The 72,089-nt window shown below is 34.5% G+C and overlaps 1 protein-coding gene across 1 annotated transcript; it reads right to left on the bottom strand.

Moving 5' to 3' along the window:
- Positions 1–43,713: 43,713 nt before the first annotated feature.
- LOC149556394 (L-tryptophan--pyruvate aminotransferase 1-like) lies at positions 43,714–47,867 on the bottom strand. The gene is made up of 5 exons (XM_089830680.1): positions 46,644–47,867; positions 45,954–46,251; positions 45,559–45,845; positions 44,854–45,176; positions 43,714–44,071 (listed from the first exon to the last, which is right to left on the bottom strand). Exons 1-5 carry the CDS (start codon positions 47,090–47,092, stop codon positions 43,884–43,886), a joined length of 1,545 nt encoding a protein of 514 aa, XP_089686806.1. The 5' UTR covers positions 47,093–47,867; the 3' UTR covers positions 43,714–43,883.
- Between the last annotated feature and the right edge of the window lie 24,222 nt (positions 47,868–72,089).

The following is a 72,089-nucleotide window of genomic DNA, read 5'->3' as shown; positions in this document are numbered from 1 at the left end:
GAATGGACTTGCTAACAACTTTTTTTGATATGACAAGGATAAGACTCTTTCAGGTGCAATGGATTATGAGCAAGAAATTTCTCAAAGGACAAAGCAACTTTAAGAAAGACAAATAAGTGATCTCTTTAGTAGAAGGATTTGATAGTAATCATATAAAATGTGTATGTTTTACAAAAAATTTTCATAGGTCTTTCACACAAATAAGACAATTCAAACATAATCTTTATCCCTAAGGTCAAATTTTGGTTGCAATATGTTATTCAACAGCCCACAACTTGATGTCTCCTAATTTTGGTGCAATATGTCCCTCTAATCAAAGAGGTGAGTCAATACAAGAGTTGATTGACAAATGATACACATCAAAGAATCTTCAAGGCATGGCAAATAGAAGTCCCCATTTTGTGAGGACAACTCTTGGAGATGAAACCCAAGTAGCCTTATGCCTTTACCAAGGGAGCACAATGGTGAGTAATCTTGAGGGATGTTGTTTCCCTTGCACTCTGATTAACATACCAAGGATAAAATCATGATGACTAAAATGGGGTTGTAAATAGGTTTGTGGAGTTAGCCAAATAGTTGTTGCGCATTTGATCCACTTAAGGATTGATTACAAACATGCTAAAATCATGGAAAAGTTTTCCAACCTCGGGCTACCCCCAAAAACACACCACCTGAACTTGGGAGATAGAGTGAGAAATTTTACCTTTCCCCTCATTTATATAGTGGCCAAATTTTTATTAGTTTGAGCTTCTCACCAAAGGGGACACGCTTCCTAGAGGTGGATGAACTTGCTAGAAGCACTCCTAGGTTGTTGCAAATGATCTTGCTAACAACTTTCGGTACATGTGTCACATACTTTAAGGTCTTAATTTGCAAAAAATAGAAAAGGAAAAGATGTGCTAGAGGGCACAATCTCAAAACATGCAAGGTACTTGGTTCATTTCTATTTTGGATGCTTTAGTTTATTCTAACAACTAATTTTGAAAACAAACATGATTTTAACATACAAATGTTCATTTCCAACTTTACAACGATGGCCAACAAAGTAAATCTCATCATCAAAAGGAAATCATGCATAAAAGCTTTGAAAAGGAGGGAATAAGAACAAGTTTATCTTTAGAGCATTCAAGATTGGATGAATTCTTGTTAAACCCCAAAATTGAAGTGTTTTTGCATAATGTTTATTTGCACCTTAAATGAAATGTTCATCGCATTGGTTCAATTTTAACATTCAACATTCAAGATTTGATTGTGTAATTACCTAATCAAACATTCCAAAAAAAATATTTTAAGATCTAAACATACATTCCATCACGAAAAACTAATAATTGTTCTTTTTAAGCTTTTAAAAAGTGATTTTCTAGCAAGCATTTTAAGAAAACCTGCAAATATACACATTAGGATTTTGGAAAAAAGATCTCTACAATAGAAAACATTAAAAAATTAATGTTGGTTGGTCAAACTAGTGAACCACAGATTTTAAGTAGTGATCCCATAGTGCGAGAAAGTAGTTTAAAATTCGCAAGATCGTGGTACAAGAAACTTGTGAAAATGTAGGAAAAGCAAGCTGCGAGAAAAAAGGTCATAAAGCAGTACTATGATAGCATGATCCTGCAGGTTAAGGTGGTAGCATTCCCACTGATAGGTGTATTTTTAGGTTTGATGGAGGAAGAAAAAGGTAAGATTTATGGTTTAGTTAACTCGGTCAGTCATTCCCGTGGTTTTTTTACTACAATCTCACTGATAAAATCTTGTGTTCCTGCTGGAAGATGGTTTTTGCATGAATGCTAAGGGTGGTTTTGGTGCCACATGGTGGAGCAGTTTAGGAAAAATCATGATCCCACCCGCATGGGTTCGCACTTCTACCGATATAAAATCATGATTTTGTGGCTATGGGTTCGTGAACAAAAGATGTTTAAAGTGTGTTTGAGCTGGGATTTGGTTGTATGGCCAAGAACACACTTCCTGATTAGAGACTTTAATGCCTACTGTAGAACAAGAATTAGTATGCAAAGAACATTAACAAATAAAGTAAACATTCACAAACCAAAAACTAAATTCACATATATGCTTAGACAAAGAAAGCAAACAAGAAGTGCAAACCTCACAAGAGAAAACACTCCATGCTTTCTGGATTCTGTAGATGTGTCCTTTTGCTGTGGATGTATGCTCAAGATGCTCAAAATCTACTTCAATGGGGATGGGTAATGGCAAATTGGTAGCTTTGTGAGCTCTCAATTTGGCATTATAAGGGTAAGATTGATGGCTTTGGTTCTCAAAATAGCATGGTAACTTTAGCTCAAAGATTGTTGATGAAATGGCTTGGGATGGGATTCAATTTATAGGCTAAGGGGTAGAGGGATGGAGGGCTTAGATGCAAGGATGGATGAAGGCTTAAGGAGGGCTAGGATGCACTCAAAGGGGAGCACATGGATTGTGCTTGTTTAGCACCAATGGGAAGGTGACACTTGTCACAAGGAGGATGAGTGTGAGAGGGTAGGGTAAAGGGTTGGTTAAAGGCATGATGAGTGGGGTTGAGTATGTAAGAGGGATGTAAGAGGAATGAGTGTGGAAGAGGGAAGAGTGTGGAAGATGGGTGTGAGAGTCATGAGTGGGCTTGTAAGAGTCTTTTATGTTTTGTAAGAGCACTCATGACTTAGTGGTTGGGTTTTTTTGAGGGGAGACTTTGGTTTGGATTAGGAAAGTCTTAAACTTTTTTAAGGAATGTGACAACATTAGGGGGTGGATTAGGCTTGGGTTTAGGATTAGATTAGGGATGTTAGAGATGTGCAAGTGGATGGCATTAATGATGGTGGGTGAGTTAGTGGCTAAGCTTGGTTAGTATGGGTGGATGGGGTGGATTAGGCTAAATGGAGGATTAGAGATAGGTTAGGGGTTTTTGAATTTGAGGATTTCATTTATCAAATAGATTTATTTAATAAATGGGGATTTTTGGAATTAGATAGAAGAAAAGGATTTAATTGATAAATAATAGATTATTTGATTTATCAATTAGGACTATAGATGATTAATTAAATTAATCAACTAGGGATGGAAAAGGATTAATTAAATAAGAATTTAATTAATGATGCCTTTAGAGATGGCTAAATTAGATTACCAAAGCAGTGTAATCAAATTTAGGTGTCTACACCTACAAGAAATGTTAGAAAACCACATATTTACACAAACAAGAATAAAACATTAGGTTGGTCAGTTTAACAAAAAGAAGAAAAAGGCATAATTATAGTGACCTGAGTGCAAGCTCCCACAGAGCATGCCAAAATGTATCACCTACTTTAGTATGTGCAAATTGAATACTAAGACTCATAAAAGCATTCAAAATACAAAACAAGTTAACACTTATGATAGGACGAAGGCAAACATTATAAAGAGAAGCAAACCCAGAATGGTAAGCTCCTCAAAAGTTTTGCCTATGATAATGTCGATATGTCCTTGATGGATAGGGGATATGTGCTCATGATGTGCTCAAGCTTCAAGGGATGGGGTGTTTATCAAGCATGGGAGAGGATGGAGGATTCAACAAAAGAGGTGAAGGTGGATTTTGACATGGCAATGGTATAAAATGGTTATATTGTAGTGGTTAGTGGGGCATTATAAGTTTGTATGAAAGTTGATATATATTGTGAGAGAGAATGACTTTATTTATAGGCCAAGGGGTAGTGAGATGGAGGGTCGGGATGCAAGGATGGAAGAATGGCGAGGGAGGGCTAAGATGCTTTGGAAGGGGAGCACATGGATTGTTCTTCTTCAGGGCTCTAGCCTTGTCACAAGTGTCACAAGTTGATTGGGTGGTCAAAATGAAGGGTCAAGGGGAGTAATGAGGAAGGATGAGTGTGTAAGAGGGATGTAAGAGGCATTGATCGCATGTAAGAACCATTAATGCTCTTGGATAGGGATGGAAGAGGACAAGGGAGACTATTGACTTTGGCTTGGGTTAGCAAGTCTTAACCCTTACTTAAATTTGTGCACAAGTTTAGGAAGGGGATTAGGCTTAACTTAGGAAATGGGTTAGGGAGTAAGTGGCTTAGCTTTGATGGGATGGGTTAGTTAGGAGACTAAGTGAGGTTAGTATGGGTGGATGAGTTGGATTAGTGGTAAAGATAGGGTTTAGGGATGGTTTAAGGGTTAGGATGATTTATTTAATAAAGAGGGGGATGTAGGATTAAATTAAATAGATTTGACAGTTTATTTAATTTAATAGAGGAATAGGGTTTTAATTGATAAATTGATTTTGAGTTATCATTTAATTTTATCAATTGGACTATAGTTAATTAAATTAATTAATTAAGTAGGGGATGATGATTAATTAATTAAATAATAAATATTTAATTAGTAATGTCCTAGAAGATGACTAAATAAGATTACCTAATGGTGTAATTAGATTTAGGTGTCTACAATTATACTAAACTCTTTTATGGTTATTATTATAATTGCTTTGCTTATGCACATAAATATAATGAATGTAAAAAATATAGATATAATAATAAAAATAGAATGTATGAAACTATTAACCATGCAACTAATAAACCATTGGGAGAAACAAATTTCATAAGAGATGGAGTTATGTGTTATAAGTGCAACAATTTTGGGCATATTGCTAGAGATTACAAGCTATAGACTAATAAATTTTGAATTAGATATGGAAATAGAGTTATAACATGTCAAATTTGCAACAATTTGGAACGTACAACAATATTTTATAGAATGAACAACATGAGAACACCTAACATGAGATCACAAAATATGAAAACTAGAAGAAATACGAACAACAATGTAAGAAGGAATGAGAATGTGAAGCGAAAGCAAGTTGAAAGTATTATAAAATATTTGTTACAAAATGAACACATATAAGCACCAAGCTAGGGGTATAATTTAGACAAAAGACACATTAGAGAAAAAGATGAAATCAGTAATTATAGCTGAAATACCTTTATAACCTGAGAAATCATCTTTTTGAAGGAAATAAAGGATAATGCACTTGATAATTCATGAGACCTTGAATGGAAACTTAATAGTTTACGCACTTAAGGGAAACATGGGAATTTTGTTAGGAAGATACAACTAAGAGCACATAAGAAAATATGATTTTATGAGACCACAAAAAAGAATTCTAGCGTACTAGACAGAGTATCAACTTTTTGAGCTATACGTACTTGAACAATTAATACTGATGCAAATTTTGGTAGATTTAAGGGTTGATATCAATTATTTTGGACACCATTTTATCGATTGAGGATTGCAAGGAGTTAGAAAGAAGAGTTAAAGGTGATTTGGAGAATTTTAGTAGCTATTTGATCAAATTTCCATCAAAGCCCTTAATTTGAGATTTTAAAGGTATTTTTTAATTCCAATGTCAATTTATGAGGTGAGTTTAAAAACAAACATTATGGAAATGGATCCTTCATGAAATTTTGGAGAAGCCTAGCCATACATTTAAGATAATTTCCTCTGTGGATTCTCCTACTTTGCACTATGTCAAATGGTATCAAAGGGCCGAATGTGAGGCAGTTTACACATGGATCTTGGGTAAATTTTGAGAAGGGCTAGTAGCTAAGGCTTGGGAAACAAGGAAATTTCTTGGTGGGTTTGCGAGCACAAGTTTAGATCTTCCTTGGAGGTTTCTACCAAAGTGTGGATCTAGATTAGCTAGAGCTTGGGATTAGATCTTGAGGGATCTTGTAGAATTTTTATTATAATTGCTATTGTATTTGGTCGAAACCCAAAAGGCCTTATAGTCGGGCACATTGCATGTAAACAGTTATTTTATGAATCAAGTATTATGAATTGGTATCAGATCTTGCATTGTTGTATGGTTTCTATTGTGTGGCTATTTTTTGGGTGTTGGGACATCTCCTTTTGGGATTCTCATACCTTCCACTATGTCAACAGTGGACTACTTTATTACTATATTGGGAGTCAATTAGAAATTTTAGTAGTGGTGAAAATAACTTGATGTATTGTTATTGTTAATTTTTGTCTTGAATTACCCACACTCAATCATTTGAAAGGTTTGCTACATTATTTATAGTATTGCATAAGAATCACATTATACATGTATAGAGAAAATATATCTTTGCATTATTTCCTCATGCATTCTACCATTAATTTTCTTGTAGACTTTAACTAATTAGTCATGTGGCTCATCACAAGGTTCATAGTCAACTTTTATTATCACTTTCCAAATTTAAGTTTTTGATATGTATTCTATAAAAATATATATATACTTCCCACTAATAAATAATTAAACTTTCATTGCACTAATTAGCATTGCACCTATGAAGTAGTTGGAAAAAAATCTAAAATCTGAAATAAAAAATATCGATTCCACTAAATTTGCAAAAACAAAAAATAATACCTTCAGAAGCTATTAATAAACAAAATATATATATAGTTACTCATGATTACTTTGAATCTACAGAAACAAAATATAAGTACCTCACATGTCTCTAGAGATGACTTGTGAAGAAGTTAGTCTTATTTGTAAAGGGGAAATGGTTCATCAAACTATAGTGCAAGCTATGGAGATTGTTTGTTTTGATCATAAGAGGTATCTGAAGAAATGCTAAAAAATAAATATTTTTGATGGAATACACAAGAAAAAAGCATCGGTACCTACATGATGCAATGATATATAGAGTCAGAGGAGATTAAATTTGGTACAATATTTCACTTGAAAAATCACACTTGCTCTAAGAGAACAAAAAAGAGGTAAGTCCGCATTCAGCCAAGAAGAGAGTTTTGGTTTCTATTATGGCATGAATTTCACAAGGTTTTGGAACTAATATAAATGCATGTGTGTATGAGATAGGTGGATAATAATTGACAATCTTGAATTCATAAGTATAGATGAAAATATCTTCAGGTAGCAAGACCCTATTGAACTGGATCAAAGAGGCCTTGTTTAAGAATCCATTGATGAACCATTGGACATGGTTAGTTCTGCAACTAGTCCTTGGGGCTAAAGGCATCCACATACATGAATATAATGAGAAATTGTTAATATCAACAAATAGGAGCTCTGGAAATAGACATGGACACAATAGAGGCAACAACATTAAGGTCTTGTTGTGAACATGACATCTCAATTTTCCTTTTGACATAAAAAAGGTGTGGTTCAACAGTTGCATCTGATGTTAGAATGACCATTGCAGACATATATGAAAAAATTAAAACTGCAATTGAACCCATTAAAATGAAAATTAAAGGCAACAAAAAAGCTCGTCAAAACTAAAAGCTTTTGCTATCAAGGATGCTCCATCAAAGTTGGTGGGAAATGGTATAAAAAGGGCTTGAGAAAAGACATAGATGGAAAATAGTTCTACCCAAAATGTAAGGTGACTTTGGATGAGTACAATTATAGCTATATACTTCAAGTAAAATTGCAAGACCATACTAATGTAATATGGGTTGTAGCATTTGACAAAGGAACAACACAACTTATTGGCATATCTACAAAAGAATTATGCTCTACACATGATGTTGAAGACATACAGAAGAACACATAAGCAATCATACAAGATGTAATTAATAAGGACTATGAACTCACCTTAGTTTGTAAAAAAGAGGTATACAATCGTATAGATCATGTCAAAGCAATCATCACTAAAGCTAAACTAGTAGCCTTCCTCATGGACAGTAACAATCTTCTTAGTGTGAGCAAGGAAGTCCAAAAAGAAGAAATTGGTTAAATGGCGCTCGAGAAAAAATAAAGAATTATCTGAACAGATTGATGGGTAGATAGCTAATGTACAAAAAATAGATGTTTTTTCTGTGGATGTAATTTCACTCATGATTCCCTTAGAAGGATCTTATATTGCTCATGTTTTGAAAGGAGTCAAAAAAGGAAATTCACAAAACTAAAAACTTTGAGAGAAAGATATCTTATGTAATTCAATAATGATTCCCTTGGATTGAACTTATTTTTCTCATTTTTTGAAAGAAACAAATGGTGACTCATAATACTAAAAAAAATTGTAAGAATGATTGTACTTATAATTGTCAATAGAAACATAAAAATGTGGTGCTTGAAATAGTTGGTTCAATGAATAATGACATTTATTGATGGAGAAAAAATGTACCTAAGTGTTGGAAATGAAGAGAGTAACTGAGAGAGGAGGGGTGAATCAATTACCACAAAAACAATTCCTTGTCCTTAGATGTTAAATCAAACTTTTCACTGATAATGAAATACTTTATTTGGCTCTTAAAACTAAGTTCTTGTTGTAACTTGGTTAACAAAGTAATCTTATTAATATTAATCTATTTTAACCTTTAGTAACTTAGTTGTAGAAACATAAAACATAAAGAAAATAACATGAACATAGATGACACCAAGATTTAATGTGAAAACCCAATTTGGAAAAACCACCATGCAACTAGTTACAATATTTTCACTCTTTTGAAGTGAGTCCTATTAGTCCAGCCAACCCTATTAAAGGTTATAATACAGATTGTTAAGTATGACCTTGTTAGAGGATTTAGATCACCTTGTTAGGAGTGACCTGGTTAGAGGTCTTTAAACACTTCAATCTTGAAATGTCACCTTGCTAGAGGATTTACAATCAGATTGTTAAGTCAACTCTATTAGGAGATTTCTTTACTACTACAATGATTAGAAGGTAATAGTATTTTGACCTGATTAATGAAGCAACTTCTTTTGTAGATTGAGATCTCTATTTTGGCTTGACCTATGGATCCTATTGTTTAGTGTGGAGCCTGATCAATCCCTAAGTGGGAGATTGTTAGATTGTGGTGACTGATCAGGGAAGTATTGTGCATACTCCATAATTCCTCACCGGGGTTTGGGTTTTGTGGGCTATAGCCCCCAATACAACTGGGGTCTTTAGGCCTCAGCTGTCTAGGGTTCGGGGATGGAGCCCTCAAAAAAAAAATTGGGCCCTTTTTTATTGGGATTTTTAGCCAACATGTAATTATTAATTATAACCCTAAAGCGATAAAAATACTTGTATAAAAGAGCTTAGGGTTAGAGATTATTTTATAGTGGTGATGCAAAAATTAGTTCTTGTAGTGTTATTGAGTTGTAAGGGATTGCAGATTGTAATCATGTTGTAATCATTGGATTGTAATAATATTGGACTTGTTTGGTGTACGTAGCCCAAGGATTGGGTGAACCACATTAAATCTTGGTGTCTTGTGTTCTTTTCTATATGATCTATTATTTTTTGATATTGGTTATATTTTCATGTAATTGTTATTTTTGTCTATGGATTAATCTTAACAAGTAGTACAGAGCCTAGTTGTTTTTCAGTTATCCTCTGCAGGAAAGTCTCACGGTTGAGTGGGAGTCTCATGGTTGAGTGGGAGTGAAGGTAGAAAAGGGTAAGTTGAGGGTTGATAGGTTTAATGGGAAGAACTTTCATTTATGGAAGATGCAAATGGAAGACTATCTTTATTAGAAGGATTTATAGAAGTTGTTGGAAGGCAAAACCAAGAATTAGTGATCTATGTCAAATGATGACTGGGATATTTTGGATAGAGAGGCACTTAGAAGTATTTGATTATGCCTTGCACCATTAGTGGAATTTAATATTACAAAAGTGAAGACAACAAAAGAGTTGATGCAAACCCTAGTGAAATTGTATGAAAAGCCCTCTGCTTCAAACAAGGTATTTTTCATGAAGCATTTATTTAATATGAAAATGGTAGAAGGTGAATCTGTTGCAGATCATTTAAATGAGTTTAATACTATTACTAGTCAATTATCTTCTATGGGTATCAATTTTGATGAAGAAATTAGGGCTCTCTTGATTTTTTATTTTTTGTCTAGAAGCTAGAATGGCTTGGTAATGGCTATGAGTAATTTTGTTCCTAGATCTAGTAACCTTAGATATGATGATGTGATCAGTGTTATTTTGAGGAAACTCATAGGAAAACCTCAAGTGGATCTACATCAAGAAGTGCTTCAAATGCACAAAGTCAAGGCAAAACAAATGAGAGAGGAAGTAATTCTGTAAATCATGGAAAATCAAGAGAAAAGTTAAAGGGGAGGAGGTCTCAATCGAGAGGACCAAACAACTACTAGTACTATGGGAAACCAGGGCATAAAAAGAAAGATTGTTGGACTTGAAAGAAAAATGAAGGAGATAAACCAGATGGAGACAAGGAGGCAAATGTGGTAACAAATCCAAAGAGGATGCTTTGCTTCTATCTTTAGAAAGTGTTGATGATTCATGGGTTTTAGATTCTGGTGCTTCATTTCATGCTACACCTCATAGAGGTTATTTCATTGATTATGTCCAAGGGTATTTTGGACTTGTTTATTTGGGGGATAATGAACCCTATAAAATTGTTAGAAAGGGAAAAGTTAAGATTAATTTGTAGAATGGGAATCATTGGCTACTACATGAGGTAAGACATGTTCCAAGGCTGAGTAGGAATTTAATTTCAGCAAGGCAACTCGGTGATGAGAGTTGTGTAGTTACTTTTAATGATAAAAATTGGAAGGTTTCAAAAGGTTCCCTTGTAGTAGCAAAAGGTGTGAAAGTAGGCACCTTATATCTTTGTATAGGTCATATTGTTCTTTCTACTTTAATTGTTTTAGAGAAAAATGAATGTTCAGGAATAGTTGTTGTAGTTAAGCAGGGAGAACAAATAGCTATTGTAAATTGTGATACAACACTATGGCACAACAGACTTGGGTATATGAGTGAGAAAGGTATGAAAGTACTTCATTTAAAGAAATTTTTAAAATGTCTGAAATGTGGTAATATGGATTTATGTGAAAGTTGTGTGTATGGAAAATAAAAGAGAGTGAGTTTAGTGAAGACTGGAAAGGAAAACAAAAAGGGGAAATTAGAGCTTGTGCATACTAATGTACTGGGACTGGCTCAAGTATCTTCCCTTGGAGGCTATCATTATTATGTTACATTTATTGATGATGCAACTAGAAAGGTATAGATTTATTTCCTTAAACAAAAATCTAATGTATTTCAAACTTTTAAGAAATGGAAATGCTTGGTTGAAAATGAGACTGGTAAGCAATTAAAATGTCTCATATTTGATAATGGTGGTTAGTATTGTAGTCATGAATTTGAATATTATTACTCCACTAATGGTATTTGTAAACAAAAAACTGTTCCAAGGACTCCATGGAAAAATGGAGTGGTTGAACGCATGAACAGGACTATAATGGAACATGCAAAGAGCATGAGGTTGCATGTTGGGTTGCCCTTACACGTGGGTGGAGGCTATCAATATTGATGTATATTTGATTAATAGAGGTCCCTCTACTCCTTTGGGTTGTGGTATTTTAGAGGAAGAATGGACTAGTAACAAGGTGAGTTATTATTTTCTCTCAAAACCTTCAGTTGTGAAGCATTTACTCATATAGATTCTAAAAATAGAACCAAGATGGAAGCTAAGTCAAAGAAATGTGTATTTTTTGGATATGGCATTAATGAATTTAGTTATAGGCTTTGGGATTTTGAAAATCATAAAACTGTAAGAAGAAGGGATGTCATATTCAATGAGAAAGTGTTGTATAAAGATCCATTGTAACAACATGAGAAGAAAGAAGATGATTATGTAGTGTTGGATGATACTCCAAAAGATGATGTTCCAACTATTCCTCATGATGTGCAACAACCACAAAAACAAATACCACACACACCAGTGAATGTTAGACGGTCAACAAGGCAAATTAGACCTCCAGAAAGATTTTCTCCCTCTTTGTATTCTATTTTACTTACTGATGCTGGTGAACATGAATGTTATGATGAAGCTATGTAGGTGGATAATAAGATTCAGTGGGAGTCTAAAATGAATACCGAAATCGACTCTTTGCTGGAGAATAAGACATACCTACAAGTAAAAGAGTTTTATAGAATAAGTGGGTTTACAGGTTAAAAGAAGAGAATGGAGGTAAGAAAAGATTTAAAGCCAAGTTAGTTGTAAAAGGATTTTCACAGAAAAAGGGCATTGATTTTGATGAGATATTTTCTCTTGTTGTTAAGATGACTTCTATCTGTTCTGTTTTAAGTATTGTGGCTACTGAAGATTTGCATTTAGAGCATCTTGATGTTAAAATAGTCTTCCTTCATGGTGATTTGGATGAGGAGATATATATGCCTTAGCCATAGGGATTTGAGGTCAAAGGTAAGGAGAACTTAGTGTGCAAATTGAAGAAAATTTTATATGGCTTGAAGCGAGCACCTCGAAAATAGTATCTAAAATTTGACAGTTTTATGCATAAGCATGGATACAATAGGTGCCATTTAGATCATTGTGCTTATTTTAAGAGATTGGATGGTGATAGCTACATTATTTTATGTTTATATGTTGATGATATACTTGTAGCTGAGTCTAACATGGATCATATTAAGGGGCTGAAATGCTAGTTAGCACATGCATTTTCTATGAAGGATTTGGGGGCAGCAAAACAAATCCTTGGTATGAAGATTTACAAAGATAGGAAGAATAGAAAATTGATGCTATCTCGGGCTGATTATGTTGAGAAGGTGTTGCAATGTTTCTTTATGGAGAATGCTAAAGTTGTCAACACACCTTTACCTGGTCATTTGAAGTTGACTAAGGAGATGTGTCCCAAGACACAAGAAGAGGAGGATAAGATGTCCAAGGTAGCCTATGTCTCAGTTGTAGGAAGCTTGATGTATGCTATGGTATGTACTAGGCTAGATAATGTACATTTAGTGGGAGTCATTAGCAGTTATATGAGTCATCCAAGAATTGAGCATTGGAATGCAGTCAAATGGATTCTCAGATATTTGAGAGGAACATCCAATAAGTGTTTATTCTTTGGAGGCTCTACTTCTGATTTACAGGGCTATGTTAACTCAGATTTGGTAGGGGATATTGATACCAGGCAGAGTACTACAGGTTATGTCTTTACTATTGGTTGGGTAACCGTGAGATGAGTTTCTAGGTTATAGAAGGTTAATGCTTTATCCACTACAGAGGCAATGTATGTTGTTGCTACAAAGGCAATTACAGAGATTATATGGTTTTAGTTCTTCTTGGAAGAATTGGGACACCCTCAGAAGGATAATTATTTGTTTATAGATAGTCAGAGTGTCATTCATCATGCAAAGAATTTAGCTCTGCATTTATAGACAAAACACATACAATTGTAGTACCATTTCATTTAGTCAGTTTTGGATGATGGATAGTTAAAGCTAGACAAGATATATATAGATGGAAATCTAATAGATATGTTTACAAAGGTAGTAACAAGGAAGAAAATGAACTCCTCTTTAGCTTTAGTTGGTCTTCTAGAGTGAACATGAATAAAAGAATAGAAAAGTCCATAGTGGTTTGGTCCAGTGAGAGCCTCATGGAGTAGTGGCATAGCTACAAGATCAGTCTCCAAGTGGGAGATTGTTGTTTAGTGTGGAGCCTAATCAGTCCCCAAGTGGGAAATTGTTAGATTGTGGTGACTGATCAGGGAAGTGCTGCACATACTCCATAATTCCTCACTAAGGTTCAAGGTCAGGCTAGGCCCTGAGTAGGGGTTTGGGGGTGGCAACCCCCAATATAGCCAGGGCCATTAGGCCGTGGTTGTCCAAGGGTTCGGAGGAAGAGCCCCCAAATTTTTTTTGGGTCCTATTTTATCAAGATTTTGGGCCGATACATAATTATTAATTATAACCCTAAAGTAGTAAAAATACATGTATAAAAGGGCTTAGGATTAGGGATTATTTTATAGTGGTGATGCAAAAATTGGTTTTTTCACTAGTATTGAGCTATAAGGGATTATAGATTGTAATCAAGTTTTAATCACTGGATCATAATAATATCGGACTTACGATTTGGTGGGCATAGCCCGAGGATTATGTGAACTGCATTAAATCTTGGTGTCTTGAGTTCTTTTCTATGTGATCTATTATTTTCTGATATTGGTTATATTTGCATGTAATTTTTATTTATGTCCATGGTTTAATCCTAATAGATCCTTATTGATCAGAATATTCTTTGTTGCTTATTTTCCACACTTGTTTGCTATGCATTTTCCTTTGATCAAAAATCTATCTTATTCCACATCATTTAAACTCTCCTCACTTCTTGACCTTTCTTATATATCATAAGCTTTGTCAAGTCATCTTGAATACCTTTTCAAATAACCATTAAACAACCAACTAGTCGGCCTCAATTAGTTAATTAATTGACAAGTGTAATCTGCTGACACTTGGTCAATACTAGAATTAATCACTTGGTTAAAATTTTGATTCCTTTGATTCCCGACCACTCAGTTAATAATGGAAGTTCTTGGTTAATACTAAAAGTCCTTCATTTCTTGACTACTTGGTTAATACGAATACCTTTCATTTCCTGACAACTCTGTTAATATGGACATTGTTGGAAATAATTCTTCAAATTGTATGTTGTCATTAATGTTACACAAATATCAACATACAATGATAAAAGTATGAGAAATTTGATAATATCCTTTGTTTGATTTTGATTCTCATCCATACCAAATCCCTCTGTGATTTTGCCTAGATTTGTCTTAGCAGCTTCCAAATGAATTCTCTCTCTTACATTTGTCATCACTTTGTTGTGTACTTTTGTCATTATTCTCCCTCTTTGTTGTAAATTCCATCATTTTTATCCTTTCCTTCTTGAGATATTAAAACTCTCCCTCTTTGACCTCAAATGCCAAAGGATACATACTTTGAAGTTACTATATACCTTTTGTACTAATTCATATGCAATGCATTATGCATTTCACCCTTGAAGTGTGACAATTTGCATCACCTTGATAGATCTTCAATGAAACTTGGTTGATGCATCACTATCTTGTGCTTTAGTGAGCATCGAATAGGGAAATAATCCCTAGTTTACCTCTTAGATACATAAATGCATCCTTAGGTAATGCCTTGGTAAATATGTCTTTTATCTGCTCCTTGGTGTTCACATATTTCAATCTCACCTCTTTGTCTTGAACCAATTCCCTTAGGTAATGATACTTGATTGTAATGTGTTTTGTCTTTGTGTGCATCATAGGTTTTTTTGGATATATTGATTGCACTTGTGTTATCACAATAGATAACCATTGGTTCCTTTATTTTCTCCTTCATTCCTAACAATAAATTCTTGATCCATATTATGTTAGAAGAATTAACTGCTCCAACAACATACTTTGCCTCTGTTGTTGATTGAGAAATACAATTTTGGTTGTTGTTTGTCCAAGATACTAATCTCTTTCCAAGAAAGAATGCTCCTCCACTTGTGTTATTTCTATCATCAATGCTTATTTCCCAATATGCATCAGTAAATATTCTTAACTCAAGGTTTCCTCCTTTCTTATACCATAAACCATATTCTTTAGCCACTTTTACTTACCTCAAAATCCTTTTTACCTGCATCATATGATTTTCTTTAGGACTTTCAAAAAACCTTGCAACCATGTTGACTGTCAATGAAACATTAGGTCTAGTGTGTACTACATACAAAATTTTCCCTATCATTGATTTGTAGGTAGTGTTATTTACCTCCTTTGAATCAGCATTGATTGAAATGTTATGTCCAATAGACATAGGTGTTCCTATTGGTTTGGAATCTTCCATTCCAAATGCTTGCAATGTTTTCTTGATGTATGTTGACTGAGTGATGTATATGCCATCCTCCATTTGATGAACTTGTAGAGCAACAAAGAATTTTATCTCTCCAAACATAGACATTTCAAGTTCTTTCCTCATTTCTTCAGCAAATGATTTGCATAACATCTCATGTCCTCCAAATATGATATCATCCACAAATATTTTTGTTATCAATATCTTGTCCTGAGGTCCTTCCTTTATATACATATCACTATTATCATTTTTCTTTTCAAAACTAATTCTTACTTGATATCCATGTAGCCTTTCGTACCATGCTCTAGGAGCTTGCTTCAGTCTATAAAGACCATTGTGTAGTTTAATTTGCATACCATGTCTCTTTTGTTTGAATCAATGAAACCTTCAAGTTGTTCAATGTAGACTTCTTCTTCTAGGATTCCATTTAAGAAGGTTGATTTTACATCCATCTGATATACTTTGAATCCTTTATGTATAGCATATCCTAGTAGTATTTTGACTCTTTCAAGTCTTGCAACATGGGAAAATGTTTCTCCATAGTCAATACCTTCTTCTTGTGCATAGCCTTTACACACTAGCCTTGCCTTGTTCCTTATTAATTCTCCTTTATCATTTAACTTTTTTTTGAATATCCATTTTGTACCAATCACATTCTTATCCTTAGGTCTAGGTACAAGAGACTAGGTATTATTCTTTTCTATTTTCTCAATTTTTTCATTCATTGCCTCTATCGAATTGTCATTTTCTAAAGAATCTTTTACAGATCTAGGTTCAGATTCACTAAGAAATCATGTACCTTTTAATTTGTTCCTTGTCAATATGTCATCTATCTCTCCTCCAATTATTTTTTCAAGTGCATGATATCTTCTGACATATTTTTCAAGTTTAGGCTCTCTTCTTATTGATTTTGTACTAGGTTCACTTGGTTCTCCATGCTTGTGATCTTATTACTTTTTCTTGGGTTCCTCTAGCTATGACTTGGGTTCCTTTATATGTGACTTGTATTTCTTTGGCTCAATTGGCTATAACTCAGGTTGCACTAGATGAACTGACTACAACTTTGGTTATATTGTCTATGACTTGGGTTGCACTATCTCTGACTTGGCTTCAACTATTTGTGAGTTGGGTAAAGTCTCAAGTTCCTCCTTATAGTAGAAAAAATTTAGGTAGTCTTCAAGCTCCTTGTTTCTTTGTTCTTTACTTCTTTCTGCAAACTTGTCAATCTTCACATGTCCACTTTCTATAACTTTGTGAGTAGAAAGATTCAAACATTTGTATGGCTTACTTTTATTAGAGTGGCCTTGGAATATACCTTCATCACTTTTTGCATCAAGTTTTCCTTTCCTTATATCTGTCAAGATATAGCATTTTCTTCCAAATTCTTTGAGATAACAAACATTAGACTTATACCCATACCATAATTCATAAAGTGTTTTGTCTATACCTTTCTTCAGTTGAAATCAATTTAGTGTATGAACTATTGTGCTAATTGCTTCACTCCAGTATTTTGGTTCAACATTTTTTCACAATCATTAATGTTCTTCCATAATCCATGATGGATCTATTCCTTCTTTCTGATGTACCATTTTTCTCTGGTGTTCTAGGTGTTGATACATGTCTTTTGATTCCTTTTTCATTGTAGAATTCATTTGAGATGAATTCAGCTCCTCTATCTAATCTCAGGCATTTCAGATTATTTCTTGTTTCCTTCTCAACTCTAGCCAAGTACCATTTGAACTTTTGAAAAGCATCAGATTTATCTTTTAAGAACATTACAGTCATCATCCTAGAATAGTCATCAATAAATAGAATAAAGTATATGTCTCCACAGTAACTTTCTATACCTATTGGTCCACAAAGATCTGTATGAACTAGTTATAAAACTTCTTTAGAATTGAAAGTCTTACTTTTGAAACTTAGTTTACTCATCTTTCCAAATTGACATTGTTTACACATGGCCATCTCAGGTTTCTTCAGATTTGATATGCCTCGCACTCTTTTTTTTTTCTTATGGTAACTAGGTTATCAAAGTTAACATGACACCCTTTTGTGTCATAGCCAACTTTCCTCTATTTGTGTCAATAAACATGTATTTTCAATGAGATCTAGGTAAAACAAGCTACCTTTTGTTTGATTTCTAGTCCCAACTAACTTTCCTTTGCAATCCAATAGTTTAGCTTTTCCATTCATGAATTCTACCTTATATCCTATATTATTGAGTTGCACCACACTAAGTAGATTCTGTCTTAGTCCTTCAACCCAGTAGGCATTGTCACATTTGATTCCTTTAGTTAATGTTATAAATCTGTTTCCTTTTACATAACATGGTTCAGTATTTACAAACCTAACACTTCCACCATCATAGTATTCTAAATGTTAAAACTTAAACTTGTTTCCAATCATGTGATGAGAACAACCACTATCTATGATCCATGTGTCATTTTTGCTAACATGAGAAATAAGTGTCATCTTTTCATTTTCCTCATTATCATATTCATCCTTAACAACAATATAGACTACTTCTTCATTATCATCACTATTAAAATCTTTAGCAATGTAACAATATTTCTTACCTTTGTCTTTGTAGTCCTTGTAGTTCTTGAAGTCTTTCTTTCTTTTGAACCTATTATTTCTTCTCTCATCTTTATCTTCTTTGTTTCGTCATCTTGTACAAATATGACCAACCTCTTCACACGAGAAACAAATCAATGGAACTTTGCCTTTAAATATGCATTTGCCTTTTGGTAATCTTTTTGCAAGTAGGAATTCAAGATCATCATCAGTAACATCTTCTTCTTCACTATCAACCTATTTGCCTTTTGAGTTTCCTCTTTTTCTACCAAGAGTTAGTTTGGCTTTGACTGCAGATTCAAAGTTGCTAGGATTAGGAGCGTAGTTATCAAAGTTGTCCAACTCAAAAGCAATCAATTTTCCCACAAGTGCATCCAAGGCTATTTCATTTTTTGGATTGCAATTCATCTCAAACTCTAATTGCATAAATAGGAAGAAGAGTTCTTAATACCTTTCTGACCACTATTTCATCAGTTATTTTTCCTCCTACAACTATGATTGCACTTACGCTTTATTTGATTCTTTCACTGTATTTGACAATGTTTTCACCTTCTTTCATTTTCATTTGATCAAACTTGCCTCTTAAACTTTTTGCCTTGGCTCTTTGTACATTTTTATAACCTTCATAGGCTTTTTGCAATTTTTCCCACATTTCAAACGATGTTGGACAATCTTTAACTTTATCAAATTTAGAATAATTGAGAGAGGAAACTATATCAATCATCATTATATTGTGATATTTTGCTTCTTTCATCTATTCCACAATCATAGGTTTAGGTGGTGGCACATATCTATTTTCCAAGTAGAACAAACCAATATCTCCAATTCTTGATAGGTGTAACTTCATCAATTCATGTCATGCTGAAAAGTTTTCTCTGTTAAGCTTGGAGATTTCCTTTCTACATGACATCTTGATCTTTAACTTAGGTCTTTGAAACCTTTCTTGCAAGCACCAAATGCTTTGATACCAATTTTTTGAAATGAGGAGAGTAACTGAGAAGGGAGGGGAGAATCAGTTACCACAAAAACAATTCCTTGTCCCTAGATGTCAAATCAAACTTTTCACTAATAATGAAATACTTTATCCAATTTAGTTAAAACTAAGTTATTGTTGTAACTCGGTTAACAAAGCAGGCTTATGAATATTAATTTATTTTAACCTTTAGCAACTTAGTTGTAGAAACATAAAGCATAAAGCAAATAACATGAACACGGATGACACCAAGATTTAACATGGAAACCCAATTTGAAAAAACCACCATGCAACTAGTTACAATATTTTTCACTCTTTTGAAGTGAGCCCTATTAGCATCCAACCCTATTAAAGGTTATAATACATATTGTTAAGTATGACCTTGCTAAAGGCTTTAGATCACCTAGTTAGGAGTGGCTTGGTTAGAGGTCTTTAAATACTTCAATCTTGAAATGTCGCCTGGCTAGAGGATTTACAATTTGACCATTAAGTAAACTTTGTTAGCAAATTTCTTGACTGCTACAATGATTAGAAGGTAATAGTAGTTTGACCTGATTAATGAAGCAACTTCTTTTGCAAATTTAGATCTTTGTTTTGGCTTGACCTCTGTATCCTTATTGATCAAAATATTCTTTGTTTCTTATTTTTACACTTGCCTGCTCTGTCTTTTCCTTCAATCAAAAATCCATCTTATTCCACATCATTCACACTCTCCTCACTTCTTGACCTTTCTCATAAGCTTTGTCAAGTCGGCTTGAATGCCTTTTCAAATAACCATTAAGCAACAAACTAGTCGGTCTCAATTAGTTAATTAAATGACAAATGTAATCTACTAACACTCAGTCAATACTGGGATTAATCACTTAGTTAATACTATGATTCCTTTGATGCCTAACCACTCGGTTGATACTGGAAGTGCTTGGTTAAACTAAAAGTCCTTCATTGCTTGACTACCCATTTAATACTGAATAACATTCATTACCTGACTACTTGGTTAATATTGACATTTGTGTAACATCAATGATGACATACAATTTGAAGAATTATTTCCAACACTAACAAGCAAGAATAGCACAACATTTAGAAGATTGCATGGACAAGTAAAGATTGCTAACAAAAAAACACAAATATATTAAGTCCATAGAATGTGTTCTCGTCATTTGAGGTGTTTCTAAAATAATGTCTACTTCACTAAATATTTGTGCCCCAAAAAATTTACAACATACTCATCTAATACAATACTGTAAGATAAAGAAAAATATTTTTGAGATTTTGATATAACATGTGATGAAAAAGAAATAAAAATTTAAAAAACCTAGGAAACATTATAACATGTAGGAAAAGAAAATGAATAATTAAAAATGGGTTATATTAGGCCTCTCTTGCTCTAACTAAAAGTAGAGAAGTGTCGTATTATTTGTTTAGTAATTGTTTATCAATAATTTGACATAATACGATAGTGATAGATAGAACATATTATTTTTGAGAGTTTAATGTAATATATATGAAAGAGAATTAGATCAAACTAAAATTATACTATATAGAGAAAAAAAATGAATGATATTAGTCCTCGCTTTTTTACTCTTCCACTAACTAAAAATAGAGAAGTATTGTGTTCTATGTTTAGAAAAAACTTATGAAAAATTTGACATGAAATACCTTCAAGACAAATGACAATAGTGAACTGTAACAATGAGGATAGAGAGATTGACCTTTAACATGTTGAAAGTAGGAAAGAAAAAAATGGAAAAGATGTTGAGAATACTATGTCCGACATAGAGGCAAAATACTTGAACAATAACGGTTAAAAAATGCAGATAGACAATGACAACATGAATACAAGCAACAATATTATGCAAGTCATGGAAGTTCCCATAAGTAAAAATAAACTGAGAACACAATAATGCTTGTGTCCAAGGCAGACTTCATAACAACATTAAGAAGATTATGAAGGAGAATAGACACATTAGAAGAATTACAAGTATGCACCATTTGCAAAGTTACCTAAGCATGCTTCTAAAAATGTCAAAACACAATCCCATTTGCAAAAGATGTTTCAACAAAAAGTGATACATCAATTCTCGTCATCAAACAACATGGATATAGGATAACAACCTATAACTTACTAAAGAGACTAACCTATATAGAATAAATGTTCATTACAAGAATGAACCCAATAATACAAGTAACTCACACTTACGGAGGGCAGCATAAATAAAGTCGTCACACAATAAGCTTTGCACAAGATATACAAAACATTTCAAATGTACTCCTAAGAAGGATAAAAGAAGTCATGTTAGGGACACACTACAATATACAATCATGAATGATCCAATATATTACAATGATGTTAGCATAGATGTTGACTATTTGGCACATATTCCTGAAATATACACAAACATAACAAGCATGATTACTAAAGTGGAAATAGAGGAAGAAATCAACATACCCCATAATGAGAATGGTATTGATAAAGATGATAATGAGAATATTATAAATTTTACAACTTCTTTTATATCTAAATTGCCAAAAAAATTCATGTGAGGCAGAGATAATCAAGAGGACATTGCAACTTGAGGATGATAATGAGAATATTATAAATTTTACAACTTCTTTTATATCTAAATTGCCAAAAAAATTCATGTGAGGCAGAGATAATCAAGAGGACATTGCAACTTGAGGATGACACCGAGAATACCATTGATTGGCCTAGGATAGATTCCTCTCCAATCAATGAATACAATATTGAAGGCTTGTTGGACATGAAATTTCCTACACTTTTCTTGAATGGAATTGTAGAACATAGTAAACCAAGGCTTAGAGAAGTACAAATGCACAAGTTTGCATTACACTTGATGAGGTTCTATGAATAGAGGTTTGGAATGCATCCTCGGTTCAGATATTTTATCTACAACCTTATGTTGTGGCATCAAACCCAAAATCTAGCAATCATATTTATTTGAAGAAATATGGAAGAAAATACACCAACCACCATTGAAAATATACGAGCACACTTAAAGAATGTCCCAAACTTGCAGATTGTAGAAGAATTGATGCACTTTAGATCGTCAGTAAGAGGGACATGACCATATTAGGATATGCATCGACTGGAATTTAAAATATATAATAAACTAGCTAGGATCACCCACACTATTCTTCACCTTAAGTGTGGCAAACACAAAGTGGCTAGATCTACATAAATTGTTGAAAAAAGGTTTACCTACTAAAATGCAATCAAGCAAACAAAGATTAGAAAACATAATCAACAACTCCCATACTACAACATTATACTTGCATCAAGGATTCACAATCTATCATGATGAAGTGATTGTAAAACTCCTTGGAGAAAAAGGCTATTGGTATAGCTACAAGTGGTAGCATAGGGGCATCGCACATGTACACAGGTTTATTTGGCTCCCAAATGCACCAGAGGTGGAAAAACTAGATTAGAAAAATGAGAAAGAGCTTGAAAGTGCAACGAGTTTTTTTTTACATGTATATCACTGCTTGGAATCCTTCCAAATCAGCAAATGAAAATAATACAATGTTCAGAGCTCCACAAGATGATACATGCTTGCCTGAAACTGATAAGATATTTTCAGTTGAACTTGCTAGAGACTATGAAGAGTTAGTTAATTGTGTCAAGAAGTACACAAAATGTAAAGAAGGTACATACTTGAGGAAGAAGGGGAACAAAGTTGAGTGTTGATACAAAGATTCATGGAAAGAAAAACAGTTCTCTACTTTGTCACGTGATAACAATAGGCAAAAAAAATATGAACCTGCAAGAAATGATGACAGGTTAAAGACACACAATCAATAAATGTTGTCACTATTGAGGGCCAATATATATTTCTAGCCTGTCATCTTGAGGGACCATGTGTGTGCTCAAATACATAGCCAAGTACACTTGAAAATATGAGAGAACATCTAAGACCTGCACCAACATGTTAGCACAAATAACTGCAATGCAATAGGCAGACAACCTGACTCACACAACATACCACAAATTCATGACAAAGATTGTGGTAGAGCATGATATAGGGGTACAAGAAACATGTCACATGTTGCAAAAGTTTCTCCTCATTGTTTGTGGCCTTCCTTTCACATCTTTAAATGTTGGAAGGAAAGTATTGCACCAAATAATGGTGACAACAACAAAAAATCATGTCTTGCTTAGCTACTTACACACTACATGAAATGACGTCTAGAGCTCAAGGTAATTACATTGATTGAATCTACAAGGTCTTTCTCTTATTTTATAAATCAAAAAAGTTGAAAATGGAAAGATAGAAAGGAAAAGGCTATAGTCAATGTTTATCCACAATTACATACCATTCCAGATGAAGACACTAAGTACCATGAATTATTTTGTTGGAGTGAGTTGCTCTCGTACAAACACTTTCATGATATAGAAAGTGATATAGGACTTGTCAAGGATAGGATAATTGCAAACTGGAAATAAAATGAATGCAGCCAAATATAGTGTATGACACATAAACTGCATCACCTATAAGGAAAGCACATCAAAAGAAGACATAGAAGAAGAAGAAGAAAGTGACGACAACACAAATATAAAGGACATAGAGGAGATTGATGAATGGGATCTATTTTCACAGATGGGACCCTCGAGAAATATCAACCTAGATGAACTTGACATGCTTGGCAAGCATGAGTTTGATGCCAGCCATAAATGGCAATGGAGAAATGTACCCTAACACATGCAGGAAAGTGCAACGCAGTTCATGTGTGCAAGTAAAACAAGTTGTCATGATGAGACAATGGTGTCAAACAATGACATTTCAAAATATGCATTGTTAGCATAGCAGGAGGCCACACTCGTAATAATCACAAACCATAGTGGAAGTCCCTTAGTCAGCCCACTATACATGATCATTCAAGGAACACTTGGGACAAGAAAATCCTACTTGATAATGTGCATGAGAAATGCACTCAACAACAAACCACTACAACAAGGTAGCTAACTCCTAACACTAGCACCAATAGGAATCACTGCGTTCAATATACATGCAATGACCATACATTCAAAGCTTAGAATTTCTATTAAAGAAATGTTGCCACTATAGGGACATGCATTGGCAACATTCCAAGAGGAAATGAGGGACATCAAATACATTCTTATTGATGAGATGAGTTTCATAGTGCCAAAACTATTACTAAAAATTGACAATAGGTTATGCCAAGCATTTCTGCATTGTCACAATCTAAGCTTCAGTGGTGTTTCCCTAATTTTGGTAGGTGATCTTGCACAGCTACCACCTATAATGGATAGGCCTATTTATACATCACAATCACATGCGAGGATCCTATGGGAATAATTTGTAACATTGTCACCTTGGAAACAATTTTTAGACAGCAAGGTGAAAGCACATCACAACCACAATTTTGACAAGTATTACAAAACATAAGAATTGCAAACCCATGACAAGAAGATCGAAAGTTGCTTATGACTTATACAAACATGTTACATCAAGATAAATGGAAGAATTTGATACCTCAATGCACCTATTTGCTACCAATGATCTGGTCAGGCTACACAATAGAAAATCATTAAAAATATTAAATTGACATGTTGCGATAAGTAGAGCAACAAACATACATTACACGATGGACAATGTAGGGGTGATGAACAACTAAAAATGGAGGTATTACTTTGCAAAGGGCACTGTGTCATGTTAATTATGAACATATGGATACAAACAGGTCTTGTAAATTGAGCGCTTAGTGAAGTAACCAACATAATTTGTAGCCCTAGAATCAACCCCCAAACCTTCTTATGTGTGTTCTGACGAGAATTGAAAATTATTGTGATTTTTTGTGGAACTAGCGTAGCCCCAAGGTTGTTCCAATACCTCTAATATCATTGGGCAATTGAAGGAAAATACTGCTCACAATGGCATGGGCCATAACCATACACAAATCTTAGGGACTTACACTATAACAAGCAATAATTGACATTAGAAAAGCAAAGAGACAAGGCCTAATGTTCACAGCAATGTCCAGAGTCAACTGATTGCATGACCTTCACATACAACTGACGTTCTCCTTTTAGAGATATTCCAAAATGGAAAACACCCTATACACATTAAAAAGGAAAAAGGAGGCTCGACTCTCTCTCTCTCTCTCTCTCTCTCTCTCTCTCTCTCTCTCTCTCTCTCTCTCTCTCTCTCTCTCATCAAAGTATTATAGATATTTGGAGATAGTATAAATAATATATGGTAAGCAATTCAAATGTACACAAAATTTGCAATGTAAATGTCTACAAAGAAATATGTATTGAAATGACATTATAGACAAATTAACCAATGTAAACTATAACTTTTACCGGTATTGAAATGACATTATAGACAAATTAACCAATGTAAACTATAACTTTTACCGGTATTGAAATGACATTATAGACAAATTAACCAATGTAAACTATAACTTTTACCAATCCAATTGCACTTGTTTTCATGTGTGGTTTATGTGTTGCTACATCATTTTCAACCTTTGTGATACAGGCTTCTAGAGATATGACATATAACTTTGTGAATAGGAAATGTAACTTGCACAAATACCTAACTAATTTCGCTCTCAAGCCTACTCTTGCAATAGCTACAAAAAGAAAAATCAACGCAAAGAAAGAAACTCCAAAACTTCAAATGTCTCCGCAATGCACAACAATACATGTGTGTCAACATATCTAACTATCAGCATTACCATTGCACAACGAAAGAAACTCCAAATCTTCAAACTACTACACAATGTACAACAATACATTTGTTACTATTGCACCTCTTAAGCACAAATGCAAATCCCATACCATAAATCCTAGCTAGAACCTAATTTACCTAATAGATTTATAGCTCCCATTCTTCTTTTTTGTTGCAATTTTGAAGTATGTGTATTTGCAAAATAAATGAGAAAAAGGTTTCATCCGTCCATCAAGTCACTCATTCCCTCCAGGCTTTATTTGGTGGGCCAATGCATGCCCATCCATCTATCCATCCATGTTATGCTACATCATACATTCATTCTTTCATGAGCAAATGTCTCTCCCCCTGCCGCCGCCGCCGCCGCCGCCTACGCCTTAATTAATACATATCAATGAATGAGCTCCATTTTACAGATAGCGTGGGATATTTATGACCCTCGAAGGACAGAGAGACATTCTTCTTAATTTGTTTGATGCGATAGATTTCTTAAAAACATTTAAAATATTATTTGCTTATTTTGTGGTATAATTGTTTCCCTTAACATGGTTTTCGATTGAGCAGTGCACATGCTAATATGCATTTGTTCTATGTAAGTCCTAACGTCTCTTTGCCCTAATGAAACATAATTGAGCATTAACATGTGGGTTTGATGATAGAAGATTAAGTTTGTAGAAATTGGTATTTGTTTGTTCTTGTATAATACGTTTGCTTATTTTTATGCAGTTTAAATGCTTTTTTCAGGTTCGTTGTTACTAGTATAGGGTGAAATGTGTAAAGAATGTGTATCTAATATAAGATATTATTTCTTTTTAAGTATCAAATGTTTGAATTCTAAGTGGTAACTCAAAAAAAAATATTAATATTTTTTTCATATAATGATTGTAAGATGTAGGTAAGTTCAAATGTAAAATGGTGTAAAATTATGTAATATAAATGTTTAGATTTTTAGAACATGAAAAGATGTTCACAAAAAATAAGACAATTTTTTGGGAAGATGCATAGAATGGTCATCAACCCCTTTCATTTGCTTCATAATTAGAGTTTGCTTGAGGGCATTTTGAAGCAAGGGTGGACACCAGATTAAAAAGATTAGTGGTGCTTGTTGAATCTTTGAACTTCTTCCCTATTCTTCAATGTATTAAGATCGTTTTTCATGTTGAGCTAAGCAATAGACGTATCCTACTCAATAAGCTAGAAGAAATCATTTGGAATTAATTAAAGGTCTTGAGATGTGAAAAAAAGGTATGGTTCCTTACTAGGAAGCCAAAGATTTGTTAATTTGACCTTTCAAACCCTATTTGCATATATGTCGTCTCCTAAAAGTGAGGACTTCCACTTGGCTCACTTTAAAGGGAATAACTCTAATAGGTACATGAGATTAGGAGAATTGTAAGAAATTTGTAGAAGTTAGGGAAGAATTTTTCAAAGGTTGGGATTAGGGGGAAAAAAACCTTTCAAGTATTCCATACAATAGCTATAAATCTAAAATTACATAACAAGGACAAGTTTTATTTTGTTATCTTTACCTAAAGTTCCAAAATACGAAACTTCATTCCCTCTTGTACGAATGTCATACTTCCACATTTATCTTTGTTGATTTACAATGGCAAAAAGGCTAAGTTTTGGGACAAGTGTTTGAATGGGCACAAACATTTGAATCAAATCAAAAATTGGATACCCTTGGAGATTGTTTTAAATAAAACTTTAGTATGAATATGTGTTTGACTATTGTACCATTGACAATTCAGGTTATCAAATTTGACTTCTTGGATTTCTTCTAATTCTATGGATGCCTTTCAACACTTGAAATTTGATATTGAGTATGATGTATATAGTAGTATTACACTTTCGGATAAATAAGATGAGAAATCCAATTCTAGTAATTACAATGTTTAATATGGCTATAAATCTTTGATTTCTATTCCCTCGCCTCCCAACTACCCATCTAGACCTTTTGGGGGTTCAACATCCTCCCTAGAGTTGGATCCTTTCCATGGACAACTATTCAAGGCATTATTCTCACTAGGATTTGGCTTTATAGGTCACAGATTGCAGTGCTTTTCCTTGTGTTTTATGTGGTAATATCTAGAATCTACTAATCACTTCTCCATTTCATTGTAGCTTTACACAAGAATGTTAGAAATGGCTTCAATGAAAGCTAGGAAGATTTTCTCCTTTCAATCAAACTCTATCATATCTCTTTAAATATTGACCCTCTCTTTTTAAGTCTTTCATGTTCAATTGCATTTGGGGTATTTGTCCCTTTACTCTTATATATGAAATTTGTGTCCTCGAGAAAATAATATAATCTTCAAAAACTCTTCCTCTTCAATATCAGGTGGTCTTTACAAAATAGAAAATCAAATTCTGAGCTTACTATGAGTTATATAAACAAGCATATCAATAACCTCAAATGCTACACATCTTGGGATGACAATTTATTAAAGTAGTGGTTCATACTAAAGCCAATTTCAAGCTAGGGATCCATCATTTCATCTCCAATGAAGGAATCTAGAACTAATGTGAAATGAATGTTTCACTCTAAGGTTGAAGGAATGAATCCTAAATGATATAAGTTATGTATACAAATTAATAGATAAATAACACATTTGACTTATAAATAGTCATAATAATTAGGGCTAAACTTAAAGAAATAGTTATAACCATCAGGGCTCCAATGCATATGAAAGGTAGTGAGGTCCTAAGAGTAGGTCCCCATGGAGTTGCTAGAATTTTTTAGGCTAGCAGCCACTGCTCAACATTTTAAGGAGCATTTTGTGGAGTGGTTGGCCCCATGAATATTAATTTTTTTTAAAAATATTTCACAAATTTCTTCCATTATAATTTGCATTATTTAGAAATGATTACAGTATAGCTTGTTATAAACTATTTTATGGTTCATATAGTACTACATTTTTTTGAAAAAATGTTATTTTACCTATATGCTACAGTTTTCAAGTTGTTTATTTATTATTGCCATTTTTTTATAATTTCAAATAAGTGCATTGAAATTACTTCTTACATATGCACATTAATTCTTGGTCTTATATTTAACTCCCATTAAAAAGCATTACAAAATTTTGATTATAATAAATTATGTTTAGTCGACCCTATAAGAAACTAGTGACAAAATCTAGGCCATTGAGGACAATAGAACATAAACCCAGAAAAAGAACAATCTAAATATTAAGTGGCTTAAGAACAAATTCTAAAATATAAAAATTTTAATATAACAAGGAAAGTAACATATAAATGCATTTGAAGTATATTCAAATACCATGTTGTACACATCATTTTGTCATTTAAAAGTTCTCCTACTTTTTACATTCTAATCTTGATATAATATATTGTGCTAATATTTTATTTAGTTAGCTACAATTATGTATATACATTGGGCCATAGAGCCTAGAGAAAGAAGTTTGATAGTGTGCCAATCTTACATCCTTACATGAATCAAGAGTTCAATATCTTGATGTCATTTGTCTTTTTGGATTTTGATTAAATCAACTTTTGTGTGAGTTGGTAGGAATGGTTCACTTATGTATACTTTTGTAGGTTTAATGCATGTATTCTTGTTGCATATTGAAATTCAAGCAGTTAGAACAATTTTCAAAGAATGTGGAGCATCTTACCTTCCATTCTAAAGAACATGCTACTTTACATAGTAAGAATGAAATTGATAAGAAGATGGAGAACCATAGAGATGAATCTCCTCTTGAAGGTGCTAAATCTTCTTCTTATAAGGGTACAACATCTCTAGTTTGTTGGATCATGACAACAATATAATAATAAAGCTATCAAACAAGGAAACAAGAAAAAATCAAGAAAGTGTATCTTATCTTAGTTTTAGAAAGAAAAGAGCTTTTATCTTTGAAAGGAAATTGTTAATTTCTTCAAAGGAATAAAGAGATCTTTTCCAAGTCAAAGAAAGAAATAAAATTGATTTTTCTTATGTTGATTGAAGTTTCTTCTAAGATTTTTTATTTTTATTTTTTGTTGGTTGAAGTTTCTTCTAGAATTTTTATCTTCTTTTTTTAATGTGTGTAGCTTGTGAGGGCAAAGTGTGTCAGAGAGTAATGGAATATCAAATTATTTATTGTAAATTGTAAGAGTATGAATTGCAAATTGCAAGAGCAATTATGATAGTAACATCCAAGAAAGAATGTAAATTAATTTTCCAAAGCAATAAGAGTACCAATGCCATGCCCCATGGATGTTTCCTTGATGATTTGTCAAGGTTTTACCTCATAAATCATTGTCACTTGTGTTTTTCTTTTTTTAATTTGTTCTTTGTATTATTTCTTTACAACTAACATGTGCTACAATATTAATGCCAAGTGGTATCAGAGTGATTATTTTTTGAAGTATTTGTATTAGGATTTGGTGTTGATTTGCAACATCAAATGGAAAAGGTTTCAAATGAGAGGTTCAAGGTAGAGAAATTTAATGGAAAGAATAGCTTTGAGATAGGGAAGCTCATGATGCATGATTGTTAGGGGGAAAAGTATTGCATAAGAGTTGGTGGGAAAGTTTGATAAACCTGTAGATATCTCTCATGAGGATTGGGATGATATGGTGTTGGTTCTTTTACTTTACAATAATGTCGGAGAGGAAACAATAACAATAAGGAGGTATTCATGTTGGATGGGTATTTTCATCCTAGATACATTTAGGTTTATAGATTATGACATGGAATGCTTACGTTGGATTCATGGTTTCACTCCTTCGTTACATGGAAACACCAGATGATTAGTTGTTAAGTGCATGTGAGGTTTTATAGTTTCCCTATTTCAAAAAAAATTGGGTATTCTTTGGTGTAGAGGATGTTTTTGTGTTAAATGTCATGGTGGTCTCTTCACTGTGTATAAGAGTTTTAGCACGATAAGTGCTCATGAGAGTGTGGTATGCTCGTTGGAGCATATGATCTTTGTTTGAGGAATGGTTAGATCATGGTTTCAAGTTCTTGTATGTGAAGTTTTCTTGGTATAGAGTGCATTAGTCATTTTCTTAGGAACTTCATGAGTGTGCAATGTTGTAGTTGGAGCTTAACATGGTTTGGTCTATTAGAGTTACTCATGGTTACTTGGATACCTAGGTGAGGCTTGGATTTGTCTTAGAGACATGTGATTTATACAAGAGGTCTGAGGAGCCTACACCTTGGTTGGGCATAAAGGGGTATCAGGTAAATTGTTGTCAAGGTGGAGATTATTGGATTGTGACAACAATAAAACAAAAAAGCAATAAAATGAGAAAACAAGGAAAATAAATAAAGCATATGGAATCTCATCTCAACTTTAGAAAGAAAAGAAATTTTATCTTTGAAAAGAAATTGCTAATTTCTTCAAAGGAATAAAGCAAGTTTTTTAATGTCGAAGAAAGAAATAAAATTGGGTTTTTCTATGTTCGTGGAAGTTGTTTCTAGAATTGTATAAATACTTGTTGTGTGTGAAGGAAAAGTGTATGTGAGGGTAATGAAATATCAAATTATTTATTGTAGATTGTAGGACAATATGAATTGCAAATTACAAGAGCAATTATAATAGCAACAACCAAGAAGATTGTAAATTATTTTTTCCTATGTCTTGTCCCATGGATGTTTCCTTGATGATTTGTCGAGGTTTTACCATGTAAATTATTGTCACTTGTGTTATTTTAGTTTCATTTTATTCTCTATATTATTTTTTTGCAACTAACTTGTGTTGCAATATTTAATATTCTAGGGTTTATGATTATGCTTCCACAACACAATTTTCATTCACGTGAGAGCCCACCCAAGAATAATGGAAGATTGTCTCCTTTTAATTTGGCCCAAAATATCCATATTCATTTGTTCAAGGTCATGGGGTGAATGGTGCAAACAAAAGCTCATATTGTTCTAATACATTTTATAAAGAATTGAGCAGTTGTTTGTTATAGATTAAATAATATCAACGAAGCCTTTGGTTTCACATAAATGTACTAAAATTCATAGATGTTCTCAAAGTAGAGAAAGGGTTAATGATTTACAGATGAATAATTTGCTAGTTAATGATTCTTCCAAGATGTCTTATAGTAGAGTTGGAGTACTCAAAATTTGAGGTAATGCTTTCAAACTTGTCTAGTTGTTCAAAGATGTATTCTTCACATTGTTTGGCAGCACTGGCTTGTAATGTTGATCAAATCCAATGCTATACCAAAATAACATAATGGAATTTATGTCTAAAAAATTGTATCTTGTTTAAAATGAAGGTTCACTTCAATGCAATACACATTTCAAAATATGTGCTTGATGATTACTAAATTAGTCTGGTACACTATGACAAAAAAAAAGTGTTTTACCATAATGTATATAATAGAAAAATAACTAATTGATAACAATAAGATTAGTTAATATATGATACAAAAAAGACAAAACAAATCATAAGATCTTAATAGTCATCTACAAAATCTAGTCTTTAGTTTTTTTTATTAAGTAAAACAAATTTTGAAGGGGCCCTCAAACCCAAATACAAGGCAAGCACAAAGATGAACAACCTACAAACCAAATCGAAAGATGGACAATATGCTCTTCAATTAGAAAAAGGAAAAACACACAATAGAACAAAGAAAGAGAAGGGGGTGCCAAACATCTCGCAACCCCCATATTCACAAAATGGTGATTAAAGGAAAGATGAACGCATAAGAAAGAGACAACAAATTCTAGATTTCTTCTTGACCCACAACTTGTGTGGGTTATGAGAAGAATGAGAGGGAAACTTCTTTGAAGGCTTTCCTTTAACTATAATCCATCCCTCTTCAATCTTAGTTTCCACAAAGTGTTAGGCCAACAAATCATCTAAATTGTCATAACTAGCAGACCCAACACCATTAATAATAGGGCTAGTAGTAGCAAGACCATCAGCACAAGATCCACCCTTCACAGGGCCAAGATCATTATTATTTCCAATGGAAGCCGTAATAGGCTCAACAATTCCATGTTGGACTAAGCCAACAACATCAATCTTTATCTAATCAATAACAACAACAAAAGTAACACCAGAGACTCCATGGATAGGGCTAGCCACATGAGGGACTGCAATAGTAGAAGTTTGTAGTCTAAAACCAACATGAATAGGAGAAGGGGTAGGAAGATCTACCCTTCACTGAAAAAAATCAGTATTTTCTGAGGGAACTTCCCCATAAGGAGCAAGATTTTTTACCACTATATAATGTTGCAACAAAGCACCCTTCTACAATGACGAGGGTTTCTTAGATTTGAAATCTTTAGCCTCGCACTTTGCCACAACATGCCCAATCTTACGCATTTTCTACATCTAAACGAAATACCTTCATAATCCAAAGACTGGATCCAAGAGCCAATAGGACTACATAGTTTAATCTCCATCAAAAAACCTTTAGAAGTATCCATATCAACAAGAATCCTTGCAAAGGTAGAATGCAACAAATCAAAGGATTGTGATTCCACCATTAAGAAATCACCCAAATCCTCACCAACTTCCCGAAGAACAAAATCATGTCAGAGATGAAGAGGAAGGTTAGGGAGATGTAACCAAATAGGCATTTTGCAAAAAGATTCAATGATAGAATTAAAGTCCTTATGCCAAGGATTCATCATCAGAGGAAAAGTGATTTTTCCATGTGAAGAAATGATCACATAGAATGATTCTCCTATCATCTACATTATCAAATCTAGCAATAAAAGGACATCTTACCAAAGGAAATATCTAGACAGAATTAGTAAGATATTCATCTCAGTGCTTTGAGATCCAAGTATGGAGCTAATTGAGAGAGATCCAAAAGCCCCTAAATCGACAAATAACTATGTCCACCTCAAGGGTCATTATCCACCGCTCTCCCTAAAACTAACTCTTTTTCCAAATTGACTGAAATAGGGGTACATGTAGGAAAGGGTTTGGAGACTGAGGGCTTAGTGACATCCCCCAAACCCCCACCAAAAGGTCCATTTTTACCCCCCCACAACAACCTCCTTCCACACCACAACTTCCCTCAAGATTGCTTCATCCACAACAGAAGGAAGGAGTGGAGACCCATTATGAACCCCCCCCCCCCCCCCCCCCCCCCCCCCACCCCCTCCCCGCCCACAACAAAAGGAAGGAGTGGAGACCCATTATGAACCACCCTCCACACCCCCCCCCCCGCCCTCTCCTCACCCCTGCTTGAGACACTACACACCCAAAACTAGGGGAAGTTTTAGAAACGAATCACTCCCCATCTCCCTTTAACACAAAAAGGGAAGGGATTGAGTAACATACACCAACCACCATATCCTTGACACTTGCAATGAACACAACCCTACCAAATGCAATCCCAAAAGCCTCATTAAAAGCCTCATTAGACACACCTTCATTAACCATAGCAGACAGTGGAACCAAAGAAGCAAGTGCAACACAGGTTTGCACACATGAGAGCTCATGGCTCTCACCATGACGATCACCCACGTTCAAGTCTTCAATTGTGTTGATGCACAATTTTATTACTTTGGTTAAGAATATTTTGAAGAGGCTTAATCAAAACATGGTGATTAATTATTTTGGTGCACAATATTTTCATTAACATTAAAATGAATTCAGTAAGGCTATTTGGGATAACTCTGTAATAGAATCTATGGGTATCACTTTATTATTTGGTATATTATTCTCATGGTTGTCAAGTCAGTAACAACTCCATTGTCATCTTCTTCATATATCAACATAATATCATGCAAAATACAACACAAAGATTAGTCCTTGGTGGCATTTGTTGATTAATTTTTTAATTTGAAACTCGCCAAACACCTTTTAGATTTCTAAGTGCACATTGAACAACAATACGAGTTGAAGATAGTTTGAAGCTTAATAAAAAATAGTATCATCAGTTACAACTCCATTGAATCGTGTGAGTTAACCATAGTAACAATGGATATCTAATCTCCAAAAATATACTCCCTCATATTTGGTGAGCCAATTGAAACTAAACTTTCATTTAATCTCCCTCCACCTTCACATAACTTGTAGAAGGAGGTATTTCTTAGGAGCCTAGCATCATTGATAGATCAAGGCCAACCTATAAACACAAGTTACTATCAACAATTACTTGTTAGGACATATTGTAGTTGTAATCACAATCATACCAATTAGATGAACAATCATTGGTTGAAAGTTCAAAATCAACATGTGTTAAACCTACAACCCACAACAATTTGGAATTCCCTTTTTTTTTGGTGAAATCCTTGCTTAACAAGCTTAGGTGTTGATTGGTTGTTTGACCATTGTATATAGTTTGCATAAAATCAATAAACTTTGTCACAACTCTTGCAATTGTTGACTTTCCATATCCAAAAAAGTTCGTTGATGTTAATCCTAGACATTCTAGATAACAATCTTGGAATAGCAATAGCAACTTGTTTCTCAACAAGAAGCGATTCACTCTTTATAGATGTTGTTAAGGATAGAGGTATATCACCTTATTTAAGATCTTCATCAATGATTCACATACAAATTGAAATGATACATGTGGCAACCTAAAGACACTATGAAATTGTGTCAACAAATTTTACTTAAAAAATATAATAGTTCCACTAATGCAAAGAACGTTGTTTGATATAGCACTCACCTTTGACCTTCCCTTTCCACTGAGAATGATAAAAAAATAAAATTGAATACATTTTTTTGTTCATGACATATTGCAAAAAGCTCCAAATTTATTTCATCTTCCTCCTGATTATCTAAACAATGAGAAGTGTGTGTGATTTTTTCTTATATTTCTTTAATATATTTGTTGAATTTTCAACATCACAAAAAAATTACAATGATATTGTTTTATCATTTAAAATACATTTTAACAATACCCTAATTAGTTTTATGTTATTTGTATCCATCGCCTATGTTGCAAAATTAGGACTTATTAGTAAAAAGTGTTAATTAGAAATAAGAAAGCATTAATGTCTATGCTCTAAAAGTATGCTATGGATAACGTAGTGGCAAAAATAATGATACCATTCTAGATAGCACTATGCATTAATGCAAACAAGAAAAATTTGAGATACATCAAATTTACCATACACAAGTCTAATTTGTGAAATATAATCAATACAAAAAGATGCAAGTGTTATACTAATAAAAATTATTGTAGTTTAAAAAGATGAACATTATTCATAAGCAATTCCATACAATTTAATTGTTTTATTTTGCAAATTTATGCTCCTAACAAATACAAAATTAGTTTTCTTTAGCATATATTTCACTAATTTTCAACATTGCTTGAAAAATATTATTTATACATTGAAACCATGCTCATTTGGAAATTAATTTTGTGTTCTTCAAATTTCAATAACCTTTCTTCAATCAATGCATATGTATTCATGTGTTGTTCATCTCATTTTGTGCATCCCTCTTCAACCATTTGTAGAGTAGAAATGAGCAACTCATTGTTATCAAGGATAACATCCTTTATGATGGTTACATTTGAAATAGATTCTTATTTTTTTCCTATGAACTATTGTCTCTTTCATTACCATGTTTAGGTTGCTCATTAATTTCTACGTTTGGTGTTTCATGTTCATGTACTTGATCATCTTCATTTAGATGATTGTTCTCATTGAATGCAAAACTTGTATCATGAATCAATAATAGTATTTCCAAGATTGATGGCTTGACCTTTACGAAATGTGGTCCTTATTGCATCATAAAGTTCAACAATAAACTTTTGAGGAAGTTTCTTATCAATAATTTTTTGACTTGTCATGTTCCATCAGCTATCATCTTGAGATAGAAGATTGTATTTCCACCATGAGAAGAGTAGTATTGTTGACTATTTTTGCACTTTTCAATGGGCATTTAATGTTTTTCTCATTGCACTACTAGTTGATTGTGCTTCTCTCTCAACTTTTTTAGCTTCAATTAGAACCATTGTGTTTTTAATGCTCCAAGGAACTCTAATTTTTGTTTGAGTTGTTTAAAGGAGTATATGATATTGATTTTTCGTAACATATGCTTAACTAGTTGGAATTTCCTTTTCAATTATCACTTCTTCATTGTTCAGTTGTGTACTAAGAAACAAACTCAAAGATAATAGTCATCATTAGTGGAAATCAAATTTTCACCCATGTCTTTTGAAAGCATTGAGGTGAAATTAATAAAACCATTTTGAAAAATTGGACAATATGTACTCCTATCTATAAAAAGTAATTGCTGGTACCTACACTACAAAAACTAAGTGTGTGAATCAGAACTATTAATTGATTTTAAATTATCATCATTAACTCTCTAATGTAACCCCAACAAGAGATTTTCCATTATTCAACATGTTTGCTTAATTCTTTTATATCTAAATATTTGTCAACAAAAATTTAAAAAGTAACAATGCAATTTCACAAACAAAAGCTTGAAAGATAATACATCTAATAGCAACTTACTTAGACCAAATCTACAATATAGAAATAATATATTTCACAGCAATATTAACTTGAATTTGCAGCACAATACTGTGCACTGTACACTTTCTTTCTTAATGTGCACTTTTATTTTTGGCAATTTGCAATTTCATGTGCAGCATAGGTTTCTCCTATGATGTCAAATCACTTTTGCCCTAGCATCTATTTGTTCATGCTTTTGCCAAAGGTGAATATTGTGGCATTACATGGCTGCTGAGATTATATAATCTGTAACAAATCTGTTGTAGCCAGTGTAAGGTGCTAAGCAACAAGTTGAAAGAGCACTGGAGCAACAGGAAGACATGTCCCTGCCTCAAAAGATGCAATAATGGAGGAGCTACAACAAGAATAGATTCACTGTACAAATGGGCAAACTGAAAGATACTAATCTAAGAATGTCACCACAAAGATTTACAACCATGAGAAACAAGAATAGGTCCCAATATCCTTGCTTGGTCGATCGATAAGATTTGGCATCTGAAATAAATTGAAGTTGTTTCTACTGATCTCAACAGTTTTTAATGCAGAGCTAAGTCACGAGATTGGAATTTTAATTCGAGTTCGTCAATCATAAAATTTGGATGAACAACGATTAAAATATAAGTAATATATCCACAAAGTTGTCAAAATTGACATTGCTAAATAACTAAACTGAATAACTTAATATTACTTTTTAAGAAAATTTATTATTATAAATAACAATTTTATATCAAATATCATTATATTTGGAAAGAGTAAAATTTTAATGAAATTCAGGGTATCCTGTGACTTAGATGCAGAGGATTAAAACTTACGATGTTATCTTCAACCACAGATAATTACATCAGGATTGAGAGTACCACGTATTGCAATACCATTAGCAGCCACGGATCATCACCATGAAATAACTCTTGCTGATTACCGAGTGTCAACCATTAACTTGGGATACTCTACCAGGGAGAAGGAGACGACAAAGCTTAAAGCCAATTTGTAGATGTTCTAGTTGCAAGAGTACAAAATGAAAAGAAAAAGAGGAATTGAAGAAATTTGCTGCTAAATTACGAGGTTAATTTAAACAACTAACCGAGCTGCTACAATCAGTAGATCAGATTCCCACTATTCCAAAACTCTGTCACATGCTCAGGTTAATTTAAGCAACTAGAGCTACTACAACAGATGAGTGGATAAGAAAAACGGTATCTAAAGGAGAAGAAAATGTTCAAATTGCAACAGAAAAATGGGAAGAGGCGATAGAGTGGGAAGATAAATCAGAAATTAATAGATGATTATGAAGCTCAACGGAAGCATAATCAGGTCGAATTTCTTAGGCTTAAGTTGATTGGAAGGTTCAGCAATAAGGTACTCCACAACCGACAAATATAATTATGAAGAATATTATATAGATCAGAGACTATATTAAATTAAAAATAATAGGCACAAGGTTAAAGAAACCAATGCTGTGAAATATTTGGTTACGTATAAAAAAATTAGTTTATTCAGCCACAAATAATTTGTCAGCATGGGAACAAGGTATAGCTAAAAGGTTTGACCAAACAAATAAAACTTAAGGCTCTTCTGAAGAGTTTGAGCAGTTCTTCAATCTCTTTACAAAGGATATATTCCATTCTCTTTTTTAAACTCATGTATCCATCTAATATAAATTCACCTAGTGGATTGATGCTAAAGAAGGAAAAAACTGTGTGATATGTCTTCACTTAGATGATAGGAAGATACTAATCCTTTTGAAAAATGAATACCAATCCTACTAATTTTAGGATTGCTAGCAATTAAAGGCAAAATTTTATGATTCCATTTTCATGTTTCCTGAGATTGTATGGTTCTTTGTAGAGTGAGTTCACCAAGTCAGATGCAAGTGAGAGAATGCCTTAGTTGAGTTTTTTATGGACCTCATGAAAAGAGCAGCTTGTAAGACTAATTTTTTAATATAGGATTCTTTGCTTTGAGGGTTCCACCAAATCGGATTTCTCTAGGGTGCATCTCTTGTGATATCCTTGTTTATATTGTTTCAATTCACTAGCTTGAGTATATGTAAATGTAACATTTTCTAGAAGCACGTGTAACATTTTCTATAAGTACAAATAGATGTGAGCATGTGATATTTATATTAATGGATGTATCATGCATACAAACCACTCGAAGGGCTGTATTACCATAATTATTTGAAATCTTTATGTTGTACCATGGCAAAAGTCAAAAACTCACTTATTTGCAAGTAAATGCAAACCAAAACTCATCCAGAACTTCAAATGGAAACTTTCGGCAAGTTATCACCAAGTTACTCACCAAAACACTCCACAAATTAGAACGTGGATCGAACACCCAAAGTAGAAAGATTAAGTGATAAAAGATTGTATTGGAGAAATGAAAGAATTAAAGAAGTTTGGTACAAACTTATAAATTGAAGAATTGTCACTGTAAAGATGTTGAGGCTATATTTAGTTCCTGTGCTTTTTAAGAATGAAAATGTTTATATAGCCAGACTCAAAAAAATATTTAACAAGGTGCATATGATAAAGCAAAAAACATTGGTGCCGAGTAATGAGTCAAGCAGGCAATACCGTAGTTGTAATGAATAGTATAAGAGATCAGTGCTCTTAAATAAAAGTACTCTTTCTAAGTTTCTAGTATAAGGACAGCTATTTTGGTAGAGGAGTAGAGTAAATGTTCTGGTGCTTAGATCACTGTTTTGGGAAAAAATGATCAAGTTAGTGTGTCAATTTTACAAAACATTTACCCATTAGAAACCATTTCTTCCTGTCTTTGCATTGCTGCATTATTAGATTTTCTATCATGAGGGCAAGTCCTTTTGCTGGGGGAGTAGAATTTATATCCTTAAAGTTTTATTGGTACTAAACTTCTGTTTTGACAAAAATGATGAGAAAATGATAAGCTAGTAAAACTAGCTTCTGTGTTTGTGTTTGATTTGTTTAACATCAACATTTTGAGTTTGAATTATTACAACTTCACTGTAATTCACACTGCTTTTGTCAAACCTGTCAGACAATTTGTAGACCAAAACCACATATGACACACTGGCATGACTGGAGCCATACATGTCTCAGGATACTAATGTGCAAGATCTAAGGTATATTATTAATTAAAGTGGATTCAATTAAATTGCTGAGATTCGATAAAGCATGTTGTCACTTTAGAATACATTAGAAGTCTATAAATCTTTTCTTCTAAAACATTGACTACTAATTCAACACATCTTTCTTTAAGAAGGAAGAGTTAACCTTGAATTGTTATGGGTTGCAGGGTATTTGTGGGAACATGGAATGTAGGAGGTGGAGCACCCCACAATAACCTCAATTTGGACGAGTGGGTACAACCATCATCAACTTATGCAGACACGGTTTAGGGTACAAACAAAGTCCACTCATCTTATCCAACTTACTTGTGTCTACATGAAAATATATGCAACTGATTTTATTTTATCCCAATTCTTTCATAGCCAGAGCAGACAGGCAATTTAGGGCTATTTTGAAAGGGTTGAATAGATTGTTTTAAATTATATCAAGGAGCGTAAGATCATACATGAACACAAATTCATCCAACTCAAAATGAAGGGCAGAGCAGAAGAAAGGTGTGAAAACCAGAATTGAGAGATAAGGTGCAAATTCTCAGAGGCGAATTCCTAAGAAAGGTACAGATTTGAATCAAATAATGGGGAAGACTTTACCAGGGGCATAAAATAAGAGGCAGAATCAAGCCAATTTAAGCTTCAGAAGAGGCACGTAAACAAAAGAGAAGGATGATGCCTCCTGTAACAATAACATCCCTATAAGCTATGAACACGTTCATTGTAATTGCAATTTATTTTGGTTCAAACAAAATATTAAAAAATTAAATTTCAGAATTTCATTACAGAGACAAAATTTGAAGTAAAGGCCATTTAAAAATAAGTAACTCCTTATATCTGATTTCAGTGGCCTATGAGATTCTATTTCTAAGTTCCATTTGATGGCACTCATTGCCTCTTGTCTGTACTCACAAGGTTAAGGTTGAGGTATTAATAAAGCTTCTCTCAGACAATCAGGACAGCTTACCCTACTAATCTATTTGCAAAGCCTTTCCATTCATTATGCCTCGAGTGTGTTCAGTGTTTGTTCTCATGGATGATGAAAGTTTGGACTAATCAAAATGGTCATTAAAAGGGGGGGCGGGGGGGGGCGGGGGGAATATTAATAGAAATTGTAGACTGATCAACTTTAATAAACAAGATTCTGACCTTTATTTTCTGAGTTTTACAGTGAAACACAGGGACTCGCACCCCCTCCCAAACCTCGAAGAACCCATCCCCGAGACTTTCCCGCACTGGGTACTTGTAGCACCTGAGTACCCCCACCTCTGCCATTCCACAATCACACTGCTGCTAGGATGGGTACTTGAATTTCTATTTGATTTTTGGTTTTGGAATGTTACTATTGGGTATGTACTATGTTACTATGTTGAATGTTCAATAGTTCTAGTTTGTGTTGCAATTTTGCTTTGTTCAAGTATTTTTGTTTCATATGTTACAATGAGACATTGCCATTTCAAGTTCTATAAGTATAGCATACAACACCCCTCCCTACCCCATCCTCCCCTCGCCCCTGTCCCCCCATTATCCGGAAATTGAGGCCCATTGTCCCCGATCCCAGAAACTTGTCCCGGCATCCTAATGTCCCAACATACCCCAGTACTGATGTTACACTGGTGTTTAACTAGCTAAAAGGGGTCCAAACAGAACACCTGTGGAATGGAGTAGGTGATTGAAGATTGCATTGGATGCAGCTCTGGGGTTGGCCCATATTCGTCATTAAGGCATGACACATGGAAATGTGAAATCCTCTGCTGGACAAACATGGAAATGCATGTGTTGCAGACATTTGTCTAATTAGGCTTGTTAATCCTTCAATAGCTGCCACTATATCTGCAGGATACAGAGAGCAACAGAGTAGATTGACAATAAAAAAACTTCTCAAAAGGAAGACATCGCCATCTTTGGAGTGGTGCTCCTTGAGATCCTTATAGGAAGGAGCCCTGCGCAAAATAGTTTACAAGAGGAAGGGGATTGCATAAATCTCCCAAAATTGGTTCAGTCTGTTGTGAGAGAAGAGTGGACTGTGGAAGTGATTGATCTAGAGCTTTTGAGGTATGAGATTTTTGAGGCTGAAACGGTGGGCATACTGCAGATTGGACTTGTTTGTGCTTGTGGGAAAGCTCAACAAAGGCCTAGGATGAGCCATGTGGTGACAATGATCTACAGAATTTCATCAGATCGACATCATTTTTCCATTATGCAATAACAAATGATTCAGGAAGGTAAAAAATTTGCCTTGCTCATAAACAAAATTTTGTTTTTACAGGGACTAAAAAGAAAACTGAACACACCACATGACAACAAATCTCTACAAAATATCCATAGGTTGCATCACACTGACAACAGCCATCCAATAAAACTTAGGTTGTTAACAACTATAACATTCAAAACAATTCACCAACTTTACGCATTAAAAAACATGCTAGCCTAAATTTCAAAAGGAAAGGGGCATTGAATAACAATTTTGTAGATTAAGATGTACGCTCCAGATAATTTTAAAGAGGAAATTGGTGCAGCAATTGTAGTATGGTGATTGGCACAGGAACAGAAACCAGGAAATTATTCAATAACATACCATGTAGGAAATAAAAATTATGACAAAACACGAAATTATTGAACTTGATTCCATAAAGGAAATAATGCACCATATTATCAATCACAATAATTATAACGATTAAAACCTGAACCAATCAGTCCCATTATCCATTATCAATTTCTCTGGACATCAGAAAATATTAACAAAGATTGAGAAAACTCTGAGTGCAAAAAGTTCTTAAAATCAAAGAAATTCAATCTTCATCTTGTTTAACATTGTCTGAAATCTCAGGTCAAACCATCTATATATTTTTCTGCAAAATCTCTGAAAGACAAGATAAAGAGAGAATATGACACACCTCAGTATTTAAAGGCTCTGAAATATTTTGCTCCTTAAGTCTGCAGCACCCACGTATGGTGAAATAGGAAGGGTAATACTTGTATTTACTATTCATAATAATTTATGCATATGAATTTTCGAGGGAAAAAGTTATTGAGGCAGATGTGAAAATGGAGGGAAGAAAACTTGTGATAACACCTGGTCCTATTTTTAGTATGCAGTTACTGCATAAATTCAGCCACTCCCTTTTTGAAGGGCCTAATTCTAATTGTTAAGCAACAGCTTCTCCATGAAAATAGAATATTTCAAATTATCCTTTTATTATAATTAAAAAGTTAGATGGGGACACTTTTTTAACTTAGTTTTAAGCACAAAAGAGACTTAAGCAGCTGAATGGGGACATGGGGTAAGTATGATAAAAGTAGACCACCATTATGATTACCCACCAGTTAATACTTTTTAAGGATTTTAAATTTTGAAGAGCAATCAAGCCAGAGGAGATATAGTCAAGAGTCCAAAGTCCAACTTGACCCATTATGATTCTACCAGAAAACTCATATTAATTACATTGCAGACTGATTACCTTGTTTTTTTTACAGCCATTTGCAAACAGTGCACATATTCTTCACCAACAAAAAACAACACAGCCTGTATTAATTCTTGACAAGTTACATAAGATCAATGAATGGCAGAGAGTCTGTCCATGAGAAGATTGAAGGTGTGGTTTCTATCAAGAATGCTGAGTCTCACATAGTTTTGGGGTGCGCCAAAATGCCTGCCACTGCGAGTGATAATTCCATGACTCCTCAACAACTTCGCACAGTCTTCTTCATCACCTCTTCCTTCACACTTCAGCCAAGCAAATGCTGCATTTACAGAGCAATCAAGAGTCAGTCAATTCTGTGTTTCTCTTTACAAATTTGGCTATTTGCTTCTTCTATAACCTTGTAAACTAGCATGCAAATTTGTACTTCTTTAACTTATTTTCAAAACTTTTACATATTTGGTAAATTGGTAGTGGATAACCCTTAACCCATGACTACACACATCTAATCCAACACATTTGCTCCTATTCCCGTTTCATTTTTGAACCCTTTCATGACATCAGTTCACACCTAGTTTATTGGATTCAACAACACACTTTAGCATACCCTGTATTGAAGATAACATATATATGCCACGATTTGTGATGAAAAGATAGTCGGATTATTTGCTGCCAGTATTTTTAGAACTTGATGGATTTTGTTGGGTTTGGTGAAGTCCCTTCATTTTGCACATCACTCACCCTTCATATTTCTATCAGAAATGCTTTATACCCTTCTATCATTCACCAGACCCCAATTTCACTTCATTTTATAGTATATTATTGGGTATTCAGACAGGAGATCTTTATCAAAGTCATATTTAAGTGTGGAGTGGATCATTCATGAGAAATGAGAAATGAGAAACGGAATCTTGTTAATTGTCACTCATCAAAGTTTTAATTGAATGTGTTAAAAGTATATCATTTATGATGTTAAAAAATGGATTCTTGTGAAATCATCAATTATCAAATATAAACTGATGAACTTTATAATTGGACCCCAAGAAATCACCATACAGTATCACAAGATACTTTGAAATAGATTATTTTTTGTTTTCTTGTTACCTGGTTGAGGAGTAGCCTGCCTACCAAAGAAGTTGCAAAACTGACTTCGGAACTCAGGCAAGCTGAATCTGTGATTAAGTCTTACTACATCTCGAAGCCTCTTCCATCTCTCAGCCATCAAATTAGATCCATGATGAAAGAATCTAGTCTCTTCCATGGTGCTAGAGTAATCTTCTATGTCAACCACAGAAGCATAACTGTTGCTTATAGAGTGCAAAATTTTGCTGGCCCGTAGCTGAGAATCCTTTGAAACTCCAATTGTATTCAGTTCGATGTATTTGGTCATCTTCTTAGCCACTTCAGCATCTTTAACAATTGCCCACCTACATCAATCCTCTCAACTTCAAATAATGTATAAAACAGAGAATCAATTTTCCCATCAACTAAAATGAAAAAGAAGATTCCTGAATTCTAAAAACCTAGTGAGAGCAAAATATACAGTACGTTGGTGCTGAAGAAGAAACTAAACAAATTATAGGATAATATGGAAAGAGGTTCTCGCATATCAAATAAAGGCAAAAAAGTGTACAGGAAAGCAACATGAACATAACACACAATCAAAACCAGAAAAAGCATATAGAAGACACTAAAATTGCTTATGGAGGATGAGACAGCTAACTTAAGGGGGAAAAAATATCATGCAAAGATGATAAAAAGATCTTACAGGAAAAAGAAGAATCATGCAAAAATGATAAAATATCTTACCCGATGCGGGTGCCTGCATGGCCTGTGCTTTTAGATACGGTAAAAAGCATTACATCTCCATCTGCAGGGTTAGTGATAGGAGTATAATGTGGCCAATAATAAGCATGATCATATACAACCGGTCCAGATCCATTTACAACTGCTTCTCTCACAAACCCATCAGGATTGTTCGGGGAAGTTACAAGTTCGATATAATGATCTTCATCTGTCTCCTGCTTGTACTTCCAGGCATCACCAGCCCATCTATAGAGGTCTGATTTCAAATAGTCCGTCACCACTGGATAAGACTGAAATGAGAAAAGACAAAAGGAAAGATCATTCATTGGTTTTGGTAAACAACTAAGGATGAAATTATCTTGATTTTCTTCCAAAATGCAATGGGGGTATAGTCATACCGAATAAAAGGGCGCTGCAGACACAACGGCTGTAGGCTTTGAGCTACCCGGTTGAGACAGGGCATATAAAGCGGCCTGAAAAAGTTGTGTTGAGCCTGTTCCTACAACTAAAGTACGCCGTTTAGTCACAGCATTCCCAACGAGATCATGAAGAGATCTGATTGCATTTGCTAAGTCTGGCTCTAGAAACCAGCATATGTTTTCTATATCAGCAAAGTAACTCATCAGCTGCCATCCCAAAATCACAGTTGTACTCTGTTGCCCCTTCCAAAAGGATTCAAACATCGTTGGGTCTCCACTGCATCCAATACAACAGTAAACCACTCAATTCTAAACTTTTATCCGTCAAATATTTATACCCACTGCAATTTATTTATGAGCTCCACTTTGTAATTTTCTATGGCAGTCAGCTAAGCTTATGTACTTATGTAATATACAGGTATGGATAGATTCCACCATTTGATTTTCAACACTATTCATGGAAATGGAAACCCCCAGAAGTGTGAAGAGATTAAATTTTCAGTGGGGTCCACGGTTTACAATTTTTCATATTAAAAGTACAAAAATACTTTGAACAAAGGCAGGAGTTGGTAACTGATTTATATTTCCAATCCATAACCTGTAGGTTAGTAAAACCAAATGGAAACTTCAGTATATATAGGCCAAAAGAAAAAGGTTGAGAAAAATTACTGATCGAGATTGATAGTACAATTGGAGACAACAGTGGAACAGTTGTGGCCCGTCAAGCAGGCATGACATTTATACGCCGGCTGAGCTGTTGCAAATGGAGAGAGCAAGTAACGATCCGCCTCTCCATCTGCCTCTGCCTCTGCCTCTGCTTCTGCCCCTTGTTGCCGTAGGCATATCTTATTAACCAATGAGTCTTCACCATTCACATGGGAATGGCGATAGTGATGGTAGTTTTTCTCATATACCAGACTAGTGAGAAGAAAGACATTCACGGCCATGGAAAGGCCTATCAAGTACCTGCTGCTATTCATACTGCCTGGCATGGGCTTTCCTTTCTGCTTCTTCTGTTTCGGTTTCATCTTCTGGTTCTGGTTCTGGTTTGAAAGAGTAGTATTGCTATAGCCCTGCTGCTTCTGCTTGAATCTCATGCCTGAGGATGAAACTGCCATGCTACTTGCCCACTGAAATGACTACTATTGACAAAACACCGGATCCTCTCTATTTAATACCCAATCTTAGAACTGAATCCACCAAGAACAAGAAAGATTGCGCTGCAGAGGGGTGTTAAATGCCCGCCCTTCCACATTTTATATTATTATCTAAATATTGCCGCTCAGACTGAGCCGGCCAAAATGTATTACGATGGCCTGCCAGAACATATTTAAATCAATAAGGTCTGAATATTTTAGCGCTTGCTGTCTAAAAAGCTGTTGACAGAGGCACAACAAAAGTCGGCCATGGAAAGTTTGGGAAAGGAATAAGAGAAAGGCAAGGCAGAGAATTAGTGGGGATGTGGGAGTGGAAAGGTTTCATCCATCAATCAAATCACTAGTTCCCTCCAGGCTTTATTTGGTGGGCCAATGCTTACATGGGTATACGAGACAGACTGTATAAAAACCCATAGCCATCCATTCATGTCCATCCATTGTAAAACACACGGAAAATAATGCAGCAAGAACCAGGTTAAAGAGACAATGCTAATGAGGATTAATTATACAATTGCAGAGAAGCGCGGACCATTTGCGGCGCGTCAGGCCAGAATGACATAAGCGGGGGCATATGGCAAGACAAATGGTGGTCTGCACCTTGCCCTGCTCTGCAAAGTATTGTCGCCCTATCTCCTCGGCACAGGCTACGGTGCAAATACGGTGGAGTGTCATGCCCCCATATGCCATGCGCCCATTCCATCTGACACACTGCCGATTTCTGCACCATATGTCTGTTATGTGTCTCAGTTATCATTGTGTTTTAAGGTGATCTTAGTTTATCATTATGTTATAAAGTGGACTTAGTTTTGATATTTTGATATTATTGTTATTATTATGTTTTATATTGAAAAGTAATTATGTATAAGGTGGACTTAGTTTCGAATTTTTTAGATTATTAGTTCCTGCCTTTGGCAGGTAACTATTGTTTTCCTTTAGTCCAGGTTACTATTAAATGCACCAATCAGATTTTCAATTTGTTTAAACATTTGTTATGTTTACAAAGTTTGCTAATTTCATTGCATTTAATAAATCAGAATAGTAATATTTATTTGCAATTTGATTGGCTTTGAAACAAAAACGCAATGAAAAAAATAATTTCGGTGTTGAAAAAATGAGTGAAATTGGAGCAATAAAGTCGGTTATTTAACAAGCAATAGAGTCAGTTATTTAAGGAGCAATAAATTCTATGTACGTTGCATTAACGTCTAGTAGCCTAAGGTTCCATTAACGTCTGACTAACCCCTGACAGCTTGTTTAGGTCGGTTGCTTTTCTATTTTTTTCCAAGACTTGTTTCATTTTTATTTACTCTGCTTTATTGCTCCTATCCAGTGCTTGCGTTGGACCGTTTGTGGATTGTCTCTGTGACCTGTTTGCAAAACATTTGTAAGATTCACAACAGGTATGAAGGCATTATAATTTTTTGTTTTTAAATGTAAGCAGTCGATTTCATATGCTGTGGAAGGGTTTTTGTTTGCAGTGTTGTTGTTTGCTTGCTTTGTCGTTGCTGGAACCAAGATAACCGATGTCTTTTAGCTCATTGGCGACTGCATATTCTAATGTTTTTAAGCTCTGCGAAAATCCACTCATGTTCGACACCACCCTCACTTGAAAGCTTTTTCCAAAACCTTTCATCTCAGAAAGAGACATCGAATGAGTAGGTTTGGCATGGCATCTCGTGATGAAGAACGCCTTTGAACCCAAAACCCCCCTTTGTTTCCTTGTTATTATTATGTTTGTATTGGAAAGTAAAAGCTTTTGGGTTTGATTGAGGTGTATGTTTGGAGATCAAAGTATGGGAAAGAGGTAAAATTATATAAGTGGATATTATCTAATGGAGATGCGATTTTGCTCTATTAGGGTTTGTGTGATTGTACGAGTTTCCTTATAGTTTTTCTGGTTGTGTCATATTGCACTTACTATCTTGGGCTTTATTATGGGTCTAGCCAACTTCGACACAAGAGTTGATGCTTGTGTTGTAGTAGTTGTTGTGGATGTTAATGGCTCTTCTAAGCAACGCCCTCACAAGTTTGTCCCAAAAGTGTTTCACAAGGTAATTCCTCTTTGGATATTGTTCTTAACATTCAAGATTTTGATAATGCATGTGTATGGCTTGAACAACATACCTTGATAGGGTATTTTGTGGGTGGTACTCCTTCTGAAAGTATGCTCAAAGAGTGGGTTGCCAAAGCCTGGAATCCTTATGGAGTGCAACTGGAAGGCATTCAAGGCCTCACCAAGGATTTTTTCTATTTCGTTTTGCTAACCCTAGTCAGATAGACTAGGTTTTCTTCCATGGTCCTTGGTTGATTAGGTATGCCCTCTTATTTTTTCAGAGGTGGTCATGAGATTTTGCAATCTTAGATGACAAGAAACTTCAAGTCCTTGTGTGGGTTGAGTTCCCATATCTCCATGCTCCTTGTTGGTCTTTCATACAACCTATTGCATAAACCCTGGGTGAAGTGGTTTGCATGGAGCCTCCTAAGTTTTGTAACACTCGTCCTCAAAGGAGGGTATGCTTTGAGGTCGACCTTTCATGGGATCTCAAGGAAACTATTGAAATCCATGTTGGTAGCACCACCTTCACTTAAAAGGTACTTTATTTGAATCTTCCCAACACCAATTATCGGTGCTAGATTGCTAAGCACAAATTCAAAGATTGTTTGTTGACTGAGCATGATAAACAACCTCCCAAGGAGGTCTTGCCAGTTGTGGCTCCAAAAAAAGATGAATGGACTATGGTTACCCACAAGGGCTAAGCCCCAACGAATCCCAAGAAAACTTTCACTACCACTACTCAAGCCTCTCTAGAACCCACTTTGGTGGTTTAAAGTGTGGCTCGAACCACTTTCAAGCATGTTCCCTTATTGTTGTCGCCTATTTCAAACCTTGCTTCTTAGGGGAATGCAGAAGCTTTTGTGAATGCTCCCTAGCTTGCTTGGGTCTGCACTCCGCAAATTGTTTCTATGATTGTGAATCGACCTCTCTATCACTCTCATAATCTACATGGACGATTAGAGGATATAGACGACATGGAGAAACGAAGGTTAATCTTTGTTGGAGACTCTTCTCCCCCTTTCAAATTCACTCTGTCCTTCTTGCATAATAGTTTTTCCTCCTTTGGGGACATGGATGACATGCAAGAGTTTTTGTCATGAATTTTCTTTCATGGAATGTTCAAGGTCTTAGAGACCTCCCAAGAAATACCACGGATGACATGCAAGAGATTTTGTCATGAATTTTCTTTCACGGAATGTCTAGTGTCTTACAAACCTCCCAAGAAATACCTGCTTTCTGGTACCAAACAACAGTTGGGTCACCTTGATATTCTTTGTCTTTAAGAAGTTAGAATTTCTAGGTTTTTTCTTAACTCAGCTTGTCATGTTATTTGGCCAGATAGTGCCTTGTTTTCTTCTCAGCATGATGTTGGTCAAGGTGGTGTAGTTACTCTTCTCTCTCATCGATTAATTTCTTCTATCATTTCTCATGGTTCAAACCCCATGTAGAAAATAGTTTGGATTTTGTTGTCTTTTCATAATCATTTTATAGTTAATGTTTATGCTCCCAATGATGTTGTGGAAAGATCTCACCTTTGGCATTGGATGGTGGATCAATTTCCACCCACCACCTAGGTCATGGTGAGGATTTTAATATGGTTGAACCAACATCTAACAAAGATGAGATTGGTCTATTTCATTGGATAGCTAGGGAAAGGGAATCATGGTACTACATGCATAATCATTAGGCCTTTTGATCCCAATGATAATCGTTGTCATCCTGGTGGGGTTTGGCATACCTGGTCTAATTTTCAAATTGGTTTTGATAGGATTTTAAAGCAATTTGATTGTGTCAGGCTTTATGCTCAATATTTTTTCTCTTTTTTTGAAGCTCAAGAATTACCTATCATTCCCATTTATAATGTAACCTTGTCAAACCACTATCCCATCTTCTTTTCCATTGTTTGGAAAACTCTACAAGCACGCCCATCCAAAGCATAATTTTTCTTGAACCTACCCCTAGTTTACTTTTCCTGTTATATTGTTGAATTCTTTGAGGCCAACTTTTATGGTTATGTGTTATGATTTAGAGATACTTAGTTACCTGATTTCATTTGGATGTTATTTCATACTTAGTTTATATATTGATGAGCTACTTGATACTCGATTATTTCATGTGTTCATGGTTATTCTTTTGATCATGATTCTTTGTATGTTTATAGAGTGATTTCAGTTATTTGATGATGATAGTTAGATGGATGATTTATTTATGTTTTTTATGGTTACTTACCCCATACTTGCATGTGTATGGTGTCATGTATGTTTTACTTTATGTTTGAGGTTTCTAATGTGGTTGAGGGGGGGAATTGTAGTCACCTGCTAGTCGGGATCTACACAATGTACCACTCCCTACCATTGCATGTTTAGTTTAAATTTATATGCATATGTACATGTTTGACTTTTATGCAGATTGCAGGTACTGAGCATTGACTTCTCTAAATTGCTAGGATGAGTGTGCTCCATCACAATATTTCAATGGTAAAGAGAGGAGATAGTTCTCGAGTCCAAATCCTAAACCAGAGCCAATTGTCCTAAAATATAGGACAAGTGTCTAAGTTATTCACCCTTTTGAATTCATCAAGTGACATTAATTTGAGATTTTGACCCTTAAGTTTGAATCCATAATTTGCCTTATAGATAGGTTTTCTTATTTAGATTTATGAGTCTGTTGTGATTTTTAGTTATTATTAAATGATTTAATTTAACAAAAAAGTTATAAAGATAAATTAATTTTTAATTATATTTAATTATTTGAGAAATTAATTAAATAGAAGAATTAAATTTAAAAGATTTAATTAAAGATCCAAATTTGGTGTAATTATATTTATTTAATTTAATAATAATTAATCTAGGAGTTTCATTTTAATAACAAACTCTAAATATTATTATTAGTTAAATTAATAAATATATTTTTAAATACGTCTTATTATTTAATAGAGAATAAATTAAGTAGAGTTTATTTTAAATAAAATGCAAAAAGTTTGCCCATGAAATTAAACTAAATTAAAATAATAAAAGAAAAGGCTTTTGTGTGTTTGTAAAAACCAAAACCCTAGGTTGAGAAACTCTTTATTAAGAAATTTGAGCTCATTTCTCCACACACAAATTTGGAGGAGCAGATTTCAGAAAGGGTTTCGAGAGACGAGCATTCTTGCAATCTTCGAGCATTCACTTGGTTAGCATCAAATCGAGGTAGAAATTTTGTTTGAGATTATCAAAGTAGATTACTTAGAATCTTTCCTATGTCTTCTTCATGTTTGTTTGTGGATCTTGTTTTAGAGATCAATTGTTGGTTGAAACCCTTGTTTGGAAATTATTATTATTCTTCGTTATTGAAACGTTTGTGAACGAAAAATCTAAATGAAAACTCTCGTGTTGCAAATTGATGCTTGGATTACAACATAGCTAGGGTTTGTTTTCGAAATTAGATCTATATTAACTTGATTATTTGAATTGAGAAAATCATAGTTATATTTATTTATTTATTTTTAAAAATGGGCCTACTAAAAAAGGTTGTATACTAGGCTTGTACCGGTGAATAAATTTTTTAAAATATATATTAAAATGGGTGTTTGCTTGAATTTTTTATATAAAAAATTATATTAAAAAAATTGAGGAGGGGTTGTGACCCCCCTTCCCCCCCCCCCCTGCACTAGGCACACGACCAAGGCAACGGATGCTACCCTTGGCAATGTCGGCTACTCACACAGCCGCATCGCTATGCGACCACCCCATAATTTAGGGATTTATTAAATTAGACTCTTTTTATTATTATAATTTATTATAATTATAAATTAATATTTTTTTATTATTAAAATTTAGTAATTATTAGTAATCAATTAATAAATATTATTTTATTAATTTTATTATTATTATTATTAAATTTTAATAATATTTAATTAAAGTTTTTTGTTATATAGTTATTATTTAATATATTAAAAAAAAATTGGTAATTGTAATTTCAATTTTAATTGAGGAAATTTTAAACGGAAATTTGTTTTTGTTTAAATCGTATATCATATTTTTTTATGAACATGGTATTTTGTACTAAGGTGATTTTAATGGAATGTTGGGTCACTTGGAATACTTTTGTACTTGAAAAAACTTAGCAAATGTGACATTTTGAAAATGAAAACTTGAACCCATATTGTGATTCGATCTTTATGATACTATGTTTAGAAACCAAATGAAACTATGTAATTACTCTTGTTTTAAATTACTTGATGAGATGTATGATTTATTTCGTGTTGGGGTTTGGGTTAAGTTAGTATGTTGACCAGTTAGGATGTTTACTAGAGGCTTGGGAGATATTCTTTTATGATGATGTGTGAATGTTGTGATTTTTGGGATTTGAGCTCTGAGTTATTGATCATTGTATATATTGTGATTTCCTGTTACTTGTATAGGACTGATGTGGGCATTGTAACTTTGTGAGATTTTTTATTATGAGCATAGGGTAGGTTATTTTTATGTATGTTGGGAAGTGGCTTGTGTTGTGGTGCCCACAACACACGCCCCATTCCTCACTAGGAATGGGGACCTCCTACTTTTTTCGACTCTCGAACTCACAGTTTAAGAGTCGGGAGCAAATTGTTAGAATTAAAAGTGTTAAGAGTCGTCCAAAATTTAAAAACACAAAAGCATTAGAAATTTTGAAAAACACAAAAACATTAAAAAAATTGGAAAAATATAATTTATAATAATAATAATAATAATAACAATAATAAAATTTATAATAAATAAATCCAGTGCCCATAAGCAAGCACAAGGGTGGAGTACGCGTCGCGCACCAGCATGCGCGCGCCGAGGTGCATCATGCACCCTACCTAGCGCGAGGTTATAAAATCCCCAAACACATCCATCATTTTTCATTTTGCATTCAACACACTGTCGCGAACTTAAGGTAGTGCGTGCTCTCCACCGCCACACGCCATTGTTGGCGCTACGCTCCACTTCTGCCTTGTCGTGCACAACTTCCAGCACCGCTTCTCTGCACGCCCTCCGGCACTGCTTTCATGCACACCTTCGGGCGCCGCCTTGTTGTGCGCCACTTCACGCATGCCTCCAACGCTACTCTCATGTGCACCTCCAAGCGCCGCCTTGCCGTGTGCCCAAACATTTTTTTTAATTTGATTTAATTTTTTAAAAATAAATTTAAAATTTAAAAATTTAAAAATAAATATAAATTATAAAATTAAAAAAAAATTTAAAATATATAAAATTTTGAAAATAAAATAAAATAAAAAGGGATAAAGTGAAAAAAAAATGAAAATAAATAAAATGCCCAAATGGGGCATTTTGTTTCCTCTATGCTTATTTCAATTCATAGTTTTTACATTTTATCTTTGACTAATAAATATTTTTCTCGCAATGTGCAAGTGATTAAATGGCGTCCACGTCCGTAGTAGCACACAAACCCGTAGTCTTCAAATTCCAAGGTGTACCTTCGAAGTTGAGATTCCATGATGATTACGCAAAAATTAGATATACTGACCTCGGACACACGGATCTATGAGAATTCCTGAGAATTTGCAACAAACCAATAGGGAGGTCAACCTTGGTATTTGCATTGATCCGTTCTAGATTGGTGAATGCAACATCACACTTTGTGTCAGTACAATCGGCTGAACTAATCATGGCCCTGTCACAACATTTCGTTCATGATGAAAGAGTAGTCAGGAGTGTCACCGGAGAGGTGGTTTTGGACCTACGACCTAACAACATTGAAAGGGTCTTCCATCTTCTGAGAGCAGACCAATTCATTAGGCTCTTGTATGAAGCAACTGAGAGATGGTACAAGGAGCATCAACAAGGGGTAATAGACATCATATAATCTTCTTATCTCATTGACAAGCCTCCGAGGGGAAAGATAACAGGCAAAGTGTATATGACTCGAGGATACATGAAGGAGGATATCGAGTACTCTATTATGCTCCTGAGTAGAGTCATGGGCTTACCCATAGCAAGACACCTCAACATCTTCATGGTCAACTTCATTGAGACCATCAGACAAAAAAAGATACCGTTGGACTGGGCCACCACACTAAGTGAAAACTTGTGTGAGCAATTGAGGACGATAAAGGACAATAAGAAGTTTTACATGACTTCTTAAATGGTATACTTGCTTGCAGCGAGGGCTAAAAACTACCCTGGTTTGAGACATGAGAGGTAGTATGCAGGATTCTAATGCCTGGCAATACATAGTCTACCCTCAGCTAGTGAAGAAGAAACTCTCAATGCAGAGCAAGGAGTATAGGATCGTGAATGATGCATTCATCTTTGCGATCATTTGATTCATTGAGGGAGACTATGGGAAGAGGTTATCCGATGAAGCCAAAGCACAGATTACAACTCTCGGGGCCTACTTCATCTAGTCCAAAACGTTCACATATCCGTGGGTAGCTGGTGCACCCATCAATCCTAAGAAGCTCCCAAGATATCTAAGTGACAAACTAGTGCTATTGGAGATCTCCTGGCAAATTGAGTCAGCCTATGAGAAGATAAAGAGACAACAAAGACCTTGTTGGGCATGGTCATTGGTCATTGGACCTTATCAGGTGAAGTAGAAGCAGGATATCTCATCCTTTGAGTGGGAGTGGGAGAATTATCCCCTTGAAGAATACAACTCTTCCCAACCCAATTTTGATAATGTCGGGAGAGTGGAGAGTCAGGTAGGAAAGGACTTCCATCATGAGGATGTTGTTGAAGATCACTGGATAAATGCCAAAAATGACTATGATGTCTGCATTAGGGACTATTGTAGGATGACTTTGTATCTAGCAGAAAAGGCTCTCAAGTTGAACATCCCAGAGGAGATAAAGAAACAGGATTCGAAGGAGTTACTAGACCCCCTATTTAATGTAGACAAAATTGGTGAAAGGCCCATTATGAATGTTGAGGTTGATAGGGAGGAGGCTGATGATATTAATCATCGAGTGAGGCATGTTATCAGAATGACGAAGGATTGGATCAAAAAACCTTTTCCACTTGATCCAATTCTTGACACAGTGATCTTCCACACACATGCTCGCCCAGAAAGAGGTAGAGGAAAGAAAGTAACAATTCCTACCTTCATAGCCCAGTCTCCTATCAGGCTAGAAATAGTGTACTAGCTTGATCACATGGTGGGATATTATCACCCTCTAGAAAGCAAGGGAAAGAATAAAAGAAAGAGGACCTCTCCTTAGAGGATTTAGATAGAATAGGTGCCTCCCTAGCAACAGGAACAAAGTGCACAAGGGTCCCAAGATATTGGAGCTATCCAAGTCTAGGATGAACCGCAGTTGCCTCCCGTTGTGTCTAGCCAACCGAAAGAGGGTGAGATTCCACAAGTCTCCATTCCTCTTGTGCAAGATGAGCTAGCTTCTCCTTTTACCTCCAAGAAACATAAGAAAATGATTAAGATTCGAATGAAGAAAATGCAAAGGATTAGTAGAAGATTAGTGCCTAATCCATCTATTCCTGAAAGTATTCTAGAAGGAGACGAAGAGGAAGAATAAGAAGAGTCAAAAGAGGAAGAGCAACAAGTGCCCCTATAGGGAAGAACTTGGCTAGCTAGAGCCACAGAGTTGCAAAGGAGAAAGAGTGCCATGGGTACCCCGCCATCCACTCAAGCAAAACCTTTAGAGCTCTCTTCTTTGGAAGATGAAGTACAATAGTGGGTGGATGAGTAGAGTGAAGAGAGCGATGATGGTTTCTCAATATCAGATTTTGATTCCATGCCCATAGGTACATAATTGATTAGGGATAAGATCAAGGACACCCCTACAAGTGAACCTCAACAAGAAGACTGGATGCAAATGCCGCTAGATACACAAGGTCCTCATCTTACTCCTCTATCTCCATCATGAGTTACAATGGTAGAATAGGGCTCGGTGACTCCTCCACCTTAGAATTCAAAGGAAGAGCATGTTCAAAAGGAACCATTATCAGAGGAGAGATCGGAACAAATAGTGACCGGTGAAGTGTCAAAAGGACAAATGGTGGAATATTCTCAACCACTTTCCCAAGACACTGAGGTTCAGGCTATAGAAGAAGAGCCCTCCCAATAGGATACAACTCCTAACAAGAGCGACAAAGGGAAGGAAGTTGCAGAACATACTCTTTCGTCATCAAGAGCTAGGTCCTCAGCAGGACACATCCCTAGATGGGTCTAAAAGGAAATAATGAGGAGTACTAAGCCTCAATTATGTGCTTCAGAGGAAGACATTTGTGATATTGCAAAGTTCTTGAACAAACCTGAGTCTCCATCACACGAGGCAACTCCATTGGCATTTGTCACTAGCATAAGGAACTAGGATTTATTTGCACAAGTGGCTTTCCCTCCTAAAGGCACAGATGCATAAGGCCTTAGCCTCAAAGATTATGAGTTAAAGGATGTTATGTTGGGAAGGCCTACACAGGATTCAACTCGACAAATGATGACTATGGGAGTCAAAGAGGTCCTCAAGTACATGGAACAAGAGGAGATTGAACTCCAAGCACTTCAAAAGCAAGTTGAGATCCTAAAAGGATATCTAGCTGAAGTCGTTGGTCCTCTTGATCCTGAACATCCCGAGAAAACTCTAAATACCATACTTAGAGAATGGGGAGGTGTACAATTGGACCCATTTTTGAAGGCTTGTTAGGAGTGGTGAGAAAGTTTTGAGGAGAAAGGTGTTATAATTATCACAAGGAATATGAAGTTACTGCATGCTACGCAAGAAAACGTGAATAAGATTGTAGCGATTTTGAAGCAGGACTTTAGTATCATGGATGAGGTACATGCCTGGAGTAAGGATTTGTAGACTCTACAAACCATAAAGGGCAAAAGATACCGAGTTTTGATTGATGTATATACCGGAGAAGAATTAGATATGATTGATGATTGGATAGAGAAAATAGCAAATAGAAATAAAGTAATGGAGACATTACATGAGGAGATTCATCGGCTCAAGGACCAGGCCCGAGAGTGAATTTTGGAAGCAAAGAGACACTACAGTGATGCATGCTAGGATATTTTTGAAGATGAGGAATGTGAAAAGTTGTTACTTGTAGAGACAGTAGTGGAAAATTTTAGGAAGATTTTTGTGGAGGTTGTTGATGATGAGGACATCTGAAAAGCCTTCAGGATAGAAGAAGCCCTATTAGAGTTAGATACCAAACTCATAAATTTTGTAGAGACTTGAATTGAGGTGGACAACTATAGACAGAAGGTCAAGGATAAATATGAGGCTTTAGATCTTCTAGATGTGGCTAAGATTACTGAGATAATAGAGAAATTCAAGGGTAAACATCCAAACGTAGTTTTGGGATGAAGAAGAACAAAACCCAGATGCCAGAATTCCAATTTTGACACTCAGTAAAATTTTGAGATTTTGACACTGTCGAGGTCCGCAGCTTTGCAATTCAGAGTTGCACCGACCATTAACTGCTTGTTCCAAAAATAGCACCTTCCATGCATTGAAAACACATTCTGACGGTAGTTTAACTTCTACACACGCTTAGTAAATGATCATCTTCTATTTTTGGCACCTCTAGACACTCCTACTTCGACTAAAGGCTTCCTCCTACTTTCTCTCTCATATTTTCTTTTTTTTTGACATGTAAAGGGCTCATGCATCCAATTAATGAATAAAATATGGATGGATTCCCTCTAAGCACCAAATTAATTGGTAGTCTGTATATATTTAGTTTGTTTTAATGTTTTAAAAGCATTTTATTGCATGAAGATATCTCTCACTCTCAACACAAATTGAGGAGACAATTTCTTATAAATGCCCCATTGTAAAATGTAACAAGGGCCGCCATTATTATGCAATAAAATTATGCTTTTGGTGCTCGCATTTGGAGTGTAGTGATTCTTGCCTGAATGTGTCATTGTTTTGTGAATTTTGTTCATGGAATTGTGATTAAGCCAAAGGTTTATTGCATTGTTTCTGGTTGTGTGATCTTTTAGTTCTGGTGTTTGCTACAGATTTACAAATTCCATTGACATATCTAGCTTGAGAAGATATCATCAAATTGTGTTTGCATAGCCTTTTGTCTCGCATGAGCGCACTTTCTGTGGCTTTGTGATTTGATGAAAGGTGAAATATCATATGATTGTTAAAGTTTCTCATTGACGATTGCATCAGTGGATTCTAGGAAGCACTGCTCCTATTTTCATTGGTTTCCTACCGATTTATTCAAAAGTTTAACTCGCAATGTGTTGTTTTCTATAGCTTATGTCTGTTTAGGATTTCAATTTCAAGTTATTTGCTTTCAGTTTTTTTATTTGCTTTGCTAACCCCTTGTTAGAACCCCCCTTGTTAGAATAGGAACTCATCTTAGTTGCATTGCTAGAATTGCATTCATTGAAAAACCAAAAAATACAAAAATATTGTTCTTTTGTGTGTTGTTTTGAGATAGCAAATAGATTTACTTCATTCTGAGATTATAATCAGAACCAGCAAAGGCCTCCTCATGAACAATCACATTTATCTTTAATTGAGTGGATTTTGGTACATCGCAAGACAAATACTGAACCTTGGAGTTGATCCCAAAAATATTAGCTTTTCAAGAGAGGAATTACGCAATGGATTCTTGTCATTGACCTCATGCATAATGACCACCCAATAGAAGTGGCACTAGAAGGAGGGCCTCTTTTGACTCCTGGAAAGGAAGAAAATTTGTCAGAGTTTTGGAATTTTTTCACTTCTACAAAAACCTACACTTCACATGAGTTTAGAAAATTTTCTAAGTTTTTGAGAAATTCAACTTTGCAAGTCTACAGATTTGCAACTTCATAGATGCGCAAGTGCACAAAACTCTCAGCTCCGCAAGTCTGCAGATCTGCAACTTCACAGGTGTACAAAACTCTGTGGTGCGCAAAATTTAGAGAGGTGAGAAAGTGTACTTCTGCAGAGGTGCGCTTTTTCCAAAATTGATGCAAGCTGGAGGATATTGATCCAAAATCTCCATTTCAATGAGCATTAATGTTTACGCCAAGTGCACTGGAGTTTCTCAAGCTTACCCACTTCCACAAACCACGTAGTGACAATGGAACATCCTGAATTCAACCACTTCCATTTGAACTTTCATCATCTTCTTCAACCCCACCTCCACTTCAACCCCCTAGTGGACCACCACATATTCCAATAGCTACTCCTCAAAAACCATCGTTGGGTCCACCAAACCCTCCAATGGCCTTTTTTGCAAATTTCGTAGAGTCACCAATACACTTGAGAGGTGCACTCCATGACCTCCCTAAGAATCCTACGAAGTTTTCCCCTAGATTCATCTATGATGAAACACGAACTGTCGAAGATCATATCAAAATTTTCAAGGAAATTTGCAACTAAAAGCAGATTGTTAATGAGGACATGGTTCTTCGTTTATTCCCCTACTCTTTGGGGGAAATTGCTTTCAATTGGTACGTTAATTTTCCACTTGAATGCATTGGAGATTGGGATACATTCAAAAAATTGTTCTTGGAACAATTCAAAACATTCATCAATCTAGCTGTGATACATCAACAAGTCATATCGATCAAAAGGGACCCAGCTGAGATAGTTTCACATTTTAACCATCACTTTCATACGGCCTACTAGAAGTTGGAAATGCCATATACCATACCAATTGAATCCACTATTCAAATTTATCTAAATGCTATGGACCATCTTATTGTGATTTTTCTGAGAAGACTTCCTGCAACAAATATTGACACATTGGATAAAGTTTTTGCAAAAGTGATCACATTCACGAAGCAAGCCAATCCTAATGGAGGAGGAATGATGCTTCCAATGCAAGCCGTCACTACAATACCAACATACCCTGTGGGAGCACCCGCAGTGCCTAGCCAGTTCATACCTATGAATCCAATTCTATTACAGTAGGCATCTGCTCCATAGAATCATGTGATAACATATCTAGGGTATGAGCCTCCAAAAATAACTTTTTTTGAATAGAAGGCTACAGTTCTCGTGGAAACAGACAATAACCTTATTTCAGAAGTTGGTCAAATGAAGAAGACTATGTCGCAAATGAATAATGAATTGACACGTCTTAGATTGTCACAAGGACAAAATAACAACTTCCAAAGAAACAACGCTGACTCCTACAACAACAATTTTGGTCAAAATGACAACAAGAACTTCAACGAGAACAATAACAACAACAATGTAGGAAACAACCACGGAGGAAACAACTTCAATCCTCTTGATCACAATAATGGCTTCCAAAGACAAAACCAACAATGGAACACCCATCTAAATAATGGAAGCATTCCTACTGATAACAACAACAACAATGTTCATTATGTTGATATCAATCAGTATGATGATGGCCAAAATGTGCTTAACAATGATGGTTCATACTATAATGGCAATCAGGAGATGAATCAAAGCTCACAAGTAAATGACAATCCTCCTCCTATACAATTCAATGATATGCTATTGGAATCCTACAATTCTGCACAGGATACACAAGTGGAGCAACCAGTAGGTGAGGAATTCTCATTCCCATTTAGCCAAGAACCAGACCTTCAGCATGATGAGATGTTTGCCTTTTGTAATGATAATTAGAATACCTATAATCTCAAAAATAAAAAGGATCCCTTAATGGATGGGATTCCTCCAGGTTTACAACCAACCCCACTTGATCCAAGAAAAAGTAACAATCTACCACTGGTAAGACCAATGTATGGAGGACAATAGAATTAGAATCAAGTTAATGTACCAACTATACTAAAGAATCTCATTTGGTCTACTAAAAAGTACAATGTGGTAGAGGATTTGAAAAGGACTAAGGCCAATATGTCCATGTTTGACATGTTATAGAATTTCCCACAACAACGAGAAGCTCTTATGAAGACATTGGATCATACAAAGGTTTCCCACAATATGAATATTGTTTCTCAAAAGACAGTATCTCAACAAGTGAATGTTGTAGAAGTGATGCCCACTATGTTCAAAGACAAAGTTGAGGTACCCCCATTTTTTCTTAGCATTAGGATATATGGGAAGAATCTTCACAATTGCCTCATTGATTTAGGAGCTTCATGTAACGTAATGCCATTATCAATAGCTCAAAGGCTAGCAGTTAGTCTTCAACCCTCTAATCAAACTGTGATAGAGTTGGATAAAACAAAGGTAAAAGTCATTGGTGTATTGAAAGATGTGCGAATAGAATTGAAACTTGACCCTCGGATTTAGGATGTTATTGATATACACATAGTTGATATTCCGAAAACATATGGGTTGCTTCTAAGCAGAGAATGGACAAAATGTCTGAGAGGATGGTTTTCTATAGACTTAACTCAATTGTGGTTGCCATGGAAAGGGTTGAACAATCAAATTAAGATAGATGTTGAGCCAAAATTGAAAATGATGATTATAGATTACAATGCCCCAAATGAGATAGCATTCTTACAATTGGATTTGGGTTCATACAAAGTAATGGTATTGGATATGGTTCCAGCCAATACACCTCAAGATTAGAATGGAGAACCTAAGGTGCCAGTACCCAAAAGTGAAACTGTGACACAGTTCATAGATAGTATGGTGACCAATTTACAATGTCTAGGAGAGGAAGTTGATTCCAACATCCTCCTTCCAAGATTTTGTCGATTACACAAATTTAGTCACTCTAAATTTGAATGTTCATCATGTCAAGAAGTAGTAGCAAAGGTATTGACCCACATGATGGAAAACAAGGATAAAAAGACCTCAACAGTTGAATTCACAAAAAGCCAAAATTTGGTGAACTCATCCAACCTTGTTGAAAAGATCAAAGAGGAAAGTGAAGATCTAAAGGTGTCATACAGTAATACCTCTTTAGATGGTGGAGGTTTTTCTTCTCCACCTCCTGGGATGATTAAAGTACAAAGGAGAAGATGATCTGTGAAAGGTAAAGGATGGACTTTAGTAGTCATTCATCCTAAACCTAAAGTTGAGGAAATCAAAGAACTGATAGGGGAAATTCAAGATAAACAAGAAAAACACACACTTCCTCTATCTACAGATTACGAAGGGGACTCATCAAGTCCTACACAAGGAAAGTCACAATTAGTTCCTAAGAAATAGTCATTCAAGGCTAAAGTGAAAGAGAAGTTAAGGATGAATAAACATAAAGGTAGACAACCCAAGGAAAATGCAATTTGGACACTCCGCTTAAATGGTTCTAGGTGCAAAATGGGGGTTGGTGCAAGTATTGAATTGGTCAACCCAAAAGGTAGGTCTTTCTATGCCACATATTGATTACAGTTTAGATGTACTAACAATGCTACAAAATACAAGGCATTAATTCGAGGACTTCTCTTTGCACTGGAGAAAGGAGTCACAACTCTCATAATTGAAGGGGATTCTTAATTCGTTATACGACAACTAAAATCCATATACTCTTGCAACGATAAAAGATTACTTTCTTACAGAAAAAGGGTATGGGATATATTGGATGATTTTGAAGCTTTGAACATCAAATCCACTCCAAGAAGAAAGAACATGGTAGCAGATGCTCTTGCCATTTCAACAAGTGCTTTATAGCCAGTTGAAAGGACCAAGTTGAAAATATTTTTAGTGGAATTGGTTGTTGTTCCATCCATTCCTGATAATATCACAAACTTTTAGGTCTTTCAGGATGATCAACATATACTTGAGTTTATCATGTGCAGTCGCCATTTTGAGGGGCAAGAGATTAATGATACACCAAATGACAAACCTAGAGATGATGAGCTTGAGGATGAGGATGGGATTTTGAATTTAAAAACTAACACTATTCCAAAAGGAATGGCTAAACTAGAACACATCTTTGATCATGATGAATCAACACTCAATAGAAGGGTAACCCAAGAAAAGGGAATTGGAGAATGTGACTCGTACAATTTGGGTACTAATGAAGAACCAAAAATGGTATAGATAGTGTAGTGCCTACCCCTAGTTCACATGTTTGCTTTCATTGCCAAACTCTTTTAGGCCAATTTTATGTTTGATGATTAGTACTACTATTTTAGAGATTATCAGATATTGTTTTACATTCAGTTTATTATATGATGAGATTACTTGGCACTCTATATTTCATGTATGTATGATGATTATTCAATGTTTTCAGTTATCAATGATGATTAGTTAGATGGTTTATTATCACATGCATTTTCTTATGGATACTTACCCCATACTGCATGTGTATAGTGCGCGTGTTTGTTTTCTTTATGTATGGCATTTTTGATATGGTTAAGGAAGGGAGTCGTAGTCACCTGCCAGTCGGGATCTACACGATGCACCACTTCTTGTCATTGCCTATTTAGCTTAGTATATATTGTGTACGTACACGCATGGATTTTATGCAGGTTGCAGGTACTAGGTATCGACTTCCCTGAATTGCCAGGATGAGCGTACCCTATTGCATTATCTTAATGGTAAGAGAAGGGAGATAAATTCTTAAGTCCAAATCCTAAACCTTTAAGCCATTGTCCTAATTAAAAATTAGGACAAGTATTTGAGTCAAGTACCCTCTAAATGCGTCAAATGACGTTAATTCATGATTATAACCCTTTTGTTTGATTTAGTATGTGTTTTACTATGTTGGGTTTTCGTATGTTGTTTTATGAGTCTTTGGTAATTTTCTATTAATTAAGTTTAATTAAAAGATTAAATTAATGATTTAATTTAATGGAAAATTAATATGGTACCTTTAATATTTAATTAATTGAGAAATTAATTAAATAAAAAGAATTAAATTTGGAGATAAAGTTCTAAGTTTAAATTTTAGAACGTGATAATATTTATTTAATTTAATAAAAATATATTTAGAGTTCATTTTTAAATAAATGCTAAATATTATTGTCATTTAAGTTAATAGATATTTTATCAATAAAGTTTCTAAAATAAATTAAAAAGTGAAAAAGATATTAAATTATTAAAAGTTTAAGTTCGCATGATTTATGCATGAGATTAAAATAAAAGAAATTGACTAAAAAGATTATTAATAATGTTATTTTAATTTCATAAAGTGCACATGGGATTAAAAGTAATAAATTAATAAAAAATAGAAGTCAAGTGAAAATTAAATTAAGTAATTTAATAATACAATTAAACGTGCATGGGTAAAGATAACTAAAAGTTAATATTGAGTTAAGGGTGGTGATTAAGGAGTTCTCCCGGTTGAATGCACAATCAGTGTCCCGATTTAAGGAGAGAACTCTTTATCAAAATTAACGTGGTTCATTATTGGGACACAAAAATTTTGGAGACAATTTTGGACACGAATTTTGGAGAGCAAATTTTGGAAGGGGAAATTTTGGGAAGATTTTAGAGAGATCTTGGAAAGGAGCAAATTCTCTCGTAAATCTTTTGGGTGGTTGCGATCTTAGCATCATAACCAAGTAGGTTCTTGAACTTTAAGCACCCAGTTAAAATCATGATATTTAGATGATTATGTCTTCTTTGTGATTGTTGAAATCGATTCTCTAAATTTCGTTGCATGAAATCATTACTCTCTTGTTTTGAGTCTATAAAATTTATCTCTGTATAATAAGATTGAAAGAAATTAATTTTAAAATAGGGATGGTCGAGATTTAAAAGAAAATTTAATTTACGAAGTCGAGTATTAATCTAATTTTCCTATCAGATAATTTGGGGAAAGGTTTGAAATCAAAAATGGAAATTCTAAGTTGAAGTTTTGAATGGTTGGTTGTAATTTTTCTACTAGATCATATTTACAATGATATATATATATATATATATATATATATATATATATATTAAAAAGAAAGTTGTTTTATAAATTTTATATGTTTATAAATCTTATAAAATAAAGAATTTGTTTTTATTTTTAAAAAAATATTTTATAAAATATATTAATAAAGAATTTTAAAAAATATATAATAATAAAAATTAGGAGGGAGAGGGAATTACCTTGTACCCCCCTCTCTCTCCTCCGGAGGCGCAAATCATGTGTGCAGACAGCTGCTACTACAGCAGTAGTACAACTGCCGATGGCAGTAGATTGTCTACAGTTGCGACCTTTTTATTAAAAATAGTCTGCGGCCTTTAAAGGTAAGGGTATTCTTTTTTTTAATATGTTTTTAAATTATAATAAATTTAAAATGCATTTAGTTTATTTAATTTTAAATTATATTAAATTTATAATATTAATTATTAATAAGTTTATATTATTATTTAATCAAATTTTATTATTAAATTATATTAGTGTTTAATAATTAAATAAATTATTAATAAATATAATATATTTTTAAATTAATTATTAATTAATTTAATTAAAATTTGATTTAATTAAGATTAATTAATAATGAGATGTAATGAGGTTGTAAATTTAATTATGGTAAAATAAATAAATAAATAATAATATCGATTTTAATAAAATTGTAATCAATTTATTTAAAATCAATAAAGGTTATCTTTATAACTTAGATAAATAAATGATTACCCTCTGATTATTCTTTTAGAAGATTGACTTTTATTATGAGGGTAACTTGATATATTTGAGTCAAAATAATGAATGAGTTGACTTGTAGAATAAACAGTGTATACCTTCACTTGAAACATACTTTGAAACGAAAATTGAACCCTATATCCAATTTAACTATGTGATTTCAAACTAATCAAAACATGCAAACTTACACCTTGTCTTCTATGTGATGTTTTCTATGTACTATTTGTGTTTGGGGTGTTGGGGTTGTCCTAGCTTGACTAGTCTTAGGTTGTTACCAGAGGCGTGGGGGTTCTGTAAATGTGATATTATGATGATTTGTTCTCGATTCTTCTAAACCCAACCATGGTGATGTGTGATATGCTCTCTGATGGATGTATTTACTGGTTGTTATTGCTTTCCAAACTTCTTGTGTGAAGTTGAGGTGCATGTTTATGAGACATCTAACTTAACCGTTTATGAGTCCACGATCAGTTATACTTGGGTTGCTAGTGTTTTGCTATGTTCTTGATGATGTCATGTTGTGACATGTTTGACTTGACCATTTTGGAGTCTTGGATTAGTATTGTAATTATTTTGGGATATTTCCTTGTTGCTCGTTGAGAACCATTGGATATTGTGACTTATCATTGATGCCTTCAGTTACTGATAGAGAACTGTTGTGATCATTATAATTATCATTTGATGCTTTCTAGTTTCTCGTGGAGAACTGATGTGATTATTGTGGCTAATCTTTTGATGATTTCCAGTCACTTGTATAGGGCTGAGGTGATTTTGTGATTTGTGATTTCATGAGCCTAGGGTAGGTTATCTATGTGTAGTGTCGAGAAGTGGCTTGCAATGGGGGATGGGGGCCCTAAGAGGCACTGGGGATGACTCATTGTAAGTTGTTGTTTTTAATAAGTGATAACATTACACTAAATACTGACTTAAATGAACCTAATAAGGTTAATTGTATGTTCTCACCCATGCCTTGAGTGCTAGTACAGACTAGGATGGGAGTTGAGAGAACACTTGGTTACGACCTTGCATTCCATAGTATACCTCGTCAGTACGAGAGGATACTAGTGGCCGCAAGATCACTAGGGACTCGGGATTCCTAAGGGATTTCTCGGGTAACTTCCAACATGATTTGTGCGATGACACTTTCCTGCTTGAATAGTATGTTTCCTACGTGTCTTTGTGTGCCTCTAGGTCTAAATGTCAATCTATGTGTTGGAAACTTTGAGTTAGTATACTTTTAGGATTTCCTGGACTTAGAGAGTATTTGTGTTCGTGTTTTGATATCATGTTTGGGACTTGAGACTATCTCCTCAGTGCGATGGGAGTGGGCCATTTAGGTTCCACACGGTTGGGTGGTAGTGCTTTTTCACTCTTACCATTGAGATCCATCCGTAGTCACCATGGCTGGAGCATTCTTTTTTGGCATTTACCTTCATTCTGTTCATGGATCATTATGATGGATGGTTATATTTTATGATGGATGTTATATCTTTTTGATGTATGGATGTATCATGTATGGTGAATGATTTCATTTATTTTACTGTATTGCATTTGCATCATGGATTCGAAGAGGATGATGTATTTATGTTTTTACATATGTATATTCTTTTAAGTCTTTCATACCCTGTGACATGTACAGTGGATGAATGAGCATTCCAAATCAATTTGCCAAGAGGCATTAGGAACAAATGTATATTATGGACATTGGACTTTTCATTATTCTTTCATGTGGATATGGTAGTTGATAGACTTAGAATTAATTAAATTTAAATGTGACTCAACGTATTGGGATCCTTAAGGAATTTAACCTGTTATGTATGTTTGTTGATGATTACATGTTATTGCTTCCACTACTATGTGTTTGATGTGTATGTTATACTTTCTTAATTTAAAAAAAAGAAAAAAAAAGTTTAGCAAACTTAGTAAAGCTTTAGGTTAATTCTTTTGGATCCCTTAGCGAGGTGTTACATCTGGTATCAGAGCTCGAGTTTCTACATTGGGAGCTTAGGGTATATTGGAACGCTACTAGTGTTAACTAGTTGAACTGAAACATAACTTAAATTTTTAGTTGTATATTTTTCATACTTCAACACTTAGACCTCAAAACTAAAATTATACTTAAACCAAAATTATAGGCAAATTGAAAATTGAAACTATTCTATTTGCAAAACATGTGTCTTTTATCTATACTTTTCAATAGTATGTTTTATGGTTATTATAGTATCTTGTATCTTGTTGTAGGATGGTATCTGGGATGAGGTCTTCCATTAGAGTTCATGGTAGGGGCCATGGACGAGGTAGAGCTATCAGTGTCCATGAGTCTATCCATGAAGACCTTAATCAAGAAGATAATAGAGAAGAGCATGTTAGTGAGCATCAGGAAGAGAACCATAGAGAGGAGCATGCTGACTCGGATGAGGTTGATATGAGGCAAATGATGCAAACCATCATTGATCGCCTAACTCCTATTCATGATCAAGATAGAGCACATTGGCCAAGACATGAGCATAGACCTAGGTCTAGGAGCCCTCTGAGGGATCGATAGAGATCCATAATATCCGCTTAGATGAAGGATATTCAGAGGTCCAAGGTCAAGCCCTTTAATGAGTAGGGTTATGGATATGTAGCTAAACAGTGGCTTATTGCCCTTGACAAGATTTTTGCTATGCAGGACTTTGACAGTAATGTCAAAGCAAGGTTTGCTATCACCAACTTGGAGTTCTTTGGGGCCACTTGGTGGAAAATCGAGGAAAAGAAGTTGGGCTTAAACATGAACAGTGTCACATGGGAGTTATTCTTAGACAGCTTCCATGAGCGATTCCTACCAGAGGAATGGAAGCAACATAGAGCAGATGAGTTCCATAACCTAAGACAGTACACTATGACCATTATAGAGTATGAGTGCAAGTTCTTTGAGCTCATGCCCTTTTCAGGATTTAGTGACAACCCAACACAGTTGGCACAACATTTCATCAGAGGTTTGAACAACTGTTTAATTGGGGGTATTAAGGTGTTTGAACCTAAAACCCTCAAAGATGTGGTACATCGAGCCATCCTTGTAGAGTAGAGTGTGAACTTAGGACATGGGGGTTTTGTAGGAGCACCTTCAGCATCAAGGTCGAAGGGTGGTTAGGGAGTAGGTGGCAACAGGAAACCTCCTCCTAGGGGTAATCAATGGCAAGAAGGAACTTATCCTCTAGCACAGAGTGGTGGTGGTGGTTCCAATGCTAGGAACTATCACAAGGCTCATCGCAATAAGCCCAACCGGTACGATCGGCTGTCTTAGAGTGTTCAGTCTTATCCTAGTGGGGGTAGTTTTTAGTAGTCTAGTGCACCTAGAGTTCAGAGGAGCTTCGATGGAGAATGTTTCACATGTGGACAATGTGGACATAAATCATCTCATTGCACTCAAAGGAAACCACCATTCTCAGGCCAGCGACCCGTAGCTTTTGAATCTAAAGTTGGTGACATGGGTAGAGCTCAGAGAGTGTACTCAGTGGAGTCTTATCCTCCTACAGGGGAAAAGGGTCCAACGGGACCCGCATAGTGAGTCCTTAGCTTTATTTTTCTTGTAAGCTTCTAGGAGTAAGCCTAAGTCTAAGGGGGCTGGATGTAGTGCCTGCCCCTAGTTCACATTTTTGCTTTTATTACCAAACTCTTTTAGGCTAGTTTTATGTTTGATGATTAGTACTACTATTTTAGAGATTATCAGATATTGTTTTACATTTAGTTTATTATATGATGAGGTTACTTGGCACTCTATATTTCATGTATGTATGATGATTATTCGGTGTTTTCAGTTATTGATGATGATTAGTTAGATGGTTTATTATCACATGTGTTTTCTTATGGATACTTACCCCATATTGCATGTGTATGGTGTGCGCGTTTGTTTTCTTTATGTATGGCATTTTTGATGTGGTTAAGGAAGGGAGTAGTAGTCACCTGCTAGTCGGGATCTACACAATGCACCACTTCTTTCCATTGCTTGTTTAGCTTAGTATATATTGTGTATGTATGTGTGGATTTTATGCAGGTTATAGGTACCGGGTATCAACATCCTTGAATTACCAGGATGAGCATACCCTATCGCATTATCTCAATGGTAAGAGAAGGGAGATAAATTCTTAAGTCCAAATCCTAAACCTTTAAGCCATTGTCCTAATTAAAAATTAGGACAAGTATCTGAGTCAAGTACCCTCTGAATGCGTCAAATGATGTTAATTCATGATGATAACCATTTTGTTTGATTTAGTATGTGTTTTACTATGTTGGGTTTTCGTATGTTGTTTTATGAGTCTTTGGTAATTTTTTATTAATTAAGTTTAATTAAAAGATTAAATTAATGATTTAATTTAATGGAAAAGTAATATGATATCTTTAATATTTAATTAATTGAGAAATTGATTAAATAAAAAGAATTAAATTTGGAGATAAAGTTCTAAGTTTAAATTTTAGAACGTGATAATATTTATTTAATTTAATAATAATATATTTAAAGTTCATTTTTAAATAAATGCCAAATATTATTGTTATTTAAGTTAATAGATATTTTATCAATTGAGTTTCTAAAATAAATTAAATAGTGAAAAAGATATTAAATTATTAAAAGTTTAAGTTTGCATGATTTATGCATGAGATTAAAATAAAAGAAATTGACCAAAAAGATTATTAATAATGTTATTTTAATTTCATAAAGTGCACATGGGATTAAAAGTAATAAATTAATAAAAAATAGAAGTCAAGTAAAAATTAAATTAAGTAATTTAATAATTCAATTAAACATGCATGGGTAAAGATAACTAAAAGTTAATATTGAGCTAAGGGTGGTGATTAAGGAGTTCTCCTAGGTGAACGCATAATCAATGCCCTGATTTAAGGAGAGAACTCTTTATCACAATTAACATGGTTCATTATTGGGACATAGGAATTTTGGAGACGATTTTGGACGTGAATTTTGGAGAGAAAATTTTGGAAGGGGAAATTTTGGGAAGATTTTAGAGAGAAGATCTTGGAAAGGAGCGAATTCTCTTGTAAATCTTGTGGGTGGTTGCGATCTTAGCATCAGAACCAAGTAGGTTCTTGAACTTTAAGCACCCAGTTAAAATCATGTTATTTAGATGATTCTGCCTTCTTTGTCGATTCTCTGAATTTCGCTACATGAAATCATTACTCTCTTGTTCTGAGTCTATAATATTGATCTCATTTGTATAATAAGATTGAAAGAAATTAATTTTAAAACAGGGAGGGTTGAGATTTAAAAGAAAATTTAATTTACAAAGTCGAGTATTAATCAAATTTTCCTATCAGATAATTCGGGGAAAGGTTTGAAATCAAAAATGGAAATTCTAAGTTGAAGTTTTGAATGGTTGGTTGTAATTTTTCTACTAGATCATATTTACAATGATATTTAAAAAATATTTATATATATATTAAAAAGAAAGTTTTTTTATAAATTTTATATGTTTATAAATCTTATAAATAAAGAATAAAA

Source organism: Cupressus sempervirens, chromosome 5 (assembly GCF_028749045.1).
Source record: "Cupressus sempervirens isolate cs-2001-9-10 chromosome 5, ASM2874904v1, whole genome shotgun sequence".
Taxonomy (NCBI): Eukaryota; Viridiplantae; Streptophyta; class Pinopsida; order Cupressales; family Cupressaceae; genus Cupressus; species Cupressus sempervirens.
The sequence above is the reverse complement of the archived record's forward strand: the minus strand, read 5'-3'. Positions and strand labels throughout refer to the sequence as shown.

Excerpts from the sequence above, each read along its gene's own strand:
- LOC149556394 (XM_089830680.1), bottom strand. The coding sequence starts at position 47,092 with ATGGCAGTTTCATCCTCAGGCATGAGATTCAAGCAGAAGCAGCAGGGC. Across the intron at positions 45,846-45,953 it reads CTGCAGCGCCCTTTTATTCG|TCTTATCCAGTGGTGACGGA; the intron begins GTATGACTATAC and ends TTCTCATTTCAG. Across the intron at positions 45,177-45,558 it reads CATGCAGGCACCCGCATCGG|GTGGGCAATTGTTAAAGATG; the intron begins GTAAGATATTTT and ends GGATTGATGTAG.